Raw genomic sequence first — 72,089 nt, 5'->3', positions numbered from 1 at the left:
CACAAAGGGGTACCTCTATGCCGCCTGTACAAAGGTCTAAGGAGAAAGCTCGCATTTGGATTTCTCGCTTTTGATTATTCTCAACTTAGACATCCATACCGGGACAACATAGACAACAGATAATGGACTCCTCTTTTAATGCTTTAAGCATTCAACAACAATTAATTCTTTTCTCATTAGAGATTTGAGGATGTTTGTCCAAAACTGAAACTTCCACCATGGATCATGGCTTTAGTTAGCGGCCCAATGTTCTTCTCTAACAATATGCATGCTCAAACCATTCAACTCAGTGTAGATCGCCCTTACTTCGTACAAGACGAACATGCATAGCAACTCACATGAAATTCAACAATGAAAAGTTGATGGCGTCCCCGATAAACATGGTTATCGCACAACAAGCAACTTAATAAGAGATAAAGTGCATAATTACATATTCAATACCACAATAGTTTTTAAGCTATTTGTCCCATGAGCTATATATTGCAAAGGTGGATGATGGAATTTTAAAGGTAGCACTCAAGCAATTTACTTTGGAATGGCAGAAAATACCATGTAGTATAGGTAGGTATGGTGGACACAAATGGCATAGTAGTTGGCTCAAGTATTTTGGATGCATGAGAAGTATTCCCTCTCGATACAAGGTTTAGGCTAGCAAGGCTTATTTGAAACAAACACAAGGATGAACCGGTGCAGCAAAACTCACATAAAAGACATATTGAAAACATTATAAGACTCTACACCGTCTTCCTTGTTGTTCAAACTCAATACTAGAAATTATCTAGACCTTAGAGAAACCAAATATGCAAACCAAATTTTAGCATGCTCTATGTATTTCTTCATTAATGGGTGCAAAGCATATGATGCAAGAGCTTAAACATGAGCACAACAATTGCCAAGTATCACATTACCCAAGACATTTATAGCAATTACTACATGTATCATTTTCCAATTCCAACCATATAACAATTTAACGAAGGAGAAACTTCGCCATGAATACTATGAGTAGAAACCAAGGACATACTTGTCCATATGCTACAGCGGAGCGTGTCTCTCTCCCATAAAGTGAATGCTAGGATCCATTTTATTCAAACAAAACAAAAACAAAAACAAACCGACGCTCCAAGAAAAAGCACATAAGATGTGATGGAATAAAAATATAGTTTCAGGGGAGGAACCTGATAATGTTGTCGATGAAGAAGGGGATGCCTTGGGCATCCCCAAGCTTAGACGCTTGAGTCTTCTTGATATATGCAGGGGTGAACCACCGGGTGCATCCCCAAGCTTAGAGCTTTCACTCTCCTTGATCATGTTGCATCATACTCCTCTCTTGATCCTTGAAAACTTCCTCCACACCAAACTCGAAACAACTCATTAGAGGGTTAGTGCACAATATAAATTGACATATTCAGAGGTGACACAATCATTCTTAACACTTCTGGACATTGCATAATGCTACTGGGCATTAGTGGATCAAAGAAATTCATCCAACATAGCAAAAGAGGCAATGCGAAATAAAAGGCAGAATCTGTCAAAACAGAACAGTTCGTATTGACGAATTTTAAAATGGCACCAGACTTGCTCAAATGAAAATGCTCAAATTGAATGAAAGTTGCGTACATATCTGAGGATCATGCACGTAAATTAGCTTAATTTTCTGAGCTACCTACAGGGAGGTGGACCCAGATTCGTGACAGCAAAGAAATCTGGAACTGTGCAGTAATCCAAATCTAGTACTTACTTTTCTATCAACGGCTTAACTTGGCACAACAAAACACAAAACTAAGATAAGGAGAGGTTGCTACAGTAGTAAACAACTTCCAAGACACAAAATAAAAACAAAGTACTGTAGGTAAAAACATGGGTTGTCTCCCATAAGCGCTTTTCTTTAACGCCTTTCAGCTAGGCGCAGAAAGTGTGTATCAAGTATTATCAAAGGGTGGTACTTCTACAGCGGGGTGTGGGCTTTTCTCAACCAGGCATAGTATATTAGATACATAAGTTTTAGCATCTCCCTTTTCATTAGTCTTAGGAGTGCTACTCTCATCAAACAAATTTTCAGGAACAAGCCAAGCATAATTATTTTCTAGTGCATCATTCATAGCTAGGAGCTTACATGGTATTGGTGCTTTGATCTCCCCTCCATCATCAATATTATTAGTATATCTTATTCTATCCATATCCATCTTTTCAAGGAGACTAACAAAATTAGTAGGAGAACCAAGCATATTAAATTTAGCAAACACCTTTCTAGCTTCTCTTGCTAGACCACCAAATTCTCTAAGAAGGGTTTCTAAAACAAAATCTTTCTTTTCCCCTTCTTCCATATCGCCAAGTGTGAAAAACATGTGTTAGATTATAGGATTAAGATTAACAAATTTAGTTTCCAATAGGCGAACTAAATGCGCAGCAGCAATTTCATAAGTAGGCGCAAGGTCTACCAAGTGTCTATCTTCAAAATTTTCAATAGTACTAACATGATTGAAAAATTCTTCTATATTATTTCTCCCAACTATAGACCCACGTCCTACCGGTATGTCTTTTGTGGTAAAATTAAAAGGAAACATGATGAATCAAGTAAGGTAAATGCAAGTAAACTAAATTTTTTTTTTGTTTTTGATATAGCAAACAAGATAGCAAATAAAGTAAAACTAGCAACTAATTTTTTTGTATTTTGATTTAGTGCAGCAAACAAAGTAGTAAATAAAACTAAGCAAGACAAAAACAAAGTAAAGAGATTGAGAAGTGGAGACTCCCCTTGCAGCGTGTCTTGATCTCCCCGGCAACGGCGCCAGAAATTTGTTGCTGGCGCAAAGTTGACGTGGGAGTTAGAGATCTCTGTGGTGTAACTTTTCTTCAGTTCCCCGGCAACGGCGCCAGAAATTTGCTTGATGCGTGTGGTTGGCACGTCCGTTGGGAACCCCAAGAGGAAGGTGTGATGCGCACAGCGGCAAGTTTCCCTCAGTAAGAAACCAAGGTTTAATCGGACCAGTAGGAGTCAAGAAGTACGTTGAAGGTTGATGGCGGCGGGATGTAGTGCGGCGCAACACCAGGGATTCCGGCGCCAACGTGGAACCTGCACAACACAACCAAAGTACTTTGCCCCAACGAAACAGTGAGGTTGTCAATCTCACCGGCTTGCTGTAACAAAGGATTAACCGTATTGTGTGGAAGATGATTGTTTGCAGAAAACAGTAGAACAAGTATTGCAGTAGATTGTATTTCAGTAAAGAGAATTGGACCGGGGTCCACAGTTCACTAGAGGTGTCTCTCCCATAAGACGAACAGCATGTTGGGTGAACAAATTACAGTTGGGCAATTGACAAATAAAGAGAGCATGACCATGCACATACATATCATGATGAGTATAGTGAGATTTAATTGGGCATTACGACAAAGTACATAGACCGCCATCCAACCGCATCTATGCCTAAAAAGTCCACCTTCGGGTTATCATCCGAACCCCCTCCAAAGATTAAGTTGCAAAGCAACAGACAATTGCATTAAGTATGGTGCGTAATGTAATCAACAACTACATCCTTAGACATAGCATCAATGTTTTATCCCTAGTGGCAACAGCACAACACAACCTTAGAACTTTCTCACACGTCCTGTGTCAATGCAGGCATGAACCCACTATCGAGCATAAGTACTCCCTCTTGGAGTTACAAGCATCTACTTGGCCAGAGCATCTACTAGTAACGGAGAGCATGCAAGATCATAAACAACACATAAGCATAACTTTGATAATCAACATAACAAGTATTCTCTATTCATCGGATCCCAACAAACGCAACATATAGAATTACAGATAGATGATCTTGATCATGTTAGGCAGCTCACAAGATCCGACAATGATAGCACAATGGGGAGAAGACAACCATCTAGCTACTGCTATGGACCCATAGTCCAGGGGTAGACTACTCACACATCACACCGGAGGCGACCATGGCGGCGTAGAGTCCTCCGGGAGATGATTCCCCTCTCCGGCAGGGTGCCGGAGGCGATCTCCTGGATCCCCCGAGATGGGATCGGCGGCGCGCGGCGTCTCTGGAAGGTTTTCCGTATCGTGGCTCTCGGTACTGGGGGTTTCGTCACGGAGGCTATTTGTAGGCGGAAGGGCAGGTCAAGAGGCGGCACGGGGGCCCCACACCACAGGGCCGCGCGGCCAAGGGGGGCCGCGCCGCCCTAGGGTGTGGCCCCCTCGTCGCCCCTCTTCGTCTCTCCTTCGGACTTCTGGAAGCTTCGTGGAAAAATAGGCCCCTGGGCTTTGATTTCGTCCAATTCCGAGAATATTTCCTTACTAGGATTTCTGAAACCAAAAACAGCAGAAAACAAAGAATCGGCACTTCGGCATCTTGTTAATAGGTTAGTTCCAGAAAATGCACGAATATGACATAAAGTGTGCATAAAACATGTAGATAACATCAATAATGTGGCATGGAACATAAGAAATTATCGATACGTCGGAGATGTATCAAGTGCCTTTTACCTTTCCTCCCCGGCAACGGCGCCAGAAAATAGCTTGATGTCTACGTTCCCCCTCCTTTCCTGTAGACAGTGTTGGGCCTCCAAGAGCAGAGGTTTGTAGAACAGCAGCAAGTTTTCCCTTAAGTGGATCACCCAAGGTTTATCGAACTCAGGGAGGAAGAGGTCAAAGATATCCCTCTCATGCAACCCTGCAACCACAAAGCAAGAAGTCTCTTGTGTCCCCAACACACCAAATAGGTGCACTAGTTCGGCGAAGAGATAGTGAAATACAAGTGGTATAAATAAGTATGAGCAGTAGCAACGGTGCCAGAAAAGTGCTTGCTGGCGCGTAGTGATGGATGGTGATATAGCAGGCAGTAGTAACGCAAAGAAACAAGTAACAAGCAGCGATAGCAGTATTTAGGAACAAGGCCTAGGGATTAGACTTTCACTAGTGGACACTCTCAACATTGATCACATAACAGAATAGATAAATGCATACTCTACACTTTTGTTGGATGATGAACACATTGCGTAGGATTACACGAACCCTCAATGCCGGAGTTAACAAGCTCCACAATAATGCTCATGTTTAAGTAACCTTATAGTGTAAGATAGATCAAAAGACTAAACCAAGTACTAGCATAGCATGCACACTGTCACCTTCATGCATATGTAGGAGGAATAGATCACATCAATATTATCATAGCAATAGTTAACTTCGCAATCTACAAGAGATCATGATCATAGCATAAACCAAGTACTAACACGGTGCACACACTGTCACCTTTACACACGTGCAGGAGGAATAGAACTACTTTAATAACTTTGCTAGAGTAGCACATAGATAGTAGTGATACAAAACTCATATGAATCTCAATCATGTAAAGCAGCTCATGAGATCATTGTATTGAGGTACATAGGAGAGAGATTAACCACATAGCTACCGGTACAGCCCCGAGCCTCGATGGAGAACTACTCCCTCCTCATGGGAGCAGCAGCGGTGATGAAGATGGCGGTGGAGATGGCAGCGGTGTCGATGGAGGAGCCTTCCGGGGGCACTTCCCCGCTCCGGCAGGGTGCCGGAACAGAGACTCTGTCCCCGCATCTTGGTGTCGCGATGGCGGCGGCTCTGGAAGGTTTCGTGGTTTTCGCCAATCGTATCGTGGTTTTCGATCCAGGGGCTTTATATAGGCGAAGAGGCGGCGCAGAGGGTCGAAGGGCGACGACACCATAGGCGGCGCGGCCAGGGCCTCGGGCCGCGCCGGCCTAGGGTCCTGGGGGCCCAAGTGCCCCCTCTGGTCCTTCCCGGGTGTTCTGGATGCTTCCGGTGAAAATAGGAACTTTGGCGTTGATTTCGTCCGATTCCGAGAATATTTCGTTACTAGGATTTCTGAAACCAAAAACAGCAGAAAACAGGAACTGGCACTTCGGCATCTTGTTAATAGGTTAGTTCCAGAAAATGCACGAATATGACATAAAGTGTGCATAAAACATGTAGATAACATCAATAATGTGGCATGGAACATAAGAAATTATCGATACGTCGGAGACGTATCACACATCATCCCTCCAAGCCCTAGCCGCCCCTCTCTCCCTCCTCCTTCTTCATGCGCAGGCTTGGCGAAGCCCTGCAGGAATTTCTCCTCCACCTCCACCACCACGCCTTCGTGCTGCTGGGATTCCGAGGGGATCTACCACACCTCCGCTTCCCGCTGGAACGGGGAGAGGAAGGGCTTCATCGACACTGTACGCGCGACCGAGTACGGAAGTGTTGCCGGATTGCAGCACTGGGGACGATCGTCTACACCAACAACGAGATCTAATCTCATAGGCTTTGGAAATATTCGAGGGTTAGTCTCATATCAATCCCGTTGCTCCGATCTTGTAGGATTAGATCTTGGGTGTTTCATAGATCAGATCTTGGATTTATTCGTCTTTGCGGTTGGAAATTTTTTGTTTTCTATGCAACGAACCCCAACAGTGGTATCAGAGCCATGTTTATGCATAGATCTGTTGCACGAGTAGAACACAATGGTTTTGTGGGCGTTGATGCTTTTGTTGCTTTAGTTTGTGTACTTTGCATCTTGCGGGATGGTGGGATGAAGCTGCCCGGGCTAACTTTACATGACCGCGTCTCATGAGACTTGCTCCACGCTTGACATGCAACTTGTATTGCATAAGTGGCTTTGCGGGTGTCTGTCTCTCCCACCATAGTGAAGATTCCAATTTGCACTTTCTATTGTCAACACTAGTATCACCGTTGTGTTTCATGTTCGTAGGTAGATTGGATCTTACTCGAAAACCCTAAACCACGTAAAATATGCAAACCAAATTAGAAGCGTCTAACTTGTTTTTGCAGGGGTTTGGTGATGTGATATGGCCATGATGTGATGATGATTATATTTGATGTATGAGATGTTCATTATTGTATTATGGCAACCCGCAGGAGCCTAATGGTTGTCTTTAAATTTGTTAAGACATGCGTGTCTATTCATCATGTAATAGCTTTATTTCAAGTAGTTGTTATAGTAGCTATAAGTGATGGACAACCATGAAGCGGTGCCATGGACCTTGGTGCAATGCTGGTGATGATGGAGATCATGCTCATGTGCTTTGGAGATGGAGATCAAAAGCACAAGAAGAAAGGCCATATCATATCACATATTATGAATTGCATGTGATGTTAATCCTTTATGCATCTTATCTTGCTTAGATCGCGACGGTAGCATTATAAGATGATCCCTCACATTAATATCAAGATAATAAAGTGTTCTCCCCTCGTATGCACCGTTGCTACAGTCATTGCCTCGAAACATCTCGTGATGATCGGATGTGATAGATTCTACGTTCACATACAACGGGTGTAAGCCATGTTGCACACGCGGAAATACTTGGGTTTGCTTCACGAGCCTAGCATGTACAGACATGGCCTCGGGACAACGGAAACCGAAAGGTTGAACACGAGTCATATGGATGATATGATCAACATGTTGATGTTCACCATTGAAGCTACATCATCTCACGTGATGATCGGTTTTGGTGTAGTGGATGTGGATGTGTGCCACTTAACAACTATGAGGGATGTTGTATTAAGTGGGAGTTCATTAGTAATTAGATTAAAACATGAACTAATTATCATGAACATAGTCTGAATAGTATTTTGAATTAAATTTGTAGAATTGGCATCCGTTATCTACCATGCGCTAGTCTTGCAATTGAGATAGAAATACTGTTAAGTCTGACAAGTAACTTTACGGACTGGTACCGTCTTGATTAAAGAATCAAGATATGATTAAGTCCTAATGCAAAGTTTTAGTAAACCTCACATAGATGATTCAAAGAGCAATGGTTTCAATTAGTACCAAATCATCTTGTCTCCGTGAAACTTGAAGTTCAAATCCGTTTGAAAAGTAAGGAGCTAGAAATTTTGTTTTCAGAAATAAGCAAGGTATGAGATATGTGTGATATCTAAGACCCTATTGCAAGATGATAGAATATAATCTAGTGAGACTACATAAACTCATAAGTTTTATGGGAATGTATGCAGGTTGAAGACGCTAGGCGTCCCGATCCACCAACTAGTTGGGCACTAACGATATTCGCATATCCATGAAATGATCGTCCTTAGTATGCACCATTGCTAAGACTCGTCGTTTCGAAGCATCTCGTGATGATCGGGTGTTATAGATTCTACGTGTGCATACAACGGGTGCAAGCCAGATTTGCACATGCGAATACTGAGGTTAAACTTTACGAGCCTAGCATGTACAGACATGGTCTCGGAAAGTCATCATGATATGATGGATAAAAATTATGAGTGAAATTGTTCATCATATTACAAAGTTACTAATAGTGAAATCTGGAACACTTGTGATATGATGATCAACTTCAAAGTAAGAACCTCAAGGTTATTGGTATTTGACCAATGGACTTAGAAGTTATTGAAAGTGAAGTGTTTTCTGAGAATGAGGAAAACTAAAAGAGAAACTACAAAAGATATTTTGGCAGAAAGAAAGAAAAGACTAGAAAGTCTAGCTCAGGTGTATATAGATGATATACATGTTATGGATGTATTCCTTGCTTGGTCACATAATAAAATTCTTGGGTATTTGTACCAGATTGGTTGGTATGAGATGTCACACAATACAACGCAACACAAGAATACGATGGCCTAAGTGACTGATAAGGAATATGGTAATAATCCTGATACGCGTAAAGCACACGCCTGTTGGGAACCCCAAGTGGAAGGTATGATGCGTATAGAAGCAAGTTTCCCTCAGTAAAAAACCAAGGTTTATCGAACCAGTAGGAGCCAAGAAGCACGTTGAAGGTTGATGGCGGCGAAATGTAGTGCGGCGCAACACCAGGGATTCCGGTGCCAACGTGGAACCTGCACAACACAACCAAAGTACTTTGCCCCAACGTAATAGTGAGGTTGTCAATCTCACCGGCTTGCTGTAACAAAGGATTAGATGTATAGTGTGGATGATGATGTTTGTTTGCGAAGAACAGTAAAGAACAATTGCAGTAGATTGTATTTCAGATGTAAAGAATGGACCGGGGTCCACAGTTCACTAGTGGTGTCTCTCCCATAAGATAAATAGCATGTTGGGTGAACAAATTACAGTTGGGCAATTGACAAATAAAGAAGGCATAACAATGCACATACATATATCATGATGAGTACTATGAGATTTAATCAGGGCATTACGACAAAGTACATAGACCGCTATCCAGCATGCATCTATGCCTAAATAGTCCACTTTCAGGTTATCATCCGAACCCCTTCCGGTATTAAGTTGTAAACAACAGACAATTGCATTAAGTATGGTGCGTAATGTAATCAACACAAATATCCTTAGACAAAGCATCGATGTTTTATCCCTAGTAGCAACAACACATCCACAACCTTAGAACTTTCACACCGTCCCAGATTCAATGGAGGCATGAACCCACTATCGAGCATAAATACTCCCTCTTGGAGTTACAAGTATCAACTTGGCCAGAGCCTCTACTAGCAACGGAGAGCATGCAAGAACATAAACAACATATATGATAGATTGATAATCAACTTGACATAGTATTCAATATTCATCGGATCCCAACAAACACAACATGTAGCATTACAAATAGATGATCTTGATCATGATAGGCAGCTCACAAGATCTAACATGATAGCACAATGAGGAGAAGACGACCATCTAGCTACTGCTATGGACCCATAGTCCAGGGGTGAACTACTCACACATCGATCCGGAGGCGATCATGGCGATGAAGAGCCCTCCGGGAGATGATTCCCCTCTCCGACAGGGTGCCGGAGGCGATCTCCTGAATCCCCCGAGATGGGATTGGCGGCGGCGGCGTCTCTGGAAGATTTTCCGTATCGTGGCTCTCGGTACAGAGGGTTTCGCGACGAAGGCTTTAAGTAGGCGGAAGGGCGGAGTCGGAGGAGTCACGGGGGCCCCACACGCTAGGGCCGTGCGGGCCCCCTCTAGGCCGCGCCGCCCTAGTGTGGCGGCGTCCCGTGGCCCCACTTCGTTTCTCCCTCGGTCTTCTGGAAGCTTCGTGGAAAAATAAGCCTCTGGGCGTTGATTTCGTCCAATTCCGAGAATATTTCCTTACTAGGATTTCTGAAACCAAAAACAGCAGAAAACAAAGAATCGGCTCTTCGGCATCTCGTCAATAGGTTAGTGCCGGAAAATGCATAATAATGACATATAATGTGTATAAAACATGTGAGTATCATCATAAAAGTAGCATGGAACATAAGAAATTATAGATACGTTTGAGACGTATCAAGCATCCCCAAGCTTAGTTCCTACTCGCCCTCGAGTAGGTAAACGATAACAAGGATAATTTCTGAAGTGACATGCTATCATAATCTTGATCAATACTATTGTAAAGCACATGAAATGAATGCAGCGATTCGAAGCAATGATGAAGACAATGAGTAAACAACTGAATCATATAGCAAAGACTTTTCATGAATAATACTTTCAAGACAAGTATCAATAAGACTTGCATAAGAGTTAACTCATAAGCAATAAGTTCTTAGTAGAAAGCTTTGAAACAACACAAAGGAAGATATAAGTTTCAGCGGTTGCTTTCAACTTCAACATGTATATCTCATGGATAATTGTCAACATAAAGCAATATAACAAGTGCAATAGGTAAACATGTAAGAATCAATGCACACAGTTTACACAAGTGTTTGCTTCTAAGATAGAAAGAATTAGGTAAACTGACTCAACAATAAAGTATAAGAATGGCCCTTCACAGAGGGAAGCATGGATTACTATTTTTGTGCTAGAGCTTTTCATTTTGAAAACATGGAAACAATTTTGTCAACGGTAGTAATAAATCATATGTGTTATGTATAAGATATCCTATAAGTTGCAAGCCTCATGCATAGTATACTAATAGTGCCCGCACCTTGTCCTAATTAGCTTGGATTATCACGGATTATCATTGCATAGCATATGTTTCAACCAAGTGTCACAAAGGGGTACCTCTATGCCGCCTGTACAGAGGTCTAAGGAGAAAGTTCGCATTGGATTTCTCGCTTTTGATTATTCTCAACTTAGACATCCATACCGGGACAACATAAACAACAGATAATGGACTCCTCTTTTAATGCTTAAGCATTCAACAACAATTAATATTCTCATAAGAGATTGAGAATTTGTGTCCAAACTGAAACTTCCACCATGATTCATGGCTTTAGTTAGCGGCCCAATGTTCTTCTCTAACAATATGCATACTCAAACCATTTGATCATGAAAATCACCCTTACTTCAGACAAGACGAACATGCATAGCAACTCACATGATATTCAACAAAGGTAAAAGTTGATGGCGTCCCCAGAAACATGGTTACCGCTCAACAAGCAACTTATTAAGAAATAAGACACATAAGTACATATTCTTCACCACAATAGTTTTTAAGGCTATTTTCCCATGAGCTATGTATTGTAAAGGCAAAGAATAGAATTTTAAAGGTAGCACTCAAGTAATGTACTTTGGAATGGCAGAGAAATACCATGTGGTAGGTATGTATGGTGGACACAAATGGCATAGTTTTTGGCTCAAGGATTTGGATGCACGAGAAGAATCCCTCTCAATACAAGGCTAGGCTAGCAAGGTTGTTTGAAGCAAACTCAAGTATAAATGGTACAGCAAGACTCACATATGAACATATTGTAAGCATTATAAGACTTTACATCGTCTCCTTGTTGTTCAAACACCTCAACCAGAAAATATCTAGACTTAGAGAGACCAATTATGCAAACCAAATTTTAACAAGCTTTATGTAGTTCTTCATTAATAGGTGCAAAGTACATGATGCAAGAGCTTAAACATGATCTATATGAGCACAACAATTGCCAAGTATCAAATTATTCAAGACATTATACCAATTACCACATGCGGCATTTTCCGTTTCCAACCATATATCAATGAATGAGGTAGTTCAACCTTCGCAATGAACATTAAGAATAAAGCTAAGAACACATGTGTTCATATGCAACAGCGGAGCGTGTCTCTCTCCCACACAAGGAATGCTAGGATCCGACTTTATTCAAACAAAAACAAAAATAAACAAACAGACGCTCCAAGCAAAGCACATAAGATGTGACTGAATAAAAATATAGTTTCACTAGAGGTGACCTGATAAGTTGTCGATGAAGAAGGGGATGCCTTGGGCATCCCCAAGCTTAGATGCTTGAGTCTTCTTAAAATATGCAGGGATGAACCACCGGGGCATCCCCAAGCTTAGACTTTTCACTCTTCTTGATCATATTGTATCATCCTCCTCTCTTGACCCTTGAAAACTTCCTCCACACCAAACTCAAAACAAACTCATTAGAGGGTTAGTGCATAATTCATATATTCAGAGGTGACCTAATCATTCTTAACACTTCTGGACATTGCACAAAGCTACTGAAAGTTAATGGAACAAACAAATCCATCAAACATAGCAAAACAGGCAATGCGAAATAAAAGGCAGAATCTGTCAAAACAGAATAGTCCGTAAAGACAAATTTTCCAGGGGCACTTAACTTGCTCAGATGAAAATGCTCAAATTGAATGAAAGTTGCGTACATATCTGAGGATCATGCACGTAAATTGGCAGATTTTTCTGAGTTACCTACAGAGAATACTGCCCAAATTCGTGACAGCAAGAAATCTGTTTCTGCGCAGTAATCCAAATCTAGTATTGACTTTACTATCAAAGACTTTACTTGGCACAACAATGCAATAAAATAAAGATAAGGAGAGGTTGCTACAGTAGTAAAAACTTCCAAGACTCAAATATAAAACAAAAGTGCTGTAGTAAAATAATGGGTTGTCTCCCACATGCGCTTTTCTTTAACGCCTTTCAGCTAGGCGCAGAAAGTGTGAATCAAGTATTATCAAGAGATGAAGCATCGACATCATAATTTGTTCTAATAATAGAATCATAAGGTAACTTCATTTTCTTTCTAGGGAAGTGTTCCATACCCTTATTGAGAGGAAATTGATATTTAATATTACCTTCCTTCATATCAATAGTAGCACCAACAGTTCGAAGAAAAGGTCTTCCCAATATAATAGGACAAGATGCATTGCATTTAATATCCAAGACAACAAAATCAACGGGGACAAGGTTATTGTTAACCATAATACAAACATTATCAATCCTCCCCAAAGGTTTCTTTATAGCATTATCAGCAAGATTAACATCCAAATAACAATTTTTCAATGGTGGCAAGTCAAACATATCATAGATTTTCTTAGGCATAACAGAAATACTTGCACCAAGATCACATAAAGCATTACAATCAAAATCATTGACCTTCATCTTAATGATGGGCTCCCAACCATCTTCTAACTTCCTAGGAATAGAAGTTTCAAGTTTTAGTTTCTCTTCTCTAGCTTTTATGAGAGCATTTGTAATATGTTTTGTAAAGGCCAAATTTATAGCACTAGCATTGGGACTTTTAGCAAGTTTTTGTAAGAACTTTATAACTTCAGAGATGTGACAATCATCAAAATCTAAACCATTATGATCTACAGCAATGATATCATTGTCCCCAATGTTGGAAAAAAATTCAGCAGTTTTATCACAAGCAGTTTCAGCAGTTTTAGCAGTTTCAGGCAATTTTGCACGCTTTGCACTAGGAGTAGAAACATTGCCAACACCAATTATTTTACCATTAATAGTAGGAGGTTTAGCAACATGTGAATCATTATCATTACTAGTGGTGGTGATAGTCCAAACTTTAGCTACATTACTCTCTTTAGCAAGTTTTTCGTTTTCTTCTCTTTCCCACCTAGCATGCAATTCAGCCATCAATCTTATATTCTCATTAATTCGAACTTGGATGACATTTGCTGTAGTAACAATCTTATTATCATTATCCTTATTAGGCATAACTTTCAGTTTTAAAAGATCAACATCAGAGGCAAGTCTATCAACCTTAGAAGCAAGAATATCAATTTTATCAAGCTTTTTCTCAACAGATTTGTTAAAAGCAGTTTGTGTACTAATAAATTCTTTAAGCATGGCTTCAAGACCAGGGGGTACACTCCTATTATTGTTGTAAGAATTCCCATAAGAATTACCATGACCATTACTATTAGCAGAAGGATATGGCCTATAGTTGTTACCAGAATTATTCCTATAAGCATTGTTGTTGAAATTATTACTTTTAATGAAATTCACATCAACATTCTCTTCTTGAGCAACCAATGAAGCTAAAGGAACATTATTTGGATCAACATTAGATCTACCATTCACAAGCATAGACATAATCACATCAATCTTATCACTCAAGGAGGAGGTTTCTTCGACAGAATTTACCTTCTTACCTTGTGGAGCTCTTTCCGTGTGCCATTCAGAGTAATTGATCATCATATTATCAAGAAGCTTTGTCGCCGCCCCCAAGGTGATGGACATAAAGGTACCTCCAGCAGCTGAATCCAATAAGTTCCGCGAAGAAAAATTCAATCCTTCATAGAAGGTTTGGATGATCATCCAAGTAGTTAGTCCATGGGTTGGGCAATTCTTTACCAAAGATTTCATTCTCTCCCATGCTTGAGCAACATGTTCATTATCCAATTGCTTAAAATTCATTATGCTACTTCTCAAAAATATAATTTTAGCAGGAGGATAATATCTACCAATGAAAGCATCTTTACATTTAGTCCATGAATCAATACTATTCTTAGGCAAAGATAGCAACCAATCTTTAGCTCTTCCTCTTAAGGAGAAAGGAAACAATTTCAGTTTTATAATATCACCATCTACATCCTTATACTTTTGCATTTCACAAAGTTCAACAAAATTATTAAGATGGGCAGCAGCATCATCAGAACTAACACCAGAAAATTGCTCTCTCATAACAAGATTCAGTAAAGCGGGTTTAATTTCAAAGAATTCTGCTGTAGTAGCAGGTGGAGCAATAGGTGTGCATAAGAAATCATTATTATTAGTGTTTGTGAAGTCACACAACTTAGTGTTTTCAGGAGTATTCATTTTAACACTAGTAAATAAAACAAACTAGATGAAGTAAATGCAAATAACTAATTTTTGTGTGTTTTTAATATAGAGAACGCAAACAAGACAGTAAATAAAGTAAAGCTAGCAACTAATTTTTTTGTGTTTTGTTTTAGTGCAGCAAACAAAGTAGTAAATAAAATAAAGCAAGACAAAAACAAAGTAAAGAGATTGGAAGTGGAAGACTCCCCTTGCAGCGTGTCTTGATCTCCCCGGCAACGGCGCTAGAAATTTAGCTTGATACGCGTAAAGCACACGCCCGTTGGGAACCCCAAGTGGAAGGTATGATGCGTATAGAAGCAAGTTTCCCTCAGTAAGAAACCAAGGTTTATCGAACCAGTAGGAGCCAAGAAGCACGTTGAAGGTTGATGGCGGCGAAATGTAGTGCGGCGCAACACCAGGGATTCCGGCGCCAACGTGGAACCTGCACAACACAACCAAAGTACTTTGCCCCAACGTAACAGTGAGATTGTCAATCTCACCGGCTTGCTGTAACAAAGGATTAGATGTATAGTGTGGATGATGATGTTTGTTTGCGAAGAACAGTAAAGAACAATTGCAGTAGATTGTATTTCAGATGTAAAGAATGGACCGGGGTCCACAGTTCACTAGTGGTGTCTCTCCCATAAGATAAATAGCATGTTGGGTGAACAAATTACAGTTGGGCAATTGACAAATAAAGAAGGCATAACAATGCACATACATATATCATGATGAGTACTATGAGATTTAATCAGGGCATTACGACAAAGTACATAGACCGCTATCCAGCATGCATCTATGCCTAAATAGTCCACTTTCAGGTTATCATCCGAACCCCTTCCGGTATTAAGTTGTAAACAACAGACAATTGCATTAAGTATGGTGCGTAATGTAATCAACACAAATATCCTTAGACAAAGCATCGATGTTTTATCCCTAGTAGCAACAACACATCCACAACCTTAGAACTTTCTGTCACTGTCCCAGATTCAATGGAGGCATGAACCCACTATCGAGCATAAATACTCCCTCTTGGAGTTAAAAGTATCAACTTGACCAGAGCCTCTACTAGCAACGGAGAGCATGCAAGAACATAAACAACATATATGATAGATTGATAATCAACTTGACATAGTATTCAATATTCATCGGATCCCAACAAACACAACATGTAGCATTACAAATAGATGATCTTGATCATGATAGGCAGCTCACAAGATCTAACATGATAGCACAATGAGGATAAGATGACCATCTAGCTACTGCTATGGACCCATAGTCCAGGGGTGAACTACTCACACATCGATCCGGAGGCGATCATGGCGATGAAGAGCCCTCCGGGAGATGATTCCCCTCTCCGGAAGGGTGCTGGAGGCGATCTCCTGAATCCCCTGAGATGGGATTGGCGGCGGCGTCTCTGGAAGGTTTTCCGTATCGTGGCTCTCGGTACAGAGGGTTTCGCGATGAAGGCTTTAAGTAGGCGGAAGGGCGGAGTCGGAGGAGTCACAGGGGCCCCACACGCTAGGGCCGCGCGGGCCCCCTCTAGGCCGCGCCGCCCTAGTGTGGCGGCGCCCCGTGGCCCCACTTCATTTCTCCCTCGGTCTTCTGGAAGCTTCATGGAAAAATAAGCCTCTGGGCGTTGATTTCGTCCAATTCCGAGAATATTTCCTTACTAGGATTTCTGAAACCAAAAACAGCAGAAAACAGCAACTGACTCTTCGGCATCGCGTCAATAGGTTAGTGCCGGAAAATGCATAATAATGACATATAATGTGTATAAAACATGTGAGTATCATCATAAAAGTAGCATGGAACATAAGAAATTATAGATACGTTTGAGACGTATCAAATGCACGTCTGGAACATAATAAAGTGTTATTATGTTTGTCGTTGGCATTCTACCTAGCCCTTAGAATTTATAATAAAGAACTTAATAAATTGTTATTTTGCTCTGGTCAAATGAAAACAATGAGTTGTTCAAATTATGACATTACTCCATGTACGATGGATAAGTTATTATAAATCTTAATGGTGAAACACACATACATAACACTGACGCTAAAATGCCATAAGGCAAATGATTTGAATTCCACTTATTTGTGGAACCGCCATTTAGGTCATGTTAGAAAGGAACGCATGAAGGAACTCCATGCAAATGGATTTTTGGAGTCATTTGATTTTGAATCGTTTGGCACTTATAAATCTTTTCTAAAGAGAATGACTGAAATACCATTCATAGGCCAAGAGTTGAACGGGCAACTAACTTAGTGGAAACATACATGATGATATATGTGGTTCACTGGGCATAGTTGTGTGCGGGAGATTCTTCTACTTCATGAAAACTTCCAACAATGAATTGAGTATATATATGTGGATATATTCGATAAGGAAGAAGTTTGAAACATTTGAATGGATTCAAATAAATTTCAGCATGAAGTGGAAATCATCGTAATAGAAAAGTCAAATATCTATGATTGGATCATAGTGGAAATATTTGAATTACGAGTTTTAGCGAACATCTAAGAGAGTTAAGAAGTTGTTCTACAACTCACGTTTCTTGGAGTATCATAGTGATGATGGAGTATCCGAGAGATGTATCCAAACCTTATTGGGTCAATGATGAGATAAAATAAAATGATGCCATTATATTTTTGTGGATTATGCTTTAGTGACTACCGCTTTTACACTAAATAGAGCATCATCATAATCCGTTGAAATGACACCATACGAGTTATGGCATGGGTATAAACCCTAATAGTCCTTTCTTAAATTTTGGTATGCATAGCATAAGTAAATAAGTTTACAACCAAAATCGGATGAATGTCTTTGTTGGTTATCCCAGAGAATTGATTGGGAATTCTTTCCACTATGGAGACAAAGATAAAAGTGTTTGTCGATGTTTCTTACTTATTTCGAAGAAATTGTTTCTAGCGAACTATTTGAGTGGGAGGACAATGGAACTTGATAAGGTTCATGAACCTGAGCATGATGATCAGAGTAGCACAGCATCGGAAATGGTTCCGGAAGTAGCTACGAAGATCATGGCTCCCATGTCTACAAAGTGTTATAGTCATGGAGATCAAAGTACTTATTGAACCTTGTAGGTATGGTTTACTTTGTGATCAAATAAATGATTTGTGGACAAAGGATTGATTTTGAACAATGATAAACCAACTACATACAAAGAAGTTATGATGGGCCCTGACTCCGTTAAAATGACCGTGCACCATGAAATCCAAGATAGATGAATGCTTTTTGAAAGTAAATGGATCTATAAAATACATGGACTTGGATGGAATATCCTTAAAGAAGCTTGACTTATCAAAAAGTTGTTTACGACAAAGTTCAAAGAGTTGACTGCGATAAGATTAGATCTTCCGTAGCAATGCTTATAGTCTATGTGGATTATTCTAGTAATCGCTACATATTTCTTTTATGAGATATGATAGTAGGATGGCAAAATACATTACTTAACAGAAGTGTGTATTAAAGGTGTATACAAGATACAACCAAGAGTTTTGCTAGTCCGTGGAATACTAGATAGGTATACGAACTTCAATTGGAAGAAGTGAGTATCGCGGAGTTGGAATCTTCACCGGATGAAATAGTCAAAGAGTTTTTGATTTCATCAGAGACGATGAAGAGGCTTGCATTTGCAAGAAATTAAGTGGGAGCGCTGAGACATATTTGTAATACTTTATGTAGATGACATATCGTTGATTATAAATAATGTAATTATATAATTGATTAAAAAGGTTTCATTGAGAATTAACATCATTGAAAGGATATGGACTGAAACATATTTAGTGTCAAGATCTATGAAGATAGATTGAAACACATAATAAGTTTAAGTCAAAGTACATAGAAAGGATATTGAAGTAGTTCAATATAGAAATATTAAGAAGGTGTTCTTTTCGTGTGAAGTTTTAACAAGACTTGAGTGTATGTGACACTCAATGAGTAAAACCACATGAGTGATTTTAGATCACGATTAATATGTACGCAATCAGATATCCTATGCTCTAAAGATTTATGAGCATATACCAGAATGATTCATGTAATGATCATTGGACAACAGCAAGAATATCCCTGAGTGCTTTAGAAGAACCAAGGATATATATATATATATATATAATTTTTGTATGGGGTAATGACAAACAAATCGCTGTAAGGTGTTGCACCGATATTAGTTTGATCACATATAAAAATAAAATTTCAATCTCAATTAGGCTAAGTGTTGTTTAAAAGGTAGCACAATGAGCTAGAAGAAGTCTATGCTAGATTTAGATCAGTTCTAAATATTGTGACGGATTCTACAAACGAAGGCAGAGTATGTCATTGTTTTGACAATAACTGAGCATGTTAAGTCGAGGAGTTCTTTGAGAACTTGGTGTAGTTCCGATAGTGTCAGAACTTTGAAGCTATATTGTGTATGACAATATAAGTGACTTATTTTCAGACCACGGAATTAAGGTTCCACCAGAGGATTAAGCATATACAATTAATGCCGACTCATTTGGAAAATGAGTGATGCGTAGAGACGCAAATGAATTGCAAAATACATACGTTTCTGAACAGTCAGATCCGTTGACTACAAACCTCTCCCGTGAGCAAAACATGATAAGCACCAGAAGGCCAAGGTGTTATATCTTTTCAAATGTAAACTAGATTATTGACTCTAGTGCAAGTGGGAGACTGTTGGAGATATGCCCAAGAGGCAATAATAAATTAGTTATTGTTATATCTTAGTGTTCATGATAGATGTTTACATTCCATGCTATAATTGTATTAACCGAAACATTGATACATGTGTGTTATGTAAACAACAAGGAGTCCCTAGTAAGCCTCTTGTATAACTAGCTTGTTGATTAATGGATGATCATGGTTTCGTGATCATGAACATTGGATGTTATAAATAACAAGGTTATGTCATTAGGTGAATGATATAATGGACATACACCCAAATGAGCGTAGCATAAGATCAAGTCATTAAGTTCAATTTGCTATAAGCTTTCGATACATAGTTGCCTAAGTCCTTCGACCATGAGATCATGTAAATCACTTACACCGGAAGGGTATCAAACGCCATTGCGTAAATGGGTGATTATAAAGATGGGATTAAGTATTCGGAAAGTGTGAGTTGAGGCATATGGATCAATAGTGGGATTTGTCCATCCTGATGACGGATAGATATACTCTGGGCCCTCTCGGTGGAATGTCATCTGATTAGCTTGCAAGCATATGATTGGATCATAAGAGATGACATACCACGGTACGAGTAAAGAGTATTTGTCGGTAACGAGGTTGAACAAGGTATGGAGATATCGATGATCGAACCTCGGACAAGTAAAATATCGCGAGACAAAGGGAATCGGCATCGTATGTAAAAGGTTCAATCGATCACTAAGTCATCGTTGAATATGTGGGAGCCATTATGGATCTTCAGATCCCGCTATTGGTTATTGCTCGGAGAGGAGTCTCGACCATGTCTGCATAGTTCGCGAACTGTAGGGTGACGCGCTTAAGGTACGATGTCGCATAAGTAGATTCGGAATATGAGATGGAAACCGAAGTTTGTTCGGAGTCTCGGATGGGATCCAGGACATCACGAGGAGGTCTGGAATGGTCCGGAGAATAAGATTCATATATGGGAAGTCATTTTCAGGGTTACCGGAAAAGTTCAGGATTTTTCGGTATTGTACCGGAGGTTCTAGAAAGTTCCGGAGGGTACCATAGTGGGGCCCACCTATCCCGGACGACCAACATGGACCGGAGGGGTCGCATAGGCCCACATGGGCCATGCACACCAGCCCCTCAAGGCCCATGTGGCTGTACCAAGTGGATAAGATCAAATCCCTTGAAAATAGGGACTTAACTTGGGGGGAAGTACCCCCCCCTTGTTTTGGCTGACCCTTGGGCTTGGAGGAGGGGCCAAGGCAGCCCCCCCACACCTATATAAGAGGGAGGGGAGGGCTGGGGCGCAGCACATCATCCCCCCAAGCCCTAGCCGCCCCTCTCTCCCTCCTCCTTCTTCCTGCGCAGGCTTGGCGAAGCCCTGCAGGAATTTCTCCTCCACCTCCACCACTGATACGTCCAATTTGCATCACTATTTTATATCATAATTTGCTGTTATTCATTGATATATTTCATATTGGGACACAATACTTATGTTATTTCATCTATTTTGCATGTTTCATTATTATTGGAGGATCAAGCACCGGAGCCAGGATTCTGCTGGAAAAAGCACCGTCAGAACGCAATATTTCGGAAGATCAACTGTGGGAGGAAATTATACCAAAAATCCTATTTTTCAAGATGACGAAGGAAGCCAGAAGGAGGGGCCAGGAGGACCCAGGGTGGGCCCACACCCTAGGGCGGCGCGGCCCAGGCCCTGGCCGCGCCGCCATGTGGTGTGGAGGGCCCACGACCCCTTTCGCCTCCTTTTCTTCGCGAAATCCTTCGTCCCGAAGACCTAAGCCACAGAGGGTACCTCACGAAGGGTTACAGCCGCCTCTGCGGGGTGGAGAACACCAGAGAGAAAAGAGCTCTCCGGCGGGCAAGAATCCGCCGGGGAAATTCCCTCCGGGAGGGGGAAATCGACGCCATCGTCACCGTCATCGAGCTGGACATCATCGCCATCACCATCATCATCATCTCCACCATCATCACCGCCGTCATCACCGCTGGACACCGTCACCACCGTAGCAATTTGGGTTTGATCTTGATTGTTTGATAGGGGAAACTCTCCCGGTATCGATTTCTACTTGTTGTTGATGCTATTGAGTGAAACCATTGAACCAAGTTTATGTTCAGATTGTTATTCATCATCATATCACCTCTGATCATGTTCCATATGATGTCTCGTGAGTAGTTCGTTTAGTTCTTGAGGACATGGGTGAAGTCTAAATGTTAGTAGTGAACTATGGTTGAGTAATATTCAATGGTGTGATATTTAAGTTGTGGTGTTATTCTTCTAGTGGTGTCATGTGAACGTCGACTACATGACACTTCACCATTTATGGGCCTAGGGGAATGCATCTTGTATTCGTTTGCTAATTGCGGGGTTGCCGGAGTGACAGAAACCTAAACCCCCGTTGGTATATCGATGCAGGAGGGATCGCAGGATCTCAGAGTTTAAGGCTGTGGTTAGATTTATTCTTAATTACTTTCTTGTAGTTGCGGATGCTTGCAAGGGGTATAATCACAAGTATGTATTAGTCCTAGGAAGGGCGGTACATTAGCATAGGTTCACCCACACAACACTTATCATAACAATGAAGATTATTTAGCCGTATGTAGCGAAAGCACTAGACTAAAATCCCGTGTGTCCTCGAGAACGTTTGGTCATTATAAGTAAACAAACCGGCTTGTCCTTTGTGCTAAAAAGGATTGGGCTACTCGCTGCAATTGTTACTCTCGCACTTTACTTACTCGTACTTTATTCAACTGTTACATCAAAACCCCCTGAATACTTGTCTATGAGCATTTACAGTGAATCCTTCATCGAAACTGCTTGTCAACACCTTCTGCTCCTCGTTGGGATCGACATTCTTACTTATCGAAGATACTACGATACACCCCCTATACTTGTGGGTCATCAAGACTATTTTCTGGCGCCGTTGCCGAGGAGTGAAGCGCTATTGGTAAGTGGAATTGGTAAGGAAAACCTTTCTTGTTGTGCTGATTTTATTCTCTTTCTGCTATAAGTCATTATGGAGAGATCTTCTCTTCAATTTTTATTTGGGAAATCTACTACTACTGCAACGGTAGTGGATGAGGCGCCAGGTGAGGAAGTAATACCATATAAAATACCTATGAAAATTATTGAACGTGTTATGGATAACCGCTATGAAGGGGATGGAACTGTCCACCCCGGTGATCATTTACTGTTTTTGCATGAATTATGCGGGTTATTCAAATGTGCAGGTATTGCTATGGATGAAGTGAGGAAGAAATTATTCTCTTTATCGCTGTCCGGTAAGGCGGCGCATTGGTATAAATTACTGGATAATGGGGATTCTCTTGAATGGAATGATATTGTGCCCCGGTTTTATTCTAAGTTCTATCCTCCAAGTGAAATTCACAAGGATCGGAATCGCATATATAATTTTTGGCCTCATGATGGAGAGAGTATTGCCCAAGCTTGGGGGAGATTGAAGTCTTTAATGCTCAAATGCCCCATTCATGAGCTTCCTGGTAATGTTATTATTGATAATTTCTATGCAAAACTTTCTTTTCAGGACAAGACCTTGCTGGATACTTCTTGTTCTGGATCATTTACACGCAACAAAGAAGAGTTTAAAAGGGACCTTCTTGATCGGATCCAAGAAAATACTGAAGGATGGGAGAACGACAAGGATAGAGAATCAGGTATAATTTATGATTATAAATGCATTGAAGCTTTTATGGATACTGATAAATTTCGTAATATGAGTGCTACATATGGTCTTGATTCTCAAGTTGCTGTAAATCTTTATAAAGTTTTTGCCTCTCATTATGAATTGCCAAAGAAGAATTTTGATAAGTATCATGAACCGTATAAAGATAAAATTGATTCATCTATTAATAAATGCGTTGTAGTTGAAACTGCTGATCATGTTATTCCTGCAGCTTATATTGAAAAAACTCCTTTCCCTGCTAAAATGAAAGAGTACTCTGTTATAAATAGTGCGGTTCATAAAAGTGAAAAGAAACCTGTAGAACCTGAAGAACAAATAAAAGTTGAACCTGTTGTTGCAATAGTTAAAGATCTTGTGACTGAAAATGTGGAGGATGGTCATATTATTTTCTGTGAAGATGCTTCTAATATTGTTTCACATCCTAATAAACCCAAACAAGCTAGTGTTCCTATGCTATCTGTTAGAATTGGTGATCATTGCTATTATGGATTATGTGATATTGGTGCAAGTGTTAGTGCTATTCCATATGAGCTTTACACGGAGATTATGCACGAAATTGATTCTTGTGAACTTGAAGATATTGATGTGGTTATTCAGCTGGCTAATAGAGAAACTATTTCTCCAATTGGTATTGTTCGAGATGTGGAAGTTTTATGCGGTAAGATTAAATATCCTGCTGACTTTTTGGTACTTGGTTCTGCTGCTAGTGATTATTGTCCTATTATTTTTGGTAGACCTTTTCTAAATACTTGTGGAGCTATTATAGATTGCAAGAAAGAGAAAATCTTGACTAAATTTGCTGGTGAATCTTATGAGTTTAACTTCTCTAAATTTACTAAAACTCCTTATAAAGCTGATTTGCCTAGTAATGATTTTAAAATGGAGCAATGTGCATCTATTGTTCTTGTTCCTAATAATCCTTTGCAGCAACATTTGGAGGATAGCGAGAGTGAAATTTTTAGGAAAGAAAGAGATGAGCTTGAGGAAATTTTTCTTCGCCAACCTATTCTCAAGCATGATTTACCGGTGGAAGATTTGGGCACAACACCGCCCCCAAAGGAAGATCCTGTTTTTGATTTAAAGCCTTTACCTGATAATCTTAAATATGCTCATATTGATGATAAGAAAATATATCCTGTTATTATTAGTTCTAAGCTTTCAGAGATTGAGGAAGAAAGGTTATTGGAAATATTGAAGAAGCACCGAGGCGCTATTGGCTACACTCTTGATGATTTGAAAGGGATTTCTCCTTCTATTTGCCAACATGCTATTAATATGGAAGATGATGCAAAGCCTGTTGTTGAACATCAGCGTCGTCTAATTCCAAAGATGAAGGAAGTGGTAAGGAATGAGGTATTACGACTTCTTGAAGCTGGTATTATATATCCTATTGCTGATAGTAGATGGGTTAGTCCTGTGCATTGCGTTCCCAAGAAAGGAGGTATGACTGTTGTGCCTAATGATAATGATGAGCTCATTCCTCAAAGAGTAGTTGTAGGGTATAGAATGTGCATTGATTTTCGAAAAGTTAATAAAGTTACTAAGAAAGATCATTACCCTTTACCATTTATTGATCAAATGCTAGAAAGATTGTCTAAAAATACTCATTTTTGTTTTCTTGATGGTTATTCTGGATTTTCACAAATTGCTGTTAAAGCCAAAGATCAAGAGAAAACCACTTTTACTTGTCCCTATGGAACTTATGCTTATAGACGCATGCCTTTTGGTTTATGTAATGCTCCCGCTACTTTTCAAAGATGCATGTCTGCTATTTTTCATGGTTTTTGTGAAAGTATTGTAGAAGTATTCATGGATGATTTTTCCGTCTATGGGAATTCTTTTGATAGTTGCTTGCGAAACCTTGATAAAGTTTTGCAGAGATGTGAAGAAACTAACCTTGTTCTTAATTGGGAGAAATGCCACTTTATGGTTAATGAAGGAATTGTATTGGGACATAAAATTTCTGAGAGAGGTATTGAAGTTGATAGAGCTAAAGTTGAAGCAATTGAGAAGATGCCCTATCCTAGGGATGTAAAAGGTATTCGTAGTGTTCTTGGTCATGCTGGGTTTTATAGGAGATTTATTAAAGATTTCTCCAAGATTTCAAAACCTCTTACTAATCTTCTTCAAAAAGATGTACCATTTGTTTTTGATGATGATTGTAAGGAAGCTTTTGAAACTCTTAAGAAAGCCTTAACAACTGCTCCTATAGTTGAACCTCCTGATTGGAACTTACCCTTTGAGATTATGTGTGATGCTAGTGATTTTCTTGTGGCGGTGTTCTTGGACGACGAGTAGATAAAAAACTGAATGTTATTCATTATGCTAGTAAAACTCTTGATGCTGCTCAAAGAAATTATGCTACAACTGAAAAGGAATTATTAGCTGTAGTCTTTGCTTGTGATAAATTTAGATCTTATATTGTTGATTCGAAAGTTACTATTCATACTGATCATGCTGCAATTAGATACCTAATGACAAAGAAAGATGCTAAGCCGAGGCTTATTAGATGGGTACTTCTTTTGCAAGAATTTGATTTACATATTGTAGATAGGAAAGGTGCTGATAATCCTGTTGCTGATAATTTGTCTAGATTGGAAAATATTGCTTATGATCCTGTTCCTGTTAATGATAGTTTTCCAAATGAACAATTGGCTGTAATAAAGGTGAGCTCGCGAGACAGTCCTTGGTATGCTGATTATGCTAACTTTATTGTTTCCAAGTACTTGCCTCCAACCTTTTCAGCTCAGCAAAGGAGGAAATTCTTTTATGATTTGAGGCATTATTTCTGGGATGACCCACACTTATATAAAGAAGGAGTGGATGGTATTATGCGAAGATGTGTTCCCGAATATGAACAACAGGAGATATTGAGTAAATGTCATGGTAGTGCTTATGGAGGACATCACGCCGGAGAAAGAACCGCGCAAAAGGTTCTACAATCAGGTTTTTATTGGCCAACTCTCTTCAAGGATGCGAGAAAGTTTATTTTATCTTGCGATGAATGCCAACGGGTTGGTAATATCTCCAGACGTAATGAAATGCCTATGAATTATACTCTTGTTATTGAACCGTTTGATTGTTGGGGATTTGACTTTATGGGACCTTTTCCGTCTTCGGAAGGTAACACTCATATACTTGTTGCTGTTGATTATGTTACTAAATGGGTGGAAGCCATACCTACAAAAAGTGCTGATGGTGAGACCTCTTTAAGAATGCTTTTAGACATTATTTTTCCTAGATTTGGAGTGCCTAGATATATTATGACTGATGGAGGTTCTCATTTTATTCATGGAGGTTTTAGAAAAACTCTTGCTAAGTATGGTATTAATCATAGAATTGCTTCCGCTTATCATCCTCAAACTAGTGGTCAAGTAGAATTATCAAATAGAGAGATTAAATCTATTTTGGGAAAGACTGTTAATAAAACTAGAAAGAATTGGGCTAGTAAATTGAAGGATGCGCTTTGGGCTTATAGAACTGCTTATAAAAATCCCATGGGAATGTCACCTTATAAAATGGTTTATGGGAAAGCTTGTCATTTACCTTTAGAACTAGAGCACAAAGCTTATTGGGCTGTTAGAGAATTAAATAAAGATCCTAAACTTGCCGGTGATAAGAGGTTGATGCAATTAAGTTCTCTAGATGAATGGAGAAGTGAAGCTTATGAAAATGCTAAACTCTTTAAAGAGAAAGTTAAAAAATGGCATGATAGGAGGATTATCAAAAGAGAATTTAATATTGGGGATAAAGTCCTATTGTATCGGTCTCGTCTCAGATTCTTTGCAGGGAAATTACTCTCGAAATGGGAAGGACCATATGTTGTCGAGGAGGTGTATCGTTCAGGAGCAATCAAAATTAGCTCTCTCCAAGGCAATGCTACGCAAGTGGTGAATGGACAAAGACTCAAGCATTATATCTCAGGTGATTCCTATAATGTTGATGTTGATATTATTCAAATGGAAACGCCGGAAGCTTTCATCAAAGGGCAAATTGACAGTCCGCCAGAACTCGACTTTGAATAGGTAACTTGATCTTGGTAATGAAAAGTACGCAATTTACTTTCCGAACAATATTTTCGCTGTTTTTGGAAAATATGAGAAATTACGAGTTCGAAACGGAGTGGAAAGGACGCACGAGGGCGTGGCACCATAGGCCGGCGCGGCCTAGCCAGGGCCCGCGCCGCCCTATGGTCTGGCCGCCTCGTCGCCCCTTTCCGACTCTGGTTCGATCTGGTACTTTCCGTTTGTCGTGAAAATTTTTGCTATATAATCCCCCGGACCCCTGGAGGTCCGTATATCGTGTTCTCGACGTGTTTTGTTTCGAGCTGTTTCTGCCAGGATCTGTTTTCGGTTTAGAAGCACCATGGTCTCCAAGAACAAGGGCAAGGAGTTTCCGGATGAAGATGATCGAGATCTTGGGTGGAAAGAGGAAGACAAGGACGTCAAGGAAGAAGATGAAGAAGAGGTGGAGGAAGACTCGCGCGCACACCCGCGTGCTACCATCGCAAGCATCAAGGTGGTGGACAACCCTTTTAGTGCAAACAAGAGCGCAAGAATTCGCACTGGAGGAGCGGTTCCACGTCATTACCTAGCTCCGAAAACATCTCCATCAGGCACTCATCACCCCTTCCACAATCTAATTTTCAATAATCAAATTGAAGGGACTCCCAAGGCAGCATTGCCTAGCCAGTGGGATATAGATCGCTCTAACACTGCAGGAGAGAAGGAGCCTGAGGCTGAAGAGTGGGGAAATAACTCCAAGAGCTGGGACTCGCCATCAGACAGACTCTTTAACCGCGTCGAGCACAACTCAGAGATGATTCGCAATCTCATATACAGGATTGACGAGCTTCAGGAGCTTATTGAGAAGCTTGTCAGGAATTCATCACCACCATCGCCGAAGGAGTAATTCATCATCGGTATTGGCATCCCCTTGGTTTGTTCCAAGCTTGGGGGAGTGCCGCGGTATCACATTATCACTACCTTTTACTTTTATTGTCAAGTAGTGTCATATCATGAGTAGGGAAGTTATCATATAAGATGGGTTGCGTTTGGAAGTATCTCTCCTTTAGTTGGTTATCTATGTATCCCTTGGTGTGAGTTATCGTTATGGAATATTAATGAGAAGTCTTATCATTTACATATTGCACATCTTATTTTAGTTTGCAATCTCTACTAAATGATTCATCTTGTTGTTAGTATTGGTATCACTTTGGGGGCATTGAATAAATCTATTTGGTTTTGGCAAACTTAGCATTGGTCAATAGCAACAACACTTTGAGGCTTAAGTAGAAAAGAGAAATACATGTAGTTGTTTCATTGTCTTTCTTTCTTGTTAGCTCATAGCTTATTATTCTGAAGTTAAGATTGTTTGTACTTACAAGGAAGATGCATGATTGTTTCTATCACATGTATATTTGTTTGTTTCCCTCGACTCTTATGCTTGCTAATTAACCTTGCTAGCCAAAGACACATCTTGAGAGGGAATACTTCTCGTGCATCCAAACCTTAACCCAAACCTATGTCATTTGTGTCCACCATACCTACCTACTACATGGTATTTTCTGCCATTCCAAGTAAATACTTCATGTGCTACCTTTAAACAATTCAAAACTTAGTATCTCTTATTTGTGTCAATGTTTCATAGCTCATGAGGAAGTATGTGGTGTTTTATCTTTCAATCTTGTTGGGGAACTTCCACCAATGGACTAGTGGCTTCATCCGCTTATCCAATAATTCTGCAAAAAGAGCTGGCAATGGGATTCCCAGTCCCAAATTAATCAAACTAAATAGACACTCCTCCATGGTATGTGATTGATGGACGGCACCCGAAGGATTCGGTTAGCCATGGCTTGTGTAAGCAAAGGTTGGGGGGAGTGTCATCATCATAATAAAACTAAAATAAAAAGGCACTCCTTCATGGTATGAGATTGTTGGCAGGCACCCGAGGATTCGGTTAGCCATGGTTTGTGAAAGAAAGGTTGGAAGGAGTGCCAAGTAAAATGAAAATAATATGGGAGCCGCTCTTAGGAGGTTGTCTGGCAAGGGGGTTAGAGTACCCGCTACCAGTCGTTGACAACAACAAACACCTCTCAAAATGTTACTTTTATTCTCTTTATATGATTGCAAAACTGAAAAAGCTCTAGCACATGATTTAATCCCTGCTTCCCTCTGCGAAGGGCCTGTCTTTTACTTTATGTTGAGTCAGTAAACCTATTTCCCTCCATCTCAAGCAAGCATTTGAGTAGTTGTGATCAAACCATTATATTGTGATTTGCTACATCATGTCTTTTATTCTTCCTTGTTTAGTACAAGTTTTATCTGAATGAATATAGCTTTGCAAGTTATCAATGATCATGAGAAGACCATTATGATTGAGTATGCAAGTTGTGCCTTATAAACTTTAACATGAGAGCGCTGCTCAATGAGATAAATATAATCTGTTAATTGTTCTCTGACCAAGAACGAAGTTTGCCATCACCAATCATGATTTCTCATGCACCTTTACTTGTGATTACCTTATACTTGTTTCAATATGAGTTATAAGAGGTTGTTTACTACAATGTCCTGTGTGAATGAATATGATGCTTCTTGTCCGTATTTTGTTTATCGACTCTTCACTCCATAAACATGTGGTCCTGTCTATCGAGCTCAGTTTCGCTTGGGGACAAGCGAAGTCTAAGCTTGGGGGGAGTTGATACGTCCAATTTGCATCACTATTTTATATCATAATTTGCTGTTATTCATTGATATATTTCATATTGGGACACAATACTTATGTTATTTCATCTATTTTGCATGTTTCATTATTATTGGAGGATCAAGCCAGGATTCTGCTGGAAAAAGCACCGTTAGAACGCAATATTTCGGAAGATCAACTGTGGGAGGAAATTATACCAAAAATCCTATTTTTCAAGATGACGAAGGAAGCCAGAAGGAGGGGCCAGGAGGACCCAGGGTGGGCCCACACCCTAGGGCGGCGCGGCCCAGGCCCTGGCCGCGCCGCCATGTGGTGTGGAGGGCCCACGACCCCTTTCGCCTCCTTTTCTTCGCGAAATCCTTCGTTCCGAAGACCTAAGCCACAGAGGGTACCTCACGAAGGGTTACAGCCGCCTCTGCGGGGCGGAGAACACCAGAGAGAAAAGAGCTCTCCGGCGGGCAGGAATCCGCCGGGGAAATTCCCTCCGGGAGGGGGAAATCGACGCCATCGTCACCGTCATCGAGCTGGACATCATCGCCATCACCATCATCATCATCTCCACCATCATCACCGCCGTCATCACCGCTGGACACCGTCACCGCCGTAGCAATTTGGGTTTGATCTTGATTGTTTGATAGGGGAAACTCTCCCGGTATCGATTTCTACTTGTTGTTGATGCTATTGAGTGAAACCATTGAACCAAGTTTATGTTCAGATTGTTATTCATCATCATATCACCTCTGATCATGTTCCATATGATGTCTTGTGAGTAGTTCGTTTAGTTCTTGAGGACATGGGTGAAGTCTAAATGTTAGTAGTGAACTATGGTTGAGTAATATTCAATGGTGTGATATTTAAGTTGTGGTGTTATTCTTCTAGTGGTGTCATGTGAACGTCGACTACATGACACTTCACCATTTATGGGCCTAGGGGAATGCATCTTGTATTCGTTTGCTAATTGCGGGGTTGCCGGAGTGACAGAAACCTAAACCCCGTTGGTATATCGATGCGGGGAGGGATCGCAGGATCTCGAGTTTAAGGCTGTGGTTAGATTTATTCTTAATTACTTTCTTGTAGTTGCGGATGCTTGCAAGGGGTATAATCACAAGTATGTATTAGTCCTAGGAAGGGCGGTACATTAGCATAGGTTCACCCACACAACACTTATCATAACAATGAAGATTATTTAGCCGTATGTAGCGAAAGCACTAGACTAAAATCCCGTGTGTCCTCGAGAACGTTTGGTCATTATAAGTAAACAAACCGGCTTGTCCTTTGTGCTAAAAAGGATTGGGCTACTCGCTGCAATTGTTACTCTCGCACTTTACTTACTCGTACTTTATTCAACTGTTACATCAAAACCCCCTGAATACTTGTCTGTGAGCATTTACAGTGAATCCTTCATCGAAACTGCTTGTCAACACCTTCTGCTCCTCGTTGGGATCGATATTCTTACTTATCGAAGATACTACGATACACCCCCTATACTTGTGGGTCATCAACCACCACACCGTCGTGCTGCTGGGATTCTGAGGAGATCTAGCACACCTCCGCTGCCCGCTGGAACGGGGAGAGGAAGGGCTTCATCAACACTGTACGCGCGACCGAGTACGGAAGTGCTGCCGGATTGCAGCACTAGGGACGATCGTCTACACCAACAACGAGATCTAATCTCGTAGGCTTTGGAAATCTTCGAGGGTTAGTCTCATATCAATCTCGTTGCTCTGATCTTGTAGATTAGATCTTGGGTGTTCCATAGATTAGATCTTGGATTTATTCGTCTTTGCGGTAGGAAATTTTTTGTTTTCTATGCAACGAACCCCAACATATCATTGGGACAAATCTTGAGAAGAAGAAGAGGAATAAGTACAAGAAGAAGGACGCCGCGTAAGAAAAAGAAGATGAACTCATATTTGGGTGGGCCAATGTTCCATTAAGCTACGAGCAAGTGTGATATGCCGCGCTGGACGCTCGTCTGGGCTTCGAGATGGCTATGAGTTATTGGCAGCTAGTTGGCTACAATACCCATGTTGATCGTCTCAACATTTAAAGAACTATGTGTATGAACTATGTATCTTTCTATAAATCGTCTTCAATATATATCGAACTATGTGTCTTTCAATATATATATATATTGAACTATGTGTATGAACTAGCGACATATTTCCTTGTGTATTTTACATCTCTGCATTCACTTCATGCGGCCTCCTCCACGGCCACCTCCATCACCATCACGCTGCACCCGGCGCTCCACCATCACGCTGCAACCGAAGAAGATATATCGAACTATGTGTATGAACTAGGGACATATTTCCTTGTGTATTTTACATCTCTGCATTCACTCCATGCCGCCTCCTCCACATCCACCTCCATCAACATCGCGTTTCGTGTATCTCTGCATGCCGCTACCTCCACGTCCACCTCCATCACCATCATGCTGCACCCGGCGCTCCACCATCACCCTGCGGTTTACAGATTATTTTTTGTTTCAAAAAATATATAAATGTGACATAATGGTGTAAGAGGTAATAGGATTTATATGGTAGTATTTACAACAAGGTACAATCACATTCGCGGGAGCGCAGCATGAAAGAACCGAGGAGTTAAGCGTGCTGAGGGTGAAGTAGTGTGCGGATGGGTGACCGACCGATAAGTGATGACCAAGTCTACAATTTGACTACAGATTAAGTATAATTAGTATTAGAAATGGTCCAAGTGAGAGAGTAACAAGTCAAGCAATTAGAAAAAAGAAAAAGAAAAAAAGAAAAAGGAATTAGAAAAAAGAAATTAGAAAAATGAAAAACATAAGTATTGAAAATAATAGTTAGTCCCGGTTGGGATTATGAGCCGAGACTAAAGGTTCTCCAGCCCAAACCATGTATCGCGGCCACGTGGAGGGCCATTTATCCCGGCTGGTAACTGGGTCGGGACTAAAGACGCCTTTAGTCCCGCATGTATCGTCCTAGTTGGCCAACCGGGACTAGAGCCCGTTACGGACCGGGACTGAATGCCATGTCTCCACTAGTGGTCTCTTTAATTTTATATCTTCACATGATAGAACCTTCCTATTTTATCTTCTAGCTATTATGAGTTCCATGTAACATTTTGTATAGTAACTTTGTCCATGACCTTTTCCTTTTTTTTTAGGTTGAACAGTGGGTTCCCCACTGTCTATTTTTTCTTTTTTATTTATGAAGCAAAGAAGTACAAAGATATTACAGAATTGCTTGAGAAGAGCAACTCAAAAAAAGAAAGCCAAAAGGCCAAGAAAGCAACAAAAAAAAACTATGAAGCTATCTGAACTGTTGGATCCAAGTGGATAAACCCATATAATGCTTCCTTTTCACCTTATAAAGGAGAAGGGCCATTTCATCTTTGAATTTCTTGCGACATTTGTAAATATTTGAATTCACTGCTTTGAAGATGAAGTCATTTCTAGTGGTCCAGACTGCCCATGTAATCATCATGATAATTTCCATAAAGAAAGACTTGCCAATGGAATTCTTAAGGCTGGAGATAGTCTGCTGAAAATCCAAAGGAGATCCAGTCTGTAATGACCAATCAGGGCAGAGATATTGCCAGCACATGGTGGCAAAAGGGCATTGGAAGAACACATGATCTCTGGTTTTATGACCTTTTCGTTTTGTTTGTTTGTTGGTTTCTCTATATCTTTCTCAGCCACCTTCATTTAGTGCATATTCGAAAGTCGGTTTTTGTTGTTTCCTTCAGGAATATTTCTTCAGAAAATTACAAGGTTTTACTATCAATCTCCATATATCTATGCCAGTGTGTTCTTTGATCTTATCATTTACATGCAGCGTCATGTTTTCTTTCTAACCTCCTACATTTATTTTCTCAAAACGAGTCCATGCATTTATGTTTCTGAACTTCGTGATTCATACGTAGCAGTCCTACTGTCTTACCACCATTCTTTCTCTGGTTTCTTGTGTGTAATGTACTCATGTCATGTGAAGGTAAATGATTTAAAAAAAAACATAGATGACACACCAGACACCAAACAAATTGCCAAGAAAGTTATCTCATGCATATCGGTACCTCCATTTCATTTCTCAATTTGTTTGCCATCGTCTTCTCAAATGAACACACCTTATCACACACATGTGTGCTAGCCTGCTAGGTTGGAGGGTTGGAATTGGTATATTGTCTAACATGCACTGCTAGAGCAACGTGCTGGACCAAACTATTTACTTTACCCATGTAGCCATGTAGGCCTAACTCTGTTTGGCTAGTTGTATGTACATTGTCAGGCTAGCAGAGTAAGAGAACCAATTGTACGATTTCTCATTCTCTTTTCTTCAATATTTTAGTTTGAATTTATTGTCTTAGTTGCAGCACAAATTTGTAATTTAAATTCTCGTATGTGCTTACAAATGCTAGTTTCTATAGAACTTTAAAAGAGTGTTCCATTGCATCGGCCTTTAGAATCACTGAACGCTAATATTGCATTTATGCTAGAACAAGGGGAGCTACTTGAAAATGTAGTACTCTGTTGGGAGGAAATTGCACGTAACACTATATATTGGGCCATGTTTTGCACGGACCACAACCATGACTTGTGTTTTCACATAACACCATATTTTATTGTAATTGTTGCACAAAACACTAAGTAGGGTCATTACCTCGTTTGATACATAATTAGTCTCATAAGCCCACTGATAGTATATACGTGGACTCCGACATGGACCCCGACTAGGACCTGCCGTATAACTCTTCCTACTGTTCGACCCCACCGCCACCATCTTGGTCTCTGACCATCGTCAGCACCTCCCTCCTCTAGAACAGTGGAATAGATCCCCGCCCCTGGAAAAATGGTCGAGTGGAGGTAGGTTCTCCGACGCATGCGATGACGGTGGTGGCGGCGCCTACTGCGATGCCTGGATGGCCGCCTCGAGGCCAATCCACCGGGCGCACTCCTCGGCCTTGGAGATGGCCATGGCGTGCGCGTCGACATCTTCCTTCGTCAACTCGGGATCCTCTTCCATGGACTCGTAGTTCGCGCCGTCATCCTCCGGCGGGTCCTCAACTAGGCATGCATGTAGGTGTCTTCCCCGTGGTACTACGAACAGTCGGGGTGTTCGTGGCGCGGCGTGGGGAAGGTGTACCCTGACCACTTATCTTTCTTTGGCACGTACTCCTCCCCCTTTTCACGGGCGGCGGTGGCAGCGGTTGGTACGCCTCGTAGGCCTTATAGTTGACATCGTCGTCATCGAGGCCCACGAGGTGCGCCTCGATCATCTACCGTCAAGCGTCGTGCTCGGCCTCGAACAACCGGCTCCACATCAGGGAGTCGACGGTGTACACCGGATCCCGCTGCACATCCGGCGTGAGGTGGGCTCGGCGGCGGAGGATCTCCTGGCGGCACGTGGAGCCGTGCAAGGAGATGGCCGAGATCGGCACCCGCGCCTAGTTATTAAGATTAGCTAGCGCGTGTGCGTGCATGGGGACGACAAATGATTGGAGTGCGACCGCGGTCTTCATTTATTAAGACTAGCTTGCGCGTGCGCGTGGGCCCGCATCTCCTCACCTCCCTCAGCCACTAATGGGCAGGCTAAAGGATTTTCCAAGAGGACATGCACATAGACGTTGTCGTCCGCGTGCAGCGCATACCCAGCCCATGGGCCTAATTGTGTGACAAACGAGCTAATATCCCTATTTACTGTTATGTGCAACAACTACAATAAAATATGGTGTTTTGTGCAAAAAAAGGACATAGTTGTGGTTTTGTGCAAACATACCCCAACGTATGATGTTATGTGCAATTTCCTCCTCTATTGGTGCAGGGTAGAATCCATCCACCCAAGTATCTAAGAGCATCTCCAGTCGCGTCCCCCAAAGCGTCCCCAAACTGCGCCGGATTGAGCGTTTGGGGGACGTGTTTTGTTCGTGCCGCGTTTGGGAGACGTCGCTCCCCAGCCGCGTCCCCCAAACGCCGCCCCCAAACATTTAAAATAATTTTTCTTGGCATTTTTATTTCAATTTACACAAAATAATACATAATTGGGAACGTGGTTTACACGAAGACATAGTTTGGAACATGGTTTTCCACAAACTAATACATAGTTTGAACCATGGTGGACACAAATATAAAATATTGCAAAAAAGCTAAACCTAACTAGGCCGTGCATCGAAGGTTTCCTGTATTCGCTGCTAAGAAAGAACACTCGAGGGCACACCCAGTCACCTAAACTGGAAAATCCAGCGGGAGGATGGTGCCCTTGTTGGTTCTACCGATGAGGCGAACAGGCAGAAACCTCCGTGCACGTATTCGCTGTGAAGAAACAACACTCAGTCGTCCTCCTCGTCGGTGCTGTCGTCGTGGGAGTCCCTGTCGGCGTGGTAGTCCCGGAGGCAGCGCCTCTCGTCGAAGACCTTGACGCTCATGTCCCTGTTGCCGAAGTAGGAGAACACGAGGATGAAGCCGGCTTCGAGGCTGTGGTGGCGCGCGAACTTCTCCCAGCCGATGTTGAGGTACATCTTGCCGCGCGCGTCGTAGATCGCGTCGACGATCCACCGGCAGAAGCCGCACGAATGCTCCCGCAGATGCATCTTGCGCGGGCGTACGCCGCCGACGTACTCGGCGAAGGAGTCCGGCAGCCTCTGGATGCCGCGCGGGTCGCCCTTGAGGACGTGGACGAACTCGAACAGGACGTCCGGCTCCACGTCCATCTCCGACGATGAAGCCGACGGCGTGGGAGGCGACGGCGAGCGTTCAGCTATGCCGCGGCCACGACCACGACCACGACCACGGCCGCGAGGTCGGCCTCCGCCTCTACCAGACATAGCGTCGAGTCTTGTTGAGAGATGGTGGCGGCTAGAGTTTGGGAGAGAGGCGCTAGGGTTTGTGTGTGAGAGGGACGATGAGAGGCGCCCCTTTTTATAGGCTGGAGGGAGGCGGAGGAGCGGTGGCGCTCATTAACGCCGGCACACAGAGCTAGGCGCGACGGGACGCGTCGCTGCGCCCTCTGCGGGAACTGCACCGTCGCTGCGCGCCAATAACTTCCGTCGCGAGGTAGGCGACGGTTAGGTTTAAATTAATTGTGCCGCTGATGGGTCGGCCCCGCCACTCCCCGCCTCGCTTTTCGTTGTGTCCGGCGTCCCCGGTGCGTCCCCTGTGGGACGGGGACGGGCTCGGGGCGCCGGACACCGTATAGGGGCGCGCCGGACAAAAAAGGGCTCTGGGGGACGCGGCTGGAACGCATTTTTTGTCCGGCGCGCCCCAAATCCCTTTGGGGGACGGTTTGGGGGACGCGGCTGGAGATGCTCTAAGTGCCAAGTGTCTACCTTTTATTTGTGGCTAGCAGAACTAAGCCCAAGCAATTCAATTCAATGTTTTGCGTGGAGTTCTCCGAACTAATGACCAAAAAGTGTTGTCTTGAACAAGGTGAATTAATTTGTAACAACTGTGTCTTTGATTGACTATGGTAACAAGAGACCGCATTCCTGTTGTCCAAGAGTGAGCAAGACAAACACAAATTAACGGGAAAACTGACTCAAGTTTGGACTCAATAATGAGCCATTGGCGTTTCTAGGTGGTCCAAGAAATTATTTGTAATTTTTATTACTTATGTATCTCTATGTACTTATGTTGATGATTTTTAATAGATCGATGGAATTTTGCAAAAAAAAAAATTTGGGTTTGCAAAAAGGAGGTCGGAAATGTGTTTGTCCGGTGCAAATGAAAGCAATTTTGCTCATTTCTCTTTCTTAGTTTTGAGTCTTACAACTGTCAATTTCTCATTGTTCTGAAAATGTATCTTTTTCCGTTAAATCAGCTATTTCAAGATAGAAAAAGGAGTGTCGGAGACGACATGCATTAGTGCTTATCCAAAATTTATACCCCCTGCAATTCAAAATGATTGCCCGGAAAATCAATATATCAAGAGATATTTAGCGTGTAGATATTTTTTTTATGCAACTATTTTAGTCCTTGTTTCTTGATGTTGCCGTCAATTGGCTGCCACATCCATCATCCAACACATTGAAAAAAACAGATTTATTGTCTCGTTATGAAGCCTATATATATTCTATGATCAGTAGTTGAGACTTGCGAATAAAAATAGTCAGTCAAAGTTTGAAACTTTGGATAAGTTGATAGCAACATAACTACTATATTAAAGGTTAACCAACTTCATTTTTCTTAGAATTTTGAGGTTTGCTAAGAATTACTTTGGTGTTGACACATATGCACTAGATAGTTTTATTTCTGCAGTAGTTTTCCTGTGTGCATATTTGGTGCTATCTAGAATTTTTAGAGAGGATAGGGAACATCTATGCAGTTCTTTTCCCTTCGTTCTCCGGGTGGCTGTAGCATTCTTACACATGGTCAAAGCGGTGCCCAACCGCTTAACTGGTCTCGATTACCCATCTCTTCTTTCTGTCCGGACCTGCTCGCCACGACGGCCACATCTGGAGCTGCCGCCGTGCTGCTCAGTCATCGGGAAAGCTGCCTCCGATCTAGCTGCCGCACGACATCAGGAGGGGGTTGGGTGATGGCGCCGTCGTTGGCATGGAGGCGGGGCAGCGAGCGCGGAGCAAAGAGGACGTGCCGACCATGTCGACCACGGGTATGGAGGTCAGCAGCGGCTATGCGGCGCGTCGGTCCGTAGGTATGGCGTGGCCTCTCCTTATCCATCGCCCCTGTCCCCTCTCTCTCCATGCATCGCCTCCTCCACCTGCGGTAAACAGCGCGCCGCCGTGTGGGTCGCTGAGATCGACGCTGCCGACGGTCGCCGGATGCCATCAATAAACAATATACATAGGGGCTCTCTCTCCCGACGCTCCCTCCTGCGCTCCTGTAGCTGCCGTTCCCCTGCCACCGCAGCCTCCTCGCCGGCGACTCCCAGCCGCCGGGCCACCCCAATCCCAGCCTCCTCGCCCTCCCTGCTTGCCACTCCTTCAGGCCATGTCCTCCTCCTGCGGCTCCCGGACGGCCGTCGCTCGGGCCGCGATCTGCGCTAGAGGAACTCCAGCTCTGAGTTCAGCGCCAATCGCTCCTTCCAGGATGTTGTCCGCGGCGCGGCGGCCTGTCCCCACTGCTCCCCTCGCCGGAGCCGACTCCCTTCTCTGCTCGGACCACTGACGTCGCTCCCCTGCCTCGCATCCTGCACGCGGCCGCTCCCCTAGGGTGTCACACTCCCTGTGAACAATGGCCTCTACTTCCGCTGCCAAGAGGAGGGCCACCGTGTGAGGAATTGCCCCAACGAAGCCCAATGCCGTGCAGATGTGATTTCGTGTATGAGTTTCATTGTTTCTATGTGTTAATTTTGCAGCCTCGTGTTTTTTTTTGGTCTGGCTTAGTAAGCACTGAACCATACAGTTTAGTCTCATTTCCACAATATTGCTTGAATATAGGATGGCTACATGATCAAATATATCTCTGACAATCAGCTTTTGTTTCTCCAGCTTTCCTTATGACGATTAGGCTTGATTTTTGAAATCTCTGTAGAGTTGAAGCATTAAAAATAGATGGGTGCTATTGCTCCGAGAGGATACTTTCAAGGTGATATTGTTTTTTTTTCATAGATAATTGACTGCTCAGTTCTGGCCATTTTCAATATGAATTCTTATATATATTTTCTTCTGTGGTCTATGAAAAGAAATGACTTGGTGATGCATATACACACCTTTGTACGAAGGTTATTTAGACATGGGAGTGAACTGTCAGATAACACTAATAACAGAGATTTGTTATATGTTAGTTAATATCCTGGCGTTCAAATGTTTGGTAGTATCTATTTCACTTGCACCAGTGTCAACCATTTTCACCTCTTATGAGCTATCATGTTTGACCTTCGATCAATCTTGCAATATTCATCTTACTGCCACCAAGCTTTATTTTATATATTACATGTGTTTTACTCTATAGCTTGCTAGCTTCTTTTGATTTTCTTTGTATTATGTCTTTTCCAGTCGTAGGCCATTTGCATGTGTCGTGTCTCTCCAACATATGAACTTAACAACCACAAATAAAAACAACGGTATCTCATGCTAAATTGTGTGTAACCGTCCAAGTGGGGTATAAAATCTGAATATTGGGGGATATAAGCAAAAGATTTATGCAAATCTAAGCAAGCAGCAGATATTAATATAACTTCCATAAGTAATGTAGTACCGACAGGTTATTCCTACGATTGATGGTCATCCCAAACTAAAGAAAGGATTAGAAGTACTTCAATTACTACCCTCAAGGGCGGCAGCCGCAAGGTCAATGAGAACAAGCTCCTCTCCAAGAAGAATAGGTCTGTTCCATCCTTCACTCCGCCGGACGCCGGCGCATCTTTTTCCTCAGTCGGGTAGGTGAGGTTATTCTATCTGATTCGCGGCGCCGGGATATTTTCCTGCTCATTGGCCTTCTCACTGCCTCCAAGAAACCTCTGAACTTGCATTCCTTTGTGATATTGCTACAGAAGAGCTTCGGATTTGGAAGAGGGTGCGGACAATCAAGGGAGCTGCTGCTGTTACAGCAGCACAACAGCACCACAAGAGACAACAGGAGAATGAGAAGGAACTGCGGCGCAAGATTTGAGGGCCTATTGGTGAGGTGGTTCTTCAGTGCGGGTGAGTCGGTGGCTGTTTACCACAGGTGGCTTTTGTTGGTACTTGGGTTGATCCTTCAGGCCCATATGATGGTAAGGTGGATTAAGGAGGTGATGAAGTCATTGCGGAGCTTCGTACTGATTTCCATCTGGTCCCTGCCATCTTCTCTACAGTTTCTTATGTTACATGGTTTGGCAATATGTCATAAGTTCTGCAGTCCGTTTATTCTGATTTTCTTATCTTACTGATTTAGGTTAACACCTATCATGATATTTGTCATTTAGCAGGACATATGTTCTTCATATACAATATGCATGACTTCTAAGTTTCATAATATTTGTTTATTCAATCACAAGTCTCCTACTTTCTGATTGCTCTCATGGCGGTATTTGCGTAAGCTGAGTACCAAAACTGCATATATAGTGGACATTTTATTTAGTATTTCACACTTGATTCATTCGAATGACTATAGGCAAAGTAGATTGGTATATAGTTAAATTTGTTGCTACCTGAGTTCTATTCTCCTTTGGTAATCCCATGTTGCTGATCTTTGCCTTCAGCCTGGAGTTTTATTGTGCCGATGTCGGTGTACTTACCATCCCTGCTGCGGCTCTCCGCCTCTGCCACAGACGTGCAGCACCGAGACATGGAGCGCTTGCTACATGGTGTCACATACTGACGTCTAATATTTTCTCTGCATGGTTTGCAGATAGAGACTGATATAGATGATGACCAGATCTTAAACTGAGGTAAATGAACAAACTTCTCCAATCCGTTTTTTAACTTACTTTATTAAGAAAAAATTACTTCAGCTCTGTGGTTGCGATTAGATGTTTGTAATACATGGGATTGTGGAATTTCAGCTGCACACACTCTTCTCTGTATATAAACATATGTATGATATTGTAAGATGATTACTTATTGCTGCTCTGCAGGTCTTCCAAATTTATTGATAATGCTTCTTCTCTACCACATTTATTGACTTATTCTTCTACACTTTCTACTGATGCAAACTTTGCAGCCGAGTTACGAGGCATGACTCCTGCATGTTTATTATGCACATGCCTCACCATATTGTCTTCATTCTTAATATAGGCTATGTTTAAATGGAGATCACATCAAGAAGAACATCAGTGTATATTTTCTTTATCTGCTCCCTTACTGCAGGTTATAAATAGATCAAGTTAGTAATGTAGAGACGGTTGGATTCAGGGAAATATGACCAATTACATGATTCATTATATTGTCTTAAGTGACTATGGGACTTCGTATGCTCTTATCATTTTGTGTTAAAAAATATTGAATTAATTGTTTGAATTACAAGTTTATTTTGTGGTTTCCTTTTTCTCTCTTTGATTTGTGTACCTTGGCAAACTAGGGGTTCGGTGCTACCTTTTGCGGGTCTGCTGCAAAGTACCTCGGTTTTCTGATTCTTTTATGTCCTAGGCTTTCCTATTTATTTTGAGATGCTTAACTGTAGGTGCCCAGGTTTTCATAGTTCATGCCTTCATGGCATGTTCACCAAACTTTAGAAACTGCTATCTTGGATATGTTCTTTGGCGTATCTGAACTTATGACTGCAAGTATATGAGCCAATTATTACATCTTCTTTGATTTTGCATTTTGAGGACAGAGCTTTCGTGCTCATTTCCGCACCATTTCTGTCCACACAAAACGTTTTCACAAGAGCTTGATCATTACTGAGACTGATATGAGCTTTGGTAAACTGCATGTGCAGAGAGCAACGGGTAGATAGGAAGGTTGCCAACAAGTTCAAGAAATGATGGCAAGAAGAGAGGAAGCTGACAAGCATACACTACAACACCAAAGAAAAGGTGCACTGCAATTTATCACGCATGCCCCCAGATAAGAGTTGGACACATTTTTTTCTTTTTTTCAGTGCAACTTGTGAGAAAAAGAAGTCATCAGCTTCCAACGATTATTACTAGCTAAGTAGAACAACAAATTCTCCAAGCCTCCAATAGGTCATTCTTCTAAAGACAATTTTACATTAGCTAAGCAGACAGGCTATTAGTTTTTCCAGTAATTTGTCTTTAAACCTACTGTAATTTTATAGACATGTATCTATCTATCTTGCTCATTATAATATTCTCTTTCATATAGCTAATTCTTCGCGGAAGTTCTAATAAATATTCGAAAGAGAAACGCAATGATATTGTTGTACTATGAGTATTATGTGAAACCACATCTGCCAACTAAAATTTCTTCCAATTTGATGCATCCATATGAACAAATAGTAGCTTGACTAACTTCTTTTTTCTGCAAGCAATGAAGTAAAACAAAGCTTAGTGCCCACATTTCATTGGGCCGACTGCCGAGACTCCAGCCCCTGATTATCTAAAGCAGCTCAGGAAGACTGGTTATGCACAGTACCCACTGCCACCACTATGTATATTTGCCAGTTATGTGCTTTTGTACGACAGAGGTTACTGAAATTTGCTCATCCTCTATTTCCTAGCAGCCACACCTCCAGCTCTCCAAACAAAACTATTCTCCGTTTAAAACAAGCGGCCATACTCGATACGAACAATCATGTGACCACCAGTCAGTGTCCCTTCATGTTCAGTCCAGAAGAAACATGTATCCATGCCGTCTTCCTCATCATTATCCTTCATGTAATCCAATATAAAGTGAGTCCAAGATATGGAGCAACTTTTTAATGTGGTCTCTTATATTATCTAGCTTATCCTACTTTTACTATATAGCTAGGTTGATTTTTTTTCAGTTCATATCGATACTGAAAGAAATCAAACTTGCTACGAATTTCACAACCTACAGTGGAGATCATCAAATATGCTCTAAAAAAACAACTAATATGAACCATGTATCCTAAAAAGATAGGACGACGGAGGTCTTCCTGGCTTTGTTGAGGGGGGCAAACAAGGATTCGATAAGAGGACACTGATTCCCCATTGAACGATGAAGCACACTCGACTCTTTCTTCACCAAAGACCAACAACTCACCATCTTTTCCCGCAACAACGAGGACACCAATGCGAAGCACTGATGAATGGGTACTAGGGAACATCAGCACTACCAGTCTTACCATCCTACTTTGCTACTTCCTCCAAGCTTTTGTAACCAAGAATATGCCAATGGTTATGTTCAAGTAGAAACTCATGTCTTTTCCATGTATCCTATATGTAAAGCGATCTCACGAACTATGTTGTCAGAGCTAATCACTTCAAAAATGTTGTCAGATAATTATGTATTAGTGTACTTACTACTTATGCAAGGCAATGATATGAGCTCTGGAATAAAGTCTAATTATATATTACTGCTACTGCCTCTCCCTTGGTTAATAGCACTAACACAAAACCTTTACAAATTACAACCATCCATATCAACCACGGGTGCCATCTTTTTGTATGCCTTTCCACTATTAGTGTATCATGTGCCCAAGTTAATTACCCGTTATTTTATGCCCTTCTTAATATGGGTAAAATTCTCTATATGCAACTTATTTACCTGATCTTAAGGATTAAATTTTCATGCATCTAGCTTCAGTGTATGTTGCATCCAACTTCATTCCCAACCATCTTAAAACCTACTACTATTTAAACAAAAAAGTCTTAAAAATATTACAACAATTGCATTATACAATCGGCGCGGCGTGCCGCCGCGCCCATCCATTGCTAGTATATACTACAATAGAGAGAAATGCGGACCAGAGAGGATACAATTCCAAGCCATCTCTGTGTTTTTTTTTGTTGATACCCCTTGACCTGTGTTACAGGAGTAGTATCTGAACTTATGCACTAAGGGCATCTCCAACCGGCTGACCCAAACGGACGCGCTGGGTCATCCGTTTTGGGCCGTTTGGGTGGCCTAGCGGACACGTGGACAGCGGCCCGCGTGTCCGTTTGGGTCGCGCGCTGCGCCCAACGCGCGGACGCAGCGCATAATCGGAGAAACACGAAAACAAAAGAAAAATGGCAAATTTAAACGAAATTTGATTAAACACATGCCCTATTTTGGGCAAATTTGTACATAGCCCTATTTTGGGCAAATAACTAACAAAAGAAGCCCCTATATGAGCTTTAAAATTTAAACGAAAAACCCTCTATTAGGGTTTGGTCGGCGGCGCGGTGGCCGCCGGTGCGCCGCCTAGCCCCTGTGGGCGTCGTCGGCGTCGTCGTCGTCGTGGACGACGTCCCCAGGCGGCGAGGCACTGTTGTGGCTCGACCGCGCCGGGGACTCCGGCCACGGAGACCACGGGGCCTCCTCCCAGCCGAGTGGGGGTCCGGAGCGACCCGAGGATGCGGCGGCGCACGGAGCGGCGCCTCCTCCCCGAGGCGTTGCGCCTCTCTGCCAGCGCGGCGCACGGCCTCCCGGCGCCGTTGCTCCTCCGCGCGGCGCTGGCCTCTGCCGCCGCTGCTGCTCCTCGCGGCGCTCCTCGTCGGCGCGGCGCTGGCCTCCTCCCGTCGCGCCGCTTCCTCCTCCTCCCGTCGCGCTGGCGGGCACAGGCGTAGAGCTCCCGAGCTCGGCTTCCTCCTCCGCCGGCCCGCGCCGCTTCCTCCATCTCGGAGGTTCGAATGGCCGCATGGAGGTGCGGCCATTTCGCGTCCTCCTCCGCCGCCGAGATGAGCAGCGCGGCGCGGAGGTCCGGGTCCTCCTCCGAGGACTCGGGCTTGGGCTCAGCAGCGGCGGCGGCGGTTGCGGCAATGCCGCGCCGCCGCGGGCGGCCTCTCCGATGTGGAGGCCGCCTCGGTTTCCGAAGGATGGCCGCAGCGCCGGCGGACGACGGCGGCTGCTGCTCGCCTCGTCGTCGTTGGCTCCGGGAGCGAACCGTCACTTCGGGACCGTGGCGGCGGTTTCGCTGCGGGAGTGGAGTGGGGACTGGAGTGGAGGGCCAGATCCCCTCCAGTCCCCATTTAATAGCCTCCCGGGTCACCGACAGGTGGGCCCAAAGGAGACGAGGCGACCAGCGCCCGGACGCGAGCGGACGGCGCGTGCCATCCGCGGCCACGCAAACCTAGCCCAGATTTGGGCCGGATTTGCGTCGTTCCGGACGCCGCGGCCGTCCGCTTTTGCGGTGCGTCCCCGCGTTGGGCCGGGATTTTGTCCGGCTCGATCCATCCGGACGCGCGGACGCGGGATGGGTCGCCCCGTTGGAGATGCCCTAACTCAAGACCACACTCACATCACACACACGCACACCACCCAGAGCCCCGGTGAGACATCCCAAGAAATTCGGCCACAGCGGGACTCGAACTTGGGATGGGTTAGATGGCCACACTGCCAACACCAACCATCGAGCTATTGCTCGTTCTCCCGTCTCTGTGTTCTCATCCACTGCCAACACCAACCATCGAGTTACTATGGGAGGCATGCAATTGCTAGCAGCTTTACGTGCTTGCATGCGAAGACCAAGTCAGCAGCATGGCGGGTCGTGGGCTCCACTCGCTTGGCTAGCAGCGCACGATGCCCACAGGACAGCCGGCATGGCGGAAAGAGCCTCACTTCGTGCAGTACCTCCTGAGCAGCTTGAAGTGACGGGAGAAAACGTGCAAGATGCTCATCCGACGGAAGCCGTACGACCTAGCGTCCGCCATAAAAATAGTCTCGGTAGAAACAGGATAACAGTCAAAGTTTGAAACTTTGGATAAGTTGACAGTGACATATATACTACACTAGAGAGAAGTGCGGACTAGAGAGGATATACAATTCCAAGCCGTCTCTGTGTTCTCATCCACATCCAACAAAACATCGACGGCGCTAGCCATGTCCGCTGCATACGACCGGGCAGCCGAGCTCCGCGCGCTGGACGCCACCTTCTCCGGCGTCCGCGGCCTCGTCGCCTCTGGTGTCACTCACGTCCCCCGCATCTTCCATCTCCCAGACCACCACCAACAACCACCGCAGGATCCCATCCACCCCTCCAGCCAAGAAACGCCAGCGGCGCCGTCGTCAAAGTACGTCCCGGTGATCGACATCGGTGCCAGGGACCGCGCCTCCGTGGTCGCGGCTGTCGGGCGCGCCGCGGCGGAGTGGGGGTTCTTCCAGGTGACGGGCCATGGCGTGCCTCTGGAGTCAATGGCCACGGCGGTGGACGCGGTGCGGGGCTTCCACGAGGCTGGCGGCGGCGAGGGCAGCGACAAGGCCAGGCTCTACTCGCGCGAGCCCGCGAGGGCGGTGAAGTACCACTGCAACTTTGACCTGTACCAGTCGCGGGTGGCTAACTGGCGTGACACGCTTTACCTCCGCATGGCGCCCGACCCGCCCCACGCCGGCGAACTGCCAGAAACCTGCCGGTGACCTTTCTCGCTAACCTCTGTTGAATATAAATGTCTAGTCTCTTCTGCCGATAGTCATACCACAAGTATTACTATTACCTGTTGTCGATGTGTTGTTGTAGCCGTAGTCGTGATGCTGAGGCAACCGATGATGATGTAGTAGCGTGGTTAAGGTGGTCATGGTCGATGTAGAGGAGAAGTTCATAGGTGAGACCACCTGTTTTGCCAGGATTAGCTGGAGTAATCCCACCACCCACAATATTTTTGTCAGAACCGTATGCATCGTGTAGAGCTATCATAATAGTATTGTTAGTGTATCGATGTAGTCTTATCTGCCAGACGTCCCTGGTATCGTGTTGCGTCTTGCAGTAGTACTGTCATAAGCCACGTGTACATCTTCATGGATGATGTTGCAGCAACGGTGTGCTGATGGGAATGTCGATGAAGACCATACAGATGTAAGACCTTCGCAATGATGTGTTCGTGATGTCGGAGCAGCAGACGTCCCGTTGCATGAAGATGTCCTTTCGGCGACGATGGTGGCAATGCCATGGTGTTGGAGAAGTGAAAGAAGTTCATGTTCTACAGTGGCATGCATGATGTAGATGTTTCTCACAGCTGGTCGACAAGATCTTGAGTCGCGGCACGTGAACAACAAGTATGACATGGACTGCATGTAGACAAAATCAGTGTTGCTGTTGAACTGGAACACCACGGGCTTAATGCCTGGTAGGCTGATACATATCATGAATTCATTCACAAACTTTGCAAGTTTCTATGCCAATCTGCTAGCTGAATTTAGTTATTATCCTATATTTATCATTTTTTTAATCATGTAAGAGAGCGGCATGTCATATATTTCAAATTGAGTTGATTTCAGTAATTCAGTTACTGTCGGTTAACAATCCTATATTTATCTCTTATACTAACACCAATGTAAGCTTCGAGCTTCGATGTGTATCTCTGCACTTTTTTATAATAGGAGCTGTTAGTACTAATGACAAACTACCTGTATAAAGTTCCTTTTGTTAGTTTGAGCTCCTCCTTGATATCAAATGACAAAAGCTAAATTGTGCAGTGAAACTAATCTGTATAGGACCTTTTTTCTTGTTAAGTTTTAGGAAATGCTACTTAAATCATCTATTCTAGAATAATCACACTGACGTTGTACGTTAAACTGCAGCAGCGCACTGTTTGAATATGCTCAGCAAGTGAAGAATTTGGGGAACATTTTGTTCGAGCTGCTCTCAGAGGCTCTTGGGCTTAACCAGAGCTACCTAACAGATATCGACTGCAACCAAGGACAGATCATACTCTGCCACTACTACCCTCCTTGCCCCCAGCCTGAACTGGCCATTGGCACAAGCCGGCATTCAGACTCTGGGTTTCTCACTGTGCTGCTCCAAGACGAAATCGGTGGCCTCCAGATCCTCCATGAGGACCGGTGGGTCGACGTCACACCAACCCCTGGAGCATTCATCGTAAATATTGGCGATCTCCTGCAGGTATGAACATCGTGATCATCCAAGTCTGAATTATTTTCGACACACAAGGACAGATTCTTGATCATTTTGAACTGATTGTGTTTTGTTCGAAATGTTCAGTTGATCTCCAACGACAGGTTCCGGAGTGTGGAGCATAGGGTGGTGGCGAAGAATGTTGCGCCGAGGGTCTCGATCGCGTGCTTCTTCAGCACACATTTCCACCCGGCCTCGACAAGGATGTACGGCCCTATCAAGGAGCTCCTGTCCGATGAGAACCCACCGTTGTACAGGGAGACCCTGGTTAGAGATTACATCAAACATTACTACTCCATCGGGCTAGATGCCAAGACTGCTATCTCCAACTTCAGGATATGACATGGGAGAGTAGCTGAATGGTGTTAACACTAAGAACGGACCGCAAAATGGCAGCATAAGTTTAGGTAACATGGTTACCTAATGTATTTCACTAGAAGAGATCATATAGTGAGAAATCTTCAGGAAACTCATCTTTGTTCCTTCGTTTGTAAATGAAACCTGTTTTTTCTTCTTCTTTTAGTTCAGATCTTGTAAGAGTAGTTGCTTGGTCTATGCACAACCCCACTCATTGGTTTTTTCCTGAGGGTTTTTACGGTACAATTTACTAGTCATATGTACTAGTAGTATTTTGGATAATTCACACGGTAAGGAGATCGTGACACAGATTTGGATTGATTTGTTACCATCTAAATGGCATTCTGTCACATCAGAATTTGATACAAACGATGCTACTTGGCAAGCATGCATGTGACACGATTGAATCCATGACCATTTTTCGGGCCACACAGATTCTAAACGACTCACACCTAGCACATGGATAAACAATATGTAAACATCTTTTTGGTGCATGGTTATTTCCTGTTTCGAGCCTTAGTTCAGCCAAAGATGCAAGGGTAGTCCGTATTGTGTTGGACTTTTTTATCGCGCGTCAATTTACTAGCACCCTTTTTCAGTAGATGCTCCAAGGCTGCAATTGAACTTTAGCACATCTCTGCTTTGAAAAAAAATTGAGGAGATTTCTTGTTAATTTTTTATAAGTTATATTTGAATTAAAAATACCATAAATTGAAATGTTTTCCGTAATTACTGAAATTTTGGCATTTTGGTGTGTATAGAAATTTAAGTCTATACAAAATAATTTTCTTTGGTCCTAAGAGAATACCTGCCGCGGCCCCAATCTGGTGTTGCTAGAGTATCGAACATAGGTCGTTACCAATGCCCATCGTTTACCTTCGGGCGGGCTTGCTATGTCATTGGCACAGAGCTGGTCAACCTAATTCATCATCGGCCAACTGCCGGTCAACTTTAATTAATGCAGCAACATGTTCCTAGGCGGTGGCAGGTGAGGCGTCCTAATATCATTGTGGCTTTCCCATCTTATGACGTTAATACGCGTCGCTGCCACCTAGCTTACCTCCGGTGTTTATATAGGCTCTAGTGCGGCCCCTTCTTGCTCATATTCACATCTCATAACCCACAATCTCACCCACTCAAATCACTGGCGCAAACATTAGCGAGGCCAACAACGTCTCTAGGCGGTAATGGAAGTCGCCGCGGCAGCGGTGGCATGGCAGCGAATGGATTCGGCCCACCAATTGATGGCCGATGAGGTGTGTGCGCTCTACCACCACTGTGGGGAGGCCTGGCAGACACAGAGTACGCACCCTCTGCGGGATGCCAACAACATGGAGCATTGATAGTCCTTCGACATACGACAGGCTCTAGAGCTTCTCCAACATGACGGCAGCTCGGTCCCCTGAAGGACAAGAACCACGAGGGCCGCGAACTATATTAGGATGTTTTGTTGCTGCCCACATCTAGAGCGGCAGAGTGCATTTGCCTCTTCCATCGCCCTCGCCACCGTATGCACTGACATGATGGGCTTCAAGGAGGACGACGTCGTGCTAGTTATCCTCGGCAACAATTACATGTCTCCGGCGTTGCGCAGCTACCATGTGTTCGTTGGCAGACACCTAGAGGCAAGCGTTGTTGCATGCCGCCGACCCCGACAATAACATAGGGCTTGCGCTCACCCTCGAAGAATCGTGCAACGGCCTGAGGGCAATGGTGGTGCCCTTATCTGTTCGTATTGCATGGTCGACGCACAAGGCGGGCAACTACATCGACCTCGGCGACGACGGCAACGGCTTAGGATTAGGCGCAGAAGGCCCAAACACCGGCCCGGCGTCAATGACGCGGAGCAAGAGAAGTTTGACTATAGCTTGTTCCACTACCACCGCCGCAATGATGGTCTTTAGTTTAGTTTAGGTTTAAATTTTAGTTAAATTTAATTTGAGTTGTTCAAATATAGTAAACAAGTTTCTGATTTGATTTTAAAATCCTATTAGGGGCACGTAAATGGATTGTTTGTAAAGGAATAAAATAAAGAAGGTGTTATAATGTTTCCTAACAAGAAAAACTATTATAAGGAATGTTAAGCAAAGGAAATTTTTCTTCATTAGACGAGCCTACCTTTTTGCGCCTGCCAAATCTGGTCTTAGGTGGAAAAATACTACTCTTCAAGACAACTAGTATTGATCAAACTGAACCATCGGATCCGTTAGTTGGACGGTTAATATTTTCTAGTTCCTACCGTGAAAAGCCTCTTTTTCCTAGAGCTGTTTGTAGAGAAATGACGACTTTCCCTGCTTTATACTTTATCACTGGCGTAGCTTAGTATAGGTCAGGGGGGACCGCTGCCCCACAATGATTTGGCACATCTCTGAAGTAAAAAATTCTATGAGTGGTTAGATTAGAAATTTTGAAATTTTTGTGTGTTTAGCCCCCTTAGAACTCCTAAATTGCATGTTCCCCTCCATCCATCCTTAGCAAGCTCCGCCACTGTAGTTTATAGAAACCAAACAAAACTACGAGAGTTCTCTGGGAAAAAACCTAGTTTGGAAAAGTAGAACAAACACCATCAGCAACATTGTTACCCAGCTTACAGAAAGCACAGCAGCCCACGCAGGAGCAACTAAAAAGCAAGCTAAGCCAAACAATAGCCGATCTATCGACGGGCGCCAACTATGATCGAGAGATATTTTGCCTTCGTCTTCAGGCACTCCACCATCCCCCTGCAGCCATGGGCGGGCACAGGACACTAATAATGGGTATTCAAAGAAAAATCGGTCACCTTGCTACCCCTGCCAATCGCTAGACGGCTAGAGCTTAGAGGCATCACCATACACGCTGTGGAACATCTGCGTCAGTTAAATGATGAGAGCTCAAGCGGTTGCTGTTGTGTATAAGGTTCAGTGGGTGATACGAGCCTGAAGAGATCTATATTTATTGATCTAGGTGGGTTACTTGGTGATATGTTTCTACCGAAAACAATGGGTATTAACGTGAATACCCATGAATTGCTTTGTGCCCGCCCATGCCTGCAACTTTTCTCCCGCTTAGCTGACAACATGTTTTTTTTTTTAAAATGGGGGAAAATATCGCCTCAGCTTCTGCATCCAAAGGATGCACACGGCTTTTTTTATTAGATTATTCACAAACCCATACAAGAGCAATACAAAAGATCAAAACTCGAAACCACCTAGCTAAACCTACCGAGGGATGAAGGGGGTGACAATTCACCAACTCATATCATCCAAAAACCAAATGCCTTTCCAGGCCACCCAATAGCAGATGAGAAGCACATCCAGTCAAGCAGACTCTCAGCATACGCCAACGCACACGCCGTAGAAGTTGCTACCGCCGTCTTTCTCGACTCCATCTTCACGAGAGATCATCACATTGACCCTGCCAGGCCTGCCATCGATGCCACCACGGCGTCAGACGATTCCACCATCCTGCGCATGTCCATCATACTGCATCCGTCTCGAGACACCACTGCACCATGCCACGGCGACTCGGCGACACCGACACAGCAAAAGCACACCGCTCCACCTCAGCACCACCGCCATCCGTTGTCTGCTCCAAAAACGATACCCACAACAGGGAGAACGGCGTTGCGCGCCCCCATCGTTCGATCCGGGAGATCCGAGTCTGGGGTTTCCCCCGGAGCAGCCCAGATGAATGTAGCTGCAGGAACAATGCCTTCAACAAGGATGCGACGAATAGGCGCCGCCATCGTCCGCCATAGCTGCAGTCAAGACCGGTTTTCACCGGCAGCCACGCCGCCGTCTGGGACTAACGCAGCTGCAGGAACAATGCCTTCAACAAGGATGCGACGAACAGGCGCCGCCATTGTCCGCCATGACTGCAGTTAAGGCCGGTTTTTACCGGCAGCCACATCTCGCCGTTGGGGACTAGATGACGGATCGCGAGACCCGCCAAAATAGCCACGAAACTAGCTGATCCCCTCCGACGAAAGAGGAGACCGCCACCACCCAAGCTTCCTCATGCTGCAGATCAGACCCAGGAGCACCGCCGACAACCAACAGGGACGCCAGAGATGCAGGTGTACACGGCCCGACCAAGCTCAGATGGGCTCAGATCTGGCCCGCCTACCCAGCCATGGCCGTCCACCGCTGGAGGTCACCGAGGAGCCCTGGCCGCCACCGCCGCCTGCAGCAGTGCCGTAGATGGCTGGAGCGGGCGCCGCCGCTGCGAACCATGCCGGCGACCGAGGAGATCCGCCGCCGCCACCACGCCAAACGGGCTTTGCCCGGCGGCGCCTCCGGCAGCGGCGGCGGGCGGGGATGAGCACGGGGGGGGGGGGGGGGGGGAAAGGCCGGCCGCCGGGCTGGGCACCCCGGTGCGGCACGGTGCGCCGCCGCACGGGGGTGGGAGGGGTTAGGTTTCGGGGGTGGGAGGTTCGTCCCTGCAAATTTGGCTCAGATCTGGCCAGCTGACAACATGTACATCCACTATGGAAGAATAGATATCATATTGAGCAAATTACTAAGGGTTGAAGAGACAGTTACCATTCGAAATTTAAGCACGCATATGTCATAAAAAGGGGGAAGATATATCACCAACTTTACTTGCTCAAGAAAGACATTTCTCCGCAAAATCTGCCTTTTTTATATGTCCAACAAGCCCACAAAATTATATCATAAAGATAATGAGATCTAGGAACCTAGCCAATTGTGCGAATACATAAAACAACGATGGTCGAATTTAAATTTAGCAAGAAACAATTTTCATGACTTTGTATACCGATCTTGTTTTGTAGTCATATCGTTAGTTCCATCAATCTTCTCATTTTTTACACGGAAGTTACAATAAAATTATTATAGATAAAATGAGGGAAAGTACAATGAAGATTTAAGAAACATCACAGGCGTATGCTTTGTCAGGAAACAAAAAGATCTCTCAGATTTATTATTAGCACAACCACTGCCTAGCATTTTAGTACGTTGCCTTGTCTCTAACTCCACTCCTTTTTCAAACTAGTCATTTTCCAATCTATTCAAATGACTCAGTTGACGCTTGTATGTCACACTCATTGCCAAGAGAATTACTTGCCTAGATAAACTATTTATAGACGAAACTTCTTAATAACAAATAAAGTTGAAATTGGGATGGTCCTCATTGGCTTGGCCTTTTTGTCACAATCATGTTGTGCGCCTTATAGCTAGTTTACTTTACATTATGGCTTGTCAATTTAAGGATTGGGATGTGGGGCACAAAGAAAGATTTTGGGGGGAATTTCTCCTGACCTTTTGACCTTGGAGGGGCATTACTTACGCTCGATTTTGTGCAAGTTAATTTTCCCCATGTAATAAAAAATTACACTGCTACCAAGTCCAATATAAACTGATACGAGATTATTGTCGATGAGAAAAATGTGCCGCTCCACAGCTCAACTGTCATTGTGGGTGGTGGTAGGGCTTTGAACTAGGTTAAGGTGGATAAAGTTTGATCAATTGTGGGGATTTGGACCTGTTGTTACAGAAAACACCTACATGGCCACATTTATGAACTCACTGCGAAAGATATAGAAGGATACATGTGGACACAAATATGGCCCAATATATGGACTAGATAGAGACTGAAACAAGTAAATGGATAGTGAATGGAGGGAGTATCTGCTATCCTTCTATATTGCAAGATTACAGTTAGGATATTCTCAATGTGAAAGTATGTGTTGCCGTGATTTTATTTGCGGCTGGCTGGTCTTTTCAACCGATGGACATGAACTTTTGGTCCCTTCACTTGTCCTCTTCTTGTAACTTTTCTAGCTGAGCCATAAGCATCAAAAGTGACTAATTATTTTTTGATAGAGACATTGAAATCCCATGTCAAAATAATAGAGATTTTTTTTTTCGATATGGGAGCATCGCTCCGGCCTCTGCATCAATAGATGCACACAGCCATAAATAATAGAGATGCATGTGGTAGTTTGTGCATTACATAAAGCACATTTCGATAAGGTGGCGCTGTTTGAGTTTAAGTTTACGTGTTAAGCACTTAAGCTTTTGACATATAGAAACAAGCATGATCAATTCACACTAGTAGAAAACCTCTCATCCATCTAAGCCTTTAGTACCGGTTCCCTTACGAACCGGTACGAAAGGCGTTATTAATACCGGTTCCAGGGGTGGGACATTTATACCGGTTCGTTATGGACTTTTAATACCGGTTCGTAACACGAACGGTTTCTGCCCAGTTTCCAGGCGGTGGTGGGGCCAAGGCTGCACCTTTAGTACCGGTTCGTGTAAGGAACCGGTACTAAAGGGTCCATGCCCTATATCAGCGCGCGGCAGCGCCCGAGCTCCCTGCATATCTCATTTCCTTCTCATCTCTCACATTTCCAAAAATTTTGCACCTCTCACACTTCAATAATTTTCATTTTTCTCCACCATTTTAACAAGATTAACGGCATACATCTATCCAGGGTTAGCAATATCATCCTTCCTTCCGGCGTTTCTAATTTAGCTCAGTTCTTTGGTAGTTTTAACTCGTACTATTTTTGTAGTGCAAGCAAGGTGTTCGATGAAATGCCTAAGTTAGTGATTTTATTTTTTTATATGCAATTTGAGCTGAAATTATGGTATGTTTTGTAGGTTTTAATTAGTATCATCCCCGTCCTTACCGCTGTCGATCGCCAGCTTCGTCCCCTAGCCGGCACGGTACCACCTCGGTGAGCCCCTCTTCTTTTTTTATAAAAAAACAATTAGTTTTATGTGATGAACTTGAATATTAATTAAGTTGGTCACTCATATATCCATGATGTTGTGTATTTAATGATTTTTGATATACATATAAAATGCAGATGAGTCGACAATGGATGTACGGTGACCGGTGCCATCCCGAGTTCATTAATGGCATGCATTATTTTCTCAACGTGGCTGAGGCAAACAGGCGGTCGAATGGTTTCATGTATTGTCCATGTAGTTCCTGTAAGAATATGAAGGATTACTCTACCTCGAAGACCCTTCACGTCCACCTGCTGGAGAACGGTTTCATGCCCAGCTATAATTGTTGGACCAAGCACGGAGAAAAAGGGGTTATATTGGAAGACAACGAAGAAGAAGAGGATAGTGACAACTATCCCTTATTCACTGAAGACGGTGGTAGTAGAATGGGGGAAGACGAAGCTGAAGAAGAGCACATTTTCGATGAGCCGATTTTTGATGACCCGGATGACGATTTGGGTCGGGCCATTCTTGATGCGAAGATGAACTGCGGAAATGAAAAGGAGAGGTTGAAGTTGGAGAAAATGTTAGAGGATCACAACAAACTGTTATACCCAAATTGCGAAAATGGTCAGAAAAAGCTGGGTACCACGCTGGAATTGCTGCAGTGGAAGGCAGAGAATGGTACTTCTGACAAGGGATTTGAAAAGTTGCTGAAAATAATAAAGAAGATGCTTCCAGGGGAGAACGTGTTGCCCTCTAGCACGTACGAAGCAAAGAAGGTTGTCTGCCCTCTAGGATTAGAGGTGCAGAAGATACATGCATGCATCAATGACTGCATCCTCTACCGCGGGGAGTACGAGAATTTGAATGCATGCCCGGTATGTAGTGCATTGAGGTATAAGATCAGGCGAGATGACCCTGGCGATGTTGAGGGCGAGTCCACCCCCAGGAAGAGGGTTCCTGCGAAGGTGATGTGGTATGCTCCTATAATACCACGGTTGAAACGTTTGTTCCAGAACAAAGAGCATGTCAAGTTGTTGTGATGGCACAAAGAGGACCGTAAGAAAGATGTGATGCTGAGACACCCCGCTGACGGGTCGCAGTGGAGAAAAATCGACAGAGAGTTCAAGTCATTTTCAGATGACACAAGGAACTTAAGATTTGGTCTAAGTACATATGGCTTTAATCCTTTCGGGGAGCAGAGCTCCAGTCATAGCACCTGGCCAGTGACTCTATGTATCTATAACCTTCCTCCTTGGTTGTGCATGAAGCGGAAGTTCATTATGATGCCAGTGCTCATCCAGGGCCCGAAGCAACCCGGCAACGACATTGATGTGTACCTGAGGCCATTGGTTGAAGAACTTTTAGAGTTGTGGCATGACGAAGGTGTACCTGTGTGGGATGAGCACGAACAAAAGGAATTTAAACTACGAGCGTTGTTATTTGTAACCATCAATGATTGGCCTGCTCTTGGTAACATTTCAGGGCAGTCAAACAAGGGATACAATGCATGCACACACTGTTTAGGTGAGACTGACAGTAATTATTTGGGAAACAAGAATGTGTACCTGGGGCATCGTCGATTTCTTCCAAAACAACATCACGTAAGAAAGAGAGGAAAGCATTTCGGAGGTGAGGCAGATAACCGAACGAAGCCTACCCGCCCTACTGGGAAAGTTATATATGATATGGTCAAGGATTTAAAAGTGATCTTTGGAAAGGGTCCCGGCGGACAATCTGTTCCGCATGATGTTGACGGACACGTACCCATGTGGAAGAAGAAGTCGATATTTTGGGAGCTACCCTACTGGAAATTCTTAGAGGTTCACTCTGCAATCGACGTGATGCACGTGACGAAAAATCTTTGCGTGAACCTGCTAAACTTCTTGGGCGTGTGTGGGAAGACAAAAGATACACCGGATGCACGGCAGGACTAGCAAAGTATCCACGAAGGAAACAACCTGAATCCAGAGAAGTATCAAGGTCCTGCCAGCTACGCTCTTACCAAAGAGGAGAAGGAGATCTTTTTTGAAGTCCTGAGTAGCATCAAGGTCCCGTCTGGCTTCTCGTCGAATATAAAGGGAATAATAAACATGTCGGAGAAAAAGTTTCAAAACCTAAAGTCTCATGACTGCCACGTGATTATGACACAATTACTTCCGGTTGCATTGAGGGGGCTTCTGCCGGAAAATGTTCGAGTACCCATTGTGAAGCTATGTGCGTTCCTCAATGCAATTTCTCAGAAGGTGATCAATCCACTTACTCTACAAAATTTACAGAAGGATGTGGTCCAATGTCTAGTCAGCTTCGAGTTGGTGTTCCCACCATCCTTCTTCAATATTATGACACATCTCCTAGTTCACCTGGTCGAAGAGATTGGCGTTCTCGGTCCTGTATTTCTACACAACATGTTCCCCTTTGAGAGATTCATGGGAGTCTTAAAGAAGTACATTCGTAACCGTGCTAGGCCAGAAGGAAGCATCTCCAAGGGCTATGGAACAGAGGAGGTCATTGAGTTTTGTGTTGACTTTATTCCTGACCTTAAGCCGATCGGTGTTCCTGAATCGCGCTATGAGGGGAGACTGCGTGGAAAAGGCACGCTAGGAAAGAAATCAGCAACGTGTATGGACGGACATTCTTTCACTCAAGCACACTACACAGTTCTACATAATTCTATCTTGGTGGCTCCGTACAAAGAGGAACACAAGGATATCTTACGCTCTAAATACCCGGAGCAACGTGAAGATTGGATTGATGGAGAACACATGAAGACTTTCGGCGGTTGGTTGCAAACACGTCTCATGAATGTCACCGATGACGAGCAGCTGTACTTGTTGGCCAAGCAACCATCTTCTACTATATCGACTTTTCAAGGGTACGAGATTAATGGGAACACATTTTACACTTTCGCCCAAGACAAAAAGAGCACCAACCAAAACAGTGGTGTCCGCTTTGATGCAGAAGATGGCAATGGGAACAAGGTCACATATTATGGGTACATAGAGGAGATATGGGAACTTGACTATGGACCTAATTTCAAGGTCCCTTTGTTCCGGTGCAAATGGTTCAACCTGAAAGACGGGGTACAGGTAGACCCACAGTACGGAATGACTACAGTGGATTTCAAGAATCTAGGGTACGACACCGAACCATTCGTCCTAGCCAGTGAAGTGGCTCAGGTTTTTTATGTGAAGGATGTGTCTAGCAAACCGAAAAAAAGAAAAGAAAGGCAAGAGGACACATCATACGATGAGCCAAAGCGGCACATAGTTCTTTCAGGAAAAAGAAACATCGTGGGAGTAGAGGACAAGACAGACATGTCAGAAGATTATAATAAGTTTGACGATATTCCACCCTTCAAGGTAAAAATTGACCCAAGCATCATCTTAAACAATGAAGATTGTCCATGGTTGTGTCGCAGTAAGAAGAAAGGGAAAAAGATGAAGAAAACTCAGAAGACTAGCTAGCTACATATAGGGATCATAACTTGTGTATCTCAATATGGAAATCACTTTTGTGTAATGATGTTACTATATGTAAGATATTAACAATGGAGATGGTTGGCTTGTTTTACTAGTTAAGTAGCTTTCACGGGCTTGCAGGGAAATTTTTCCGAGGCGGAACTTCCGAATATGCCATATATAGGGCATGAGCACCAAGGGCATATTCAAGAAGTTCCGCCACGGGAGATTTCCCAACCCTTTCCCCAACATTGTTAGAGGAGATGGAGTCTTTCACGGGCTTGCAGGGAAATTTTTCCGAGGCGGAACTTCCGAAGATGCCATAGGGCGTGTGCACCAAGGGCATCTTCGAGAAGTTCCGCCACGGGAGATTTCCCAACCCTTTCCCCAACATTGTTAGAGGAGATGGAGTCTTTCACGGGCTTGTAGGGAAATTTTTCCGAGGCGGAACTTCCGAAGATGCCATAGGGCGTGTGCACCAAGGGCATCTTCGACAAGTTCCGCCACGGGAGATTTTCCAACCCTTTCCCCAACATTGTTAGAGGAGATGGAGTCTTTCACGGGCTTGCAGGGAAATTTTTCCGAGGCGGAACTTCCAAAGATGCCATAGGGCGTGTGCACCAAGGGCATCTTCGAGAAATTCCGCCACAGGAGATTTCCCAACCCTTTCGTCCATCCATGGTGATGAAACTCTCCATCCATGCTGGCTTGTTGAGCTGCTTGCCATGGCGTATCGATGCTCCTTTTATAGGCACAGCGCCGCTTCTACATTGTCTTCTTCCTCCGATAGGGCGTCGTGCGCTACATGCTTTATCTCATCGAGCAGGGCGTCCTTATCCTGCCGACAGCTTTAGTACCGGTTGCACCCACCAGCCGGTACTAAAGTTACCCACGCGTCCTTATCCCACCGACAGTTTTGTTACATGACAGAAAAACCAGCTTTAGTACCGGTTGCACCCACCAGCCGGTACTAAATGTTACCCACGCGTCCTTATCCCACCGACAGTTTTGTTACATGACAGAAAAACCACCTTTAGTACCGGTTGCACCCACCAGCCGGTACTAAATGTTACCCACGCGTCCTTGTCCCACCGACAGTTTTGTTACATGACAGAAAAACCACCTTTAGTACCGGTTGCACCCACCAGCCGGTACTAAATGTTACCCACGCGTCCTTATCCCACCGACAGTTTTGTTACATGACAGAAAAACCACCTTTAGTACCGGTTGCACCCACCAGCCGGTACTAAAGGTTTCCCGCCTATTTTCTTCCCGCGCTTTCCACCGGTTCCCGCCTCTGTCTTCCCGCCATTTTTTCACTATATATATGTAGGCTTGGCCTCCATTTACATATCACATCTAGACTCATATCTGCAAACCTCATCATTCTCTCCCATGGCTTCCATCGTATCTCTAACCCCCCGGGAGGTGGAGGCGCTTTGCGCCTCGAACTACCCCTGCCCGCCGGGCTACCGCGTCCCGACCGGCTGGTTGCTAAGCGTCGGAGGCGTACCGGTCCCTCCAGTCCCTCTAGGTGTGGTGCGCGAGATGGCCATCACGAACCACTACTACTTCGAGCTCACGCCAGAGCAGCGGAGGAATCCCCAGTGGCATCCCGACTACAGCCCGACTTGGGAAAGCTTATTCATCAATCGGCGTGAGAGGGCGCTTGCCAGGCACGAGGAGGGCGGCCCGCCTCCTTCGAACTTCAACGAGGCCGGGCGTCGGCTGTGGTGGCGCGACCGGACTCTCCAGGGCGTCATGGCCTACCGTGGCCCCCGCCTGCGCTACCCTCAGTCCCAGCCCACGCGTGCTCTCCCGCCGAGGTTCGACTACCGCGACCCCGATGCCAGCGACGATGATGACGGCGACTACGACGACTACAGTGGCGAGTATTATAGGGCTAGGCACGAGTATGACTGAATGACTCCAACAGTCAAATGTGGCCATGTATCTTAATTTTCAGTTGAGCTATGTACTTTTAATTCGAGTTCAATCGTAATAAAATTTTATTCCCGCCCTTTCTTTCTCGCCTTTTTTCTCCCACGCGCGGCGTCGTGGCCGGAAAGTTTCCCGCACGACGTCGAGGCGGGAAACTTTCCCGCGCGAACGGCGTCGTGGCGGGAGTAAAGAAAGAAATAGAAACAATAAATAGAAAAGAAAATAAATAGAAAAGCAATAGAAAAAATAAATAGAAAAGAAACAGAAAAGAAAATAAATAGAAAAGCAACAGAAAAAATAAATAGAAAAGAAATAGAAAAGAAAATAAAAAGGAAATAAAAAAAAGAAACAGAAAAGAAAAGAAAAGAAACAGCAAAGAAACAGAAAAAGAAACAGAAAAAGAAAAGAAAAGAAACAGAAAAGAAAAAGAAAAGAAACAGCAAAGAAACAGCAAAAGAAAAGAAAACAGAAAAAGAAAAAGAAAAAACAAAAAAACCTTTGGCACCGGTTGGTACCACCAACCGGTACGAAAGGCCTTTCGTACCGGTTGGTGGTACCAACCGGTACCAAAGGGTCTTCCTCAAGGTTTTGACTTAGCGGCGCGGGCCAAATTGCCCCAAATCCTCTGCGCGCCACGCTCCTCACGCACAGAGACCCCGCGCCGCTCCTCGCCGTCGCCGTCGTCCACGCACGGAGACCCCGCGCGCTCCTCGCCGTCACCGTCGCAGCCTCACCGTCGCCGTCGCAGCCTCGTCGTCGTCCGCCGCCCGCTCCTCTCCATGCGCGCCTCTGCAGGTATGTGTGCGCCGCCCCCGTCGCCTCCCTCCCCTTCTCCGGCGCCGTTGCCCGCCGCCGATGCGCCGCCACCGAGCGAGACCGTGGCCGCCGCCGCTGCGCTCCACGCTGCCGTTCCCCTGCTGGAGGCCATCGCCATCCGCGCCATGCCGCCGCACACCACCTGTCGAGGCTGCACACAAGGTGCTCGACGGAATGCACCTGCTTGCCGTTGCCCGCCGCGCGTGTTCACCCACTTGCCTCGTACCGCGTTCTGATGAAGGGCATCAGCGTGGGCTCGATGCGGCTGTCGGTGCCGGAGCGGCGGCTCCGGTCGACGATCATCGACTCCGGCGCGTCGATCACGACGCTGCCGGAGGACGTGTACGAGGCGGTGAAGGCGGAGTTCATCGCGCAGGTCGGGCTCGGCGCTTGACCTCTGCTTCTCAATGCCCGAGACGGCATCACTGTTATGGCGGCGGCGGCGGCTACCGGAAGTGCCCGTGCACATGCTGTCCTTCGCGCCGGCGCGGTGCGACGAGCTCGCGGCGTCGCTGTAGCATTTGTGCATAACTCCTACAGTAGTACTGATCAGGCGAAACGCGCTGTAGCGGTAGACTGAATTTTGCGCTCGGTGCTTCGGCCGATTCTGCTTCTGAACTGGACCGTCCGTGTTGCTGATCCGACGGTGTAGACGTGTGTGCGCCCTTCCAACAAGGACAAGGGCAGGCTCTTTCGCTTGTACAGAGTTTTCAAATTGCCAAAGCAAACAGAGATTGTGTCCAAAAAAAAAATCTTTGGATGGATTTCATTATTTTCCCCGCTCTGCATCTATTGCACTTGGATTGTGTATCGGTGAAGCATGGCTATCAAAAAGAAAGTGACAGTAAACATATATAGTATACATATTTAAGTTCTAAATATATCTATACATATTTTAGTTCTAAATACATTCATATTAGCCAAATAATATGAACCGGAGTAATTATCAGTATCACCTGATACTTAATTTACGGTGAACCGAGGCATGTCCATTTGCCAGCAGACTTTATGTCTATTCTCACCAGAAAAGTGAGAGGATTTCAAATCTTGCATTCTCATGCATCATTGGCATCATCTCTGAATTATCCAAAATAAAACTTGCAAAGTGAGAGGGTTTCTGGTCCGTTAGGGTTTTTTGCTTTCTTCATTTCAATTTGTTATTCATCTAGCAATCTGTTATATGATCATTACATGAGGAATGAAATACAATTGCTTTCTTAATTTTGCAGTGACATTGAGGTATGGAGGACGGCACCTTCGTCCGAGATGAGGAGGGGGAAGAAGCGGTGCAGAAATTGATCTATGAGAGTGCCCGTGGTCCGGAACCCGACGATGGAGATGACAACGAGTTCCAAGACTTTCTGAATGATTTCGGCGAGGGACTTGAGTCTGAACAAATTAGAAGAGATAACGAAGTGTCCATCACAAACTCCGGCGAGGTGTATATCTATGTATCAATTAGTCTATATGTTCATCCCTAGATGCATTCATTTATTTGTATTGCACTTATTAACGAATTTTTTTTTCTTTTAGCCTTCTGGATCATCGAGCAAGTCTGTTAGATCAAAACGAGGCCCGACGCGGGTGCTAAAGAGCGAGGGCAGGTTAGCCCTCACGGCATTCAAGGCTAATGGTGAACCAGAGCATCCCAAAGAGTTTTGCCGCAAATTTACAAGTCAAGCCGGAGTTCTTGTTAGGGATCATGTACCGATCAGCATTCAAGAGTGGCATAAGCCGAAGAACGCGGAGAGTGGTGCTAGTTATGTCAACGAGACGATGAAAACATTTCTTTGGGACACGCTACTGACAAAGTTCAGCCTACCGGAAGACATGACGGAAGGCCAGAAGAAAAAAGTCAAGGAATGGACATTGAAGAAGATGGCCATACAATTCCAGACCTGGAAGAAAAATCTATGGGACAAATATAAGAATGAAGATCCAGTATTCGATGATAATCTAGTGAAGATAAAAGCTCACTGGCCCGTATTTAAGGAGTATAAGCAATCGTCTACTTTTCTGTCCCGATCGAAGAAAAATACCGAAAATGCTTCAAAGAAGAAACTTCCGCATCATTTGGGGTCAGGTGGCTACAAGAGTACCATTCCGAAGTGGACAGCGTTTGAGAATAAACTGATGAATGATGGAATCACTCCACAGACATGGGACTGGCCCGAACGGTCCAAGTTCTGGTTGTTCGCTCATGGGGCAGGGTTGGACCCAAAGACAGGGCTGATCGTTGCGAAGGGAAAATGGAAGGAAAAAATTGAGTCAATTGTACCGAAGCTTGTAGATGCAATTAATAAGATCAGAAAGGGAGAGTACATTCCTGATCGAGAGAATGACGAGCTGACACTCGCTCTGGGGAACCCTGAACACGTTGGACGGGTACGAGCTCGCCCAGGTCTCACCATGAAGGAAGCGTGGCCGGACAGCGCTGACACTTATAGAAGCCGTTCGCGAAAGAAGAAGAAGGACACCGACATTGTAACGGAATTGTTAACTAGGGTGGAGGCTCTTGAGAGAAATCAGAGGGCACCTGATCAGCCGCTGTTTCTACAGGATCCACATGGCGATGCTGCCCCATCTCAGCGAAGAAGCAGTGTCGGTTCCTCGCATCTTGACGGGTGTGGAGGAAGCTACCCCGTGGATTATGTCACGGAGAAGACAGATTGCGAGCTACATATGTTAATCAGGACCGCGTCCGTTAAGGTGGCGGTCGGCTATGTGTACCCAAGTGAAGATGGAGCAATGCACCATCATATGCCCATTCCACCTGGCTGTGTTCGTGTCGGGTGATACGTCTCCAACGTATCTATAATTTCCGATGTTCCATGCTTGTTTTATGACAATACCAACATGTTTTGTTCACACTTTATATCATTTTTATGCGTTTTCCGGAACTAACCTATTGACGAGATGCCGAGAGGCCAGTTGCTGTTTTCTGCTGTTTTTGGTTTCAGAAATCCTAGTAACGAAATATTCTCGGAATCGGACGAAATCAACGCCCAAGTTCCTATTTTCATCGGAAGCATCCAGAACACCCGGGAAGGACCAGAGGGGAGCCCTGGGGGCCCCACACCACACCCCGGCGCGGCCAGGGGGGGGCCACGCCCCCCTATAGTGTGGGCCCCCCAGAGACCCTCCGACTCCGATTCTTCGCCTATTTAAGCCGTCGTGACCTAAAACTTCGATACCAATTGACGAAACTCCAGAAAGACTCCAGGGGCGCCGCCACCGTCGCGAAACTCCAATTCGGGGGACAGAACTCTGTTCCGGCACCCTGCCGGGACGGGGAAGTGCCCCCGGAAGGCTTCTCCATCGACACCGCTGCCATCTCCACCGCCATCTTCATCACCGCTGCTACTCCCATGAGGAGGGAGTAGTTCTCCATCGAGGCTCGGGGCTGTACCGGTAGCTATGTGGTTAATCTCTCTCCATGTACTTCAATACAATGATCTCATGAGCTGCTTTACATGATTGAGATTCATATGAGTTTTGTATCACAATTCATCTATGTGCTACTCTAGTGATGTTATTAAAGTAGTTCTATTCCTCCTGCACGTGTGTAAAGGTGACTAGTGTGTGCACCGTGTGGTTCTTGTCGTAGGCTATGATCATGATCTCTTGTAGATTGTGAAGTTAACTATTACTATGATGGTATTGATGTGATCTATTTGGTTATGTTGATCTATCTTACACTAAAGGTTACTAAAATATGAGCATTATTGTGGAGCTTGTTAACTCCGGCATTGAGGGTTCGTGTAATCCTACGCAATGTGTTCATCATCCAACAAAAGTGTAGAGTATGCATTTATCTATTCTGTTATGTGATCAATGTTGAGAGTGTCCACTAGTGAAAGTGTAATCCCTAGGCCTTGTTCCTAAATACTGCTATCGCTGCTTGTTTACTGTTTTACTGTGTTACTACTGCTGCAATACTACCACCATCAACTACACGCCAGCAAGCTATTTTCTGGCACCGTTGCTACTGCTCATATATATTCATACCACCTGTATTTCACTATCTCTTCGCCGAACTAGTGCACCTACTTGGTGTGTTGGGGACACAAGAGACTTCTTGCTTTGTGGTTGCAGGGTTGCATGAGAGGGATATCTTTGACCTCTTCCTCCCTGAGTTCGATAAACCTTGGGTGATCCACTTAAGGGAAAACTTGCTGCTGTTCTACAAACCTCTCGCTCTTGGAGGCCCAACACTGCTCTGTGAAAGGAGGGGGAAAGTAGACATCAAGCACTTTTTCTGGCGCCGTTGCCGGGGAGGAAAGGTAAAAGGTACTCACACTCCGGACCTCGGCTACCAAGCTATTTTCCGCCATTGTAAGTACTCGAAGCTATTTCCTTTAGATCCTGCAATTGCAACTTTTTGTTTCTTGTTTACACTAGTTAGGCATAATGGAAAACAACAAAAAAATTGGTGAGCTTTTTAATCTTTTTCCTGATTTAAAATTGTTTGATGCGAAAATTAAAAAACCTATGGAACCTTATTTGCATGCTAGTAGCGATATTATTAGTATGAATGCAATTACTGCTAATGCTATGAAGAAGTCTAAGCTTGGGGAAGCTAGTTTTTGTGGTCTTTTTAGCTTCCCATCTTTAGGGGAGAAAATTTGTTCTGATAATGCTTTATCTCCCATATGCGATAACTCTAATAATGCTTCTGATATTTTAAATCCACCTGCTGAAAGTATTCCGTATAAAATACCCATGAAAATTATTGAACGTGTTATGGACAACCACTATAAAGGGGATGGAACTGTCCATCCTAGAGATCATTTACTGTTTTTGCACGAATTATGTGGGTTATTCAAGTGTGCAGGTATCTCTATGGATGAAGTGAGGAAGAAGCTATTCTCTGTTTCGCTGTCTGGTAAAGCAGCGCATTGGTATAAATTGTTGGAGAATAGGCATTCTCTTGGTTGGGAGGAAATTGCATCTCTCTTTTATTCTAAATTTTATCCTCCGCATGAAGTGCATATTGATAGGAATTATATTTATAACTTTTATCCTCGTGATGGAGAGAGTATTTCTCAAGCGTGGGGGAGATTGAAATCACTAATGCTCAAATGTCCCATTCATGAGCTCCCCCGTAATGTTATTGTTAACAATTGTTATGCGAGGCTTTCAGGACAACACAAGGACTATCTGGACGCGTGTTCGGAGGGATCTTTCACAAGCAAGGAGGTTGAAGCTAGGTGGGACCTCCTTGATCGGATTGAGGACAACGCTGAAGGATGGGAGAACAATGAATGTAAAGAGTCAGGTATAAATTATGATTATGAATGCATTGAAGCTTTTATGGATACCGATAAATTTCGAAATATGAGTGCTACTTATGGTCTTGACTCTCAAGTTGCTGCAAATCTTTATAAAGCCTTTGCTTCTCATTTCGAATTGCCTAAAAACAATTTTGATAAGTATCATGAACCTTTTAAAGAGGCTTGCATGAAGAATGAAATTGTTGTTAATTATTGCAATAAGCATGCTCAAACTCCTAAGAATGCTATTTCCTATAAGCATGTTAATTTTTGTGGAATACATAGACCTTGTGGAATTAATCAAATCAAAGATGAATATTGTATCCATCATGCTAATGAAAAAACTAGAAAGTGGTTTAGGGCTCTAGATGATCTTGGTAAAAAAGTTTGTGCCCTCTATCCTTTTATTTGTGAAGTTTGCCATGAAGTGGGTCATTTTAATTTTCAATGCTCCTCCAATGATAATTTGAACCCAATGAGTGCTGCAAATTTGTATTGTGATGATGAAATTACTCCTAATCAGCATGATGAACTTACTTTATTTTTGGGGTGTGAAGAACTGTCGAGAAAAATCTCTTTGTTACATATGAGTGATCTTGATATTGATGATGTCCTGCATGGGTGTTTTTCTTATTGCATTGATAATAGCCATACAAATACTTACATACAAAATATTTTAGAAGATGACACCTTGCCAAAATATGATAGGACCGCTGTGTGTTTTCAACTAATTAACGAAAAGGAGGGATCCTCCCAAGTTTCTTCTATTGTTTCTGAAAGTAAATCAGGTTATGCGGACAAGCCACCCTTCAAGCCTCTTCTTCCTGAAGAAGGGAACGAGGAGAAGGAAGAGAAAAAGAAGAAGAAGGGAATGAAGAAGAAGAAGAAGAAGAAGAAGGGGAATAAAAAGAAAGAGGTAACATCATATCCCCGCGTATATGAGATAACAATAGGTAACCGTAAGTATGTTGCTCCTAATGATTATTGTGATAATGAATCTGAATATGATGATCTTCCTATGCCCTTTACATACATTAGCAATCATGATTTGAATGAGCACACTACTTTTGATATTGCAAATCTCTGGGAAACTAATTCTGAAAATGATGATGATAATAATTGCCATAGTGTCAGTACTATCCATGCTTCCTCCCATAATGATATAGGTTCTAACTATCCTTATGAAACTTGTCATAGTCATGATTGGATTACCAAAAACAATCCCCTTAATAGGCAACTTGTTTACCATGTTCAAATTCTTGATAATAATCTTGCTCCAATTACTATTAATGAGAATAACTCTTCTTATGCCAAATTTAATGATACTTCTATGCATATGAACCATGATAAGAATGTTTTAAGTGATGGGTATATTGTGGATTTCATCAATGATGCTACTGAAAGTTATTATGAGAGAGGGAAATATGGTTATATGCATCTTAATAATATTAAGTTTCCCCTCTTTATGTTGAGAATCTTGAAGTTACTCGTGTTTTATACTCTTATGCTTGTCACTTTGTTCTTCATGAATTCATTTGTGTACAAGATTCCTCTTCATAGGAAGCATGTTAGACTTAAATTTGTTTTGAATTTGCCTCTTGAAGCTCTCTTTTGCTTCAAATACTATTTCCCGCGAATGGATTATTAAAACTGCTGAGCCCATCTTAATGGCTATAAAGAAAGAACTTCTTGGGAGATAACCCATGTGTTATTTTGCTACAGTAATTTGTTTTTATTTTGTGTCTTGGAAGTTGTTTACTACTGTAGCAACCTCTCCTTATCTTAGTTTTGTGTTTGGTTGTGCCAAGTGAAGCCTCTAATCGAAGGTTGATACTAGATTTGGATTTCTGCGCAGAAACAGATTTCTATCTGTCACGAATCTGGGATTTTCTCTCTGTAGAAAAATCAGAAAAATATGCCAATTTACGTGCGTGTTCCTCGGATATGTACGCAACTTTCATTAGTTTTGAGTTTTCTGATTTGAGCAACGGAAGTATTTATTAGAAATTCGTCTTTACGGACTGTTCTGTTTTGACAGATTCTGCCTTTTATTTCGCATTGCCTCTTTTGCTATGTGGGATGGATTTCTTTGTTCCATTAAACTCCAGTAGCTTTGAGCAATGTCCAGAAGTGTTAAGAATGATTGTGTCACCTCTGAACATGTGAGTTTTTGATTATGTACTAACCCCTCTAATGAAGTTTATGAGAAGTTTGGTGTGAAGGAAGTTTTCAAGGGTCAAGAGAGGAGGATGATATACTATGATCAAGAAGAGTGAAAGCTCTAAGCTTGGGGATGCCCCGGTGGTTCACCCCTGCATATATCAAGAAGACTCAAGCGTCTAAGCTTGGGGATGCCCAAGGCATCCCCTTCTTCATCGACAAATTATCAGGTTCCTTCTCTTGAAACTATATTTTTATTCGGTCACATCTTATGTGCTTTACTTGGAGCGTCTGTGTGCTTTTGTTTTTGTTTTTGTTTGAATAAATTGGATTACATCATGCTTGTGTGGGAGAGAGACACGCTCTGCTGTTGCATATGAACACATGTGTTCTTAGCTCATAATATTCATGGCGAAGTTTCCTCTTCGTTAAATTGTTATATGGTTGGAATTGGAAAATGCTACATGTAGTAATTGCTATAATGTCTTGGGTAATGTGATACTTGGCAATTGTTGTGCTCATGTTTAAGCTCTTGCATCATATACCTTACACTTATTAGTGAAGAAATACATAGAGCTTGTTAAAATTTGGTTTGCATGAGTGGTTTCTCTAGAGTCTAGATATTTTCTAGTAAGATGTTTGAACAACAAGGAAGACGATGTATAGTTTTATAATGCTTGTAATATGTCTTTTATGTGAGTTTTGCTGTACTAGTTCGTGCTTGTGTTTGCTTCAAACAACCTTGCTAGCCTAAACCTTGTATCGAGAGGGAATACTTCTCATGCATCCAAATCCTGAGCCAAACAACACTATGCCATTTGTGTCCACCATACCTACCTACTACATGGTATTTTCTGCCATTCCAAAGTAAATTGCTTGAGTGCTACCTTTAAAATTCCATCATTCACCTTTGCAATATATAGCTCATGGGACAAATAGCTTAAAAACTATTGTGGTATTGAATATGTACTTATGCACTTTATCTCTTATTAAGTTGCTTGTTGTGCGATAACCATGTTCACTGGGGACGCCATCAACTACTCTTTGTTGAATTTCATGTGAGTTGCTATGCATGTTCGTCTTGTCAAGTAAGAGCGATCTACCACCTTATGGTTAAGCATGCATATTGTTAGAGAAGAACATTGGGCCGCTAACTAAAGCCATGATCCATGGTGGAAGTTTCAGTTTTGGACATATATCCTCAATCTCAAATGAGAAAATTATTAATTGTTGTTACATGCTTATGCATAAAAGAGGAGTCCATTATCTGTTGTCTATGTTGTCCCGGTATGGATGTCTAAGTTGAGAATAATCAATAGCGAGAAATCCAATGCGAGCTTTCTCCTTAGACCTTTGTACAAAGTGCATAGAGGTACCCCTTTGTGACACTTGGTTAAAACATGTGCATTGTGATGATCCGGTAGTCCAAGCTAATTAGGACAAGGTGCGGGCACTATTAGTATACTATGCATGAGGCTTGCAACTTGTAAGATATAATTTACATGATACATATGCTTTATTACTACCGTTGACAAAATTGTTTCATGTTTTCAAAATCAAAGCTCTAGCACAAATATAGCAATCGATGTTTTTCCTCTATGGAGGACCATTCTTTTACTTTCAATGTTGAGTCAGTTCACCTATCTCTCTCCACCTCAAGAAGCAAACATTTGTGTGAACTGTGCATTGATTCTTACATACTTGCTTATTGCATTTGTTATATTGCTCTGCATTGACAACTATCCATGAGATATACATGTTACAAGTTGAAAGCAACCGCTGAAACTTAATCTTCCATTGTGTTGCTTCAATGTCTCTACTATGAATTTATTGCTTTATGAGTAACTCTTATGCAAGACTTATTGATGCTTGTCTCGAAAGTACTATTCATGAAAAGTCTTTGCTATATGATTCAATTGTTTACTCATTGCATTTACATTGTTTCGAATCACTGCATTCATCTCATATGCTTTACAATGGTATGATTAAGATTATGTTGGTAGCATGTCACCTCAGAAATTATCTTTTATCGTTTACCTACTCGAGGACGAGTAGGAACTAAGCTTGGGGATGCTGATACGTCTCCAACGTATCTATAATTTCCGATGTTCCATGCTTGTTTTATGACAATACCAACATGTTTTGTTCACACTTTATATCATTTTTATGCGTTTTCCGGAACTAACCTATTGACGAGATGCCGAGAGGCCAGTTGTCGTTTTCTGCTGTTTTTGGTTTCAGAAATCCTAGTAACAAAATATTCTCGGAATCGGACGAAATCAACGCCCAAGTTCCTATTTTCATCGGAAGCATCCGTAACACCCGGGAAGGACCGGAGGGGAGCCCGGGGGCCCCACACCACACCCGGCGCGGCCGGGGGCCGCGCCCCCTATAGTGTGGGCCCCCGAGAGACCCTCCGACTCCGATTCTTCGCCTATTTAAGCCGTCGTGACCTAAAACTTCGATACCAATTGACGAAACTCCGTAAAGACTCCAGGGGCGCCGCCACCGTCGCGAAACTCCAATTCGGGGGACAGAACTCTGTTCCGGCACCCTGCCGGGACGGGGAAGTGCCCCCGGAAGGCTTCTCCATCGACACCGCTGCCATCTCCACCGCCATCTTCATCACCGCTGCTACTCCCATGAGGAGGGAGTAGTTCTCCATCGAGGCTCGGGGCTGTACCGGTAGCTATGTGGTTAATCTCTCTCCATGTACTTCAATACAATGATCTCATGAGCTGCTTTACATGATTGAGATTCATATGAGTTTTGTATCACAATTCATCTATGTGCTACTCTAGTGATGTTATTAAAGTAGTTCTATTCCTCCTGCACGTGTGTAAAGGTGACTAGTGTGTGCACCGTGTGGTTCTTGTCGTAGGCTATGATCATGATCTCTTGTAGATTGTGAAGTTAACTATTACTATGATGGTATTGATGTGATCTATTTGGTTATGTTGATCTATCTTACACTAAAGGTT

At 43.4% G+C, this 72,089-nt stretch overlaps 1 protein-coding gene and 1 long non-coding RNA gene across 11 annotated transcripts; both read left to right on the top strand.

The window, feature by feature from the left end:
• The first annotated feature begins 38,417 nt into the window (after positions 1-38,417).
• Positions 38,418-44,075, top strand: LOC127293735 (uncharacterized). Of its 9 annotated transcripts, none has more exons than XR_007846078.2 (5): positions 38,418-40,402; positions 40,517-41,395; positions 42,385-42,481; positions 42,934-43,297; positions 43,509-44,075. It is a non-coding gene; the product is annotated as an uncharacterized lncRNA (long non-coding RNA). The 9 variants fall into 9 exon arrangements; XR_007846080.2 differs by having other exon boundaries at positions 43,505-44,075; XR_007846081.2 differs by lacking the exon at positions 43,509-44,075 and having other exon boundaries at positions 38,419-40,402; positions 42,942-43,358.
• Positions 44,076-46,345: 2,270 nt separating this feature from the next.
• On the top strand, positions 46,346-49,114 carry LOC127293733 (1-aminocyclopropane-1-carboxylate oxidase homolog 1). Of its 2 annotated transcripts, none has more exons than XM_051323380.2 (3): positions 46,346-46,921; positions 48,090-48,408; positions 48,508-49,114. In XM_051323380.2, the coding sequence occupies exons 1-3, from the start codon at positions 46,392-46,394 to the stop codon at positions 48,760-48,762; spliced, it is 1,104 nt and encodes a 367-aa protein (XP_051179340.1). In that variant the 5' UTR covers positions 46,346-46,391; the 3' UTR covers positions 48,763-49,114. The 2 variants fall into 2 exon arrangements, with proteins under 2 accessions (XP_051179340.1, XP_051179339.1); XM_051323379.2 differs by having other exon boundaries at positions 46,347-46,921; positions 48,087-48,408.
• Positions 49,115-72,089: the final 22,975 nt, after the last annotated feature.

Source organism: Lolium perenne, chromosome 4 (genome assembly GCF_019359855.2).
Source record: "Lolium perenne isolate Kyuss_39 chromosome 4, Kyuss_2.0, whole genome shotgun sequence".
NCBI lineage: Eukaryota > Viridiplantae > Streptophyta > Magnoliopsida > Poales > Poaceae > Lolium > Lolium perenne.
The sequence above is the reverse complement of the archived record's forward strand: the minus strand, read 5'-3'. Positions and strand labels throughout refer to the sequence as shown.

What these genes read in the sequence shown, in the direction of transcription:
- LOC127293733 (XM_051323379.2), top strand. Translation starts at nt 46,392, where the DNA reads ATGTCCGCTGCATACGACCGGGCAGCCGAGCTCCGCGCGCTGGACGCC. An exon ending in GAACTGCCAGAAACCTGCCG is followed by an intron (nt 46,922 to 48,086) that starts GTGACCTTTCTC and finishes GTTAAACTGCAG; the next exon opens with CAGCGCACTGTTTGAATATG. An exon ending in ATATTGGCGATCTCCTGCAG is followed by an intron (nt 48,409 to 48,507) that starts GTATGAACATCG and finishes CGAAATGTTCAG; the next exon opens with TTGATCTCCAACGACAGGTT.